At 40.6% G+C, this 50,615-nt stretch overlaps 1 long non-coding RNA gene across 1 annotated transcript; it reads right to left on the bottom strand.

Moving 5' to 3' along the window:
• Window positions 1–33,382: 33,382 nt before the first annotated feature.
• On the bottom strand, window positions 33,383–35,121 carry LOC114560431 (uncharacterized). The gene is made up of 3 exons (XR_003693186.1): window positions 35,041–35,121; window positions 34,144–34,238; window positions 33,383–33,575 (listed from the first exon to the last, which is right to left on the bottom strand). It is a non-coding gene; the product is annotated as an uncharacterized LOC114560431 (long non-coding RNA).
• Between the last annotated feature and the right edge of the window lie 15,494 nt (window positions 35,122–50,615).

Raw genomic sequence — 50,615 nt, 5'->3', positions numbered from 1 at the left:
GGTGACAGGTGAGCAGAATCGACTTGTATAGGTTCAGTGGCTGGAATACTGCTAGGCGACACCGAAGGAGGAGAGGAAACAGTCGTGTCAGAGGGTTCACAGGCAGACAGGCGTTGAGCCACATGTACAGTCTTTTGTATGAGGTTTTCCAGTCCCATGGTGTCATCATACACCACTACTAGCTGATGAACATCAGGGTGGAGACCATGTCTGAATACCGTTGTGAGGGCTGTCTCGTTCCAAACACTAACAGCCGCTGAAGTACGAAACTGGAGAGCATATTTACTCACAGACGATCCTCCTTGGCGAAGCCGGTAAAGTTGATCATGCACAGTAAGGTCAGCCGCCACCTGCCCAAAAACTTCCTTGAAGTGTTGAATGAAAGCGACAAAGATGTCACCAACCGGGAGTTAGAGTTCCATAACGACTGGGCCCATTGGAGAGCACGGCCTGACAGCAGGGAGATCACAAAGGCCACTCGGGCCGTGTCGTTGTTGAACAGGTGGGCTTGCATCTGGAAATACAGCAACACCTGGAGCAGAAATCCACTGCAGTCCTCCGCCTCTCCAGTGAATGTCGCTGGTCGGGCAATGGGACTCGAAGCGGTGGCAGCAGCTGTAGCCGAAGAAGCCGGTGTTTGCGGAAGCTAATGTCTCTGTGCAGAGCGCAGGATCTCTTCAGGCACGGTGGGCGGATTAGAAGGCCGGAGAGATCGACGAACCGCCTGTACGAGCTCCGTGAATGGATCGTGAACAGAATCCACCGCGGGCTCTGTTGGATCTTGCATCTTGGTCTAGTCTTCTGTCACGGACGACCAGGAGACAGACTGGAGTAGTGACGCAGATCTTTATTAACAATGATCCAACAAAGAGCAGGGAGCAACAGGCAGGAATCCGGTAGCTGAGTGGGCAGGTTTAGAGCAGCAGCAGACAACAGGATACAAAGTACTGGTAAGGCAAACTTGGATAGACTAGGCATAACGTGTGTGAGTCAGAGCGTCATGTAGAAACGAGACTAGACAAAGAGTGTGTGTGGTTGTGCTGCTTATGTAGGTGGTTGTTGATTAGCTGCAGGTGGTGAACTGAGGATGAGGCTTGATAAGGTGCAGGTGTGTGTAATCAGTACTGAGGGGACTGGGAGCAACTGATCTGCGTGAGTGACGAGGAGTATGAATCAGTGGGAGGAGTGTGTGCTGGAGAATGAGAGGGAGGAGTGAGTGCTGGTGCCGGTGGGACCCTGACAATGCGACAGTAAGTCACGTGGTTATGTTTTTTACAAAAATGTCCACTACGGAGCCATAACGTGAGATACAAGGTAATGGAGCCTTTAATCCATTGTTGTGTTTCTTTAGAAATAAACAATGGACAAATGAAGTCTTTAAACGTTTCAGATGTAAAGTTATTCGCTGTCAAAGTGACGTCAAAATGAATGGCAGTCAATGGAATGCTAACAGCGGGTGAGCGTTTGGTAGCATCAAAATGGCGCCATAGGAGGTTCGAGTTCTGAAGTGAGGCTTACGCCCGTTGGTTCTGCATGGTAGTTAGCTAATATCCGCAACATGTATTTAATGTAGGCTACACTGCGGCATGCAGCAGACCTGCTCGATTGGCATCTACATATATTGTAGTGGAGTAGAATTATAAAGTAGCAGAAAATGAAAATACTCAAGTAAAAAAACAAGTACCATTAAAGTAAGCTACTTGAGTAAATGCACTAATTTATTTTCCACCACTGCACTGTACTATAAATAGTGATGCATGAATGTGTAAGCATTTGTTGCAGCTAAAGGTGTGGCCAATTTGAACTACTTTATATAGCCGACTGACGGGTAACTTAATCCATAACAATACATCATAATTTATAGGTTGATTTATATTTTGTATTAATAATCTGAATCTGCAAAGTAAACAGGAACGGATGTGCCCAGAAGGATAACGGCCACACATGGCTCATCAATGATGTGCAATACATCCATGTGATTAGTGCTCACACATACTAGATTTCGCTAAATAGATAGCAAGGATTTCAAAATTGAACTTCTTCTTTTTTGCATTGATTAATGTACAGAGCATCTTTTGCATGAATTAAAACCATTCCTCTTTTTTTTTTTACTTTTTTGCCTTAAGTGCATCCACAAAATCAACAATTTAACACAAATCACATGAAGTTTTATATGAGACTGACGAGATCATCCAGGTCTGCAAAATCAATGTATACTTTTGATTATGATGGGATTTAACGAGTTGAAGATAACAGGTTTAGATGTTTACGTGGCAGCTTAGTTAATGTAACGTTCGCTTTAATGTGATTATTATTAGTGCATATAAGCGCAACAATTTAATCGAGAGTCTTGTAGATCTTAAGTATATTGCCTCACCTGGTTGTAACTCCTCCAGACTTCCCTCCTCTCTCAGATTCAGTCAGGGTGGAATATGCATAATATAAAATATATATATAAAAATGTGCATAATATTTCTGCAGATTTAGCTTTTTCTTTTCTTTTTTTTTTTTGCTGCTGTTTTATTTTTTTATTTTCCTGCCTGAGAAGCCAGGAGCTGTTGAGGCTGTGCCTCCAATCTCCGTGTGTCATTGATGGGAGGAAAGAGATGGAGGAAAAAGGTGGGGGTGCCGAGGGGTGTGTGTGTGTGTGTGTGTGTGTGTGTGTGTGTGTGTGTGTGTATTAGAGGTGGGGGTTGCGAGTTGCTGGGGCGTAAAAAGTCCACTACTATTTGTCACCGTCGACTGTATGCCTGGCTGTCAGTGTAGCCCGCCTGCATGTCGCAGCAAAGGCCTCTGGGAGCCCTGTGTTCCACTGCGTGCATCTGCCAGGCAGGAGCCTGAATGCCTGTTGCTACCTCTCATAATGGACTGTATGCTCCCTCTGCATGGGGAAGTATGTTTGTGTTTGTGATAGAGAGGGTACAACAGAAGACTCTCAGTGGACCTCTACGACCTGCAAGGCTAGGGTCATGTAGCCTACAGGGGTATCTTAAAGGAACAAGCCGACTTATTGGGAATTTAGCTTATTCACGGTAACCCCCAGAGTTAGACTAGTCCATACATACCCTTCTCATCTCCGTGCGTGCTGTAACGCTGCCTGACGGTTCCAGCATTAGCTTAGCCCAGCACAGATCCTGCAGGTAACTGGTTTCAACTAGCCTACTGCTCCGAATTGTGACAAAAGGTCTCAGGCGGAAGAAGATAGTACTTGGGCGGAGTGATATGCTCTCAGCAAGCCTGGCTGAGAATATAGTTCCCGGTTTGTTTACTGTTAGAATTAGAATTAGAAATTAGAACTGTTACTGTTAGATGGCTGTGTCTCATGTTACGTTGTTTTTTTGTACACGATGTGACTATACAAATCACAACATGTAAATAGAAACATGTTGCCGTTATTTTGTCACTTATTCGGAGCAGTAGGATTACTGGAACCATTCACCTGCATGTTCTGTGCTGGCCTGATGCCGCTGGAGCCGTCAGACAGCATTACAGCACACACGGAAATGAGAAGGGTATGTATTGACTTGTCTAACTCTGGGGGTTACGGTGAATAAGCTAAATTCCCAATAAGTCGGCGTGTTCCTTTAAGGGCCTGACGCACCAAGACGCGACCATTGCGAGCTACTATCAACAGCCCACTATTAGCTGTGCAAGCCAATACAATATTATTTAGTTGACCACACTGACATAGGGTTTGCTGATGTTGTTTTAAGACTTTGTATTTGGACAAATGGTAGAATTAATTGACAAATTTATTTTTTTTAGGAGCTGATGATTAAAAAACTAAATGTGTTGCCTAATAATAACACTGGCATTTAGGCTGTGCCCTCAACATTAACATATTTCTCTAGACATTTTGAAGAGACAGACCCACCCAAGAGTCTGTGAGTCTGAAGTGTTTGCATACATATTCATGCAATGAATGGATGTCATATTTTGGAGGGAGTTTTTTCTTTCACAATCATTGGTTTTACACTAAAGCATTTTTGAAATCACAATTTTCCAAAATTTATCGTTTATCCCTCCACTTTATGAGTTTGAATAATTTTCCATGGATAGATGTGTTACAGGCTTCCGCACGGTTCACCTTTTTCCTGTACAAGTTGACATGCTACAAGGCTACCACAAACTAGAAAACTAGCCTACTGACGCCATGGCTGTCTCTGTCGGTTGCAACCGATGACTGTATTGCAACCATCGCCTTTCAGGTCTTAGCTGTTGGAAATATGAATGCAAAAGAGGTGTGTGTGTCTGTGTGTGTGTGTGTGTGTTTCTCATGTAAAACAACAGGCAGGAATGGAGACGTGCACCAACATCTCCTGTACACAAACACACAAACACAAACACAAACACAAACACACACACACACACACACACACACACACACACCTAGGCCAGTGCTTCCTGTCCCCATGATGAACCTCTCTTGACACACAGGTCATCAGCTCAACATGGTAATGAATGAATGAATTCTCCAGCATGCCGAAGTAAACGGTGATTACAAGATGGGTCTAGGATGTCTTAGTCAAGCTGTCTCATGCATTAAGGTTACGTAACTGAGGGAGTGGAAAAGGAGATTTATTTGTGTTGTGTGTGTGTGTGTGTGTGTGTGTGTGTGTGTGTGTTCTGACTTTTTACCCTTTTGAGTATTATGGATGTGGCAGATAGCTTCAAAGAGTATCATTCAAAGGTCATGAGTTATTCTAGCGCTCATTTTTTTTATTTAAAAGAAAAATAATTTGAATTAAAAAAAAGAAAATACAGCTTAAATATCGCTAACTTCTTTTGAAAAATCATTTCATTTTTGGTTGAATAAAATTCCAAAAATTTAGAGAAAAATGCCATTAGTCTTTTGTTTGTAGATCTTGAAAAGACTTTTTCAAATAATATTTTTTCGAAAAACCCAATCCGATGAAAGCTGTAGAAGAATGTTTGGCTTTTTTGCTTGAAGAATGACTGAATGACTGAAATGATTAATCGATTATCAGAATGTTGTGGATTCATTTTCTGTTTATTTCTTTCATGTTTTTTTTTTTTTTTTTTTTAGAGTATTTGTTGAATTCAAAGGTCATTAATACACATTTGTTCTGGTCTTTTTTGTTTTTTGTAGTAGTGTTTGCCCCTGACTCTTTATCAGAGTCATTGGAACACCTGCTGTACTGTATTTATGGGAAATTTGAAAAACATTGCACCATTTGTTTAAATTTTGGTCATGATTCATAGCTGGGACTCCCACCATTTTTGCAACGTGATGGCAGATCCTGTGGGAAAATTTGCAAGGCCAAAAAAATCATTTTAGCTTAAAATGTAATTGAAGGACTGACATCTTTTTGTGTAACAGCAAACTCGAGAGTTGTTCATTAATAGCAAAGTCCTTGCCGCTTTGTAGGTCAGCTTGGGGTTCCCCAATGTGTCAGACTGTGTCTGTTCACATCCCATTAACTTGCTGGTAAAGTGCCTCAAACCTACAACAACACCTCCTGTATCTTGTTTGTCCTCCCATGCCATTGTAGTGCTTCGTGGTCATTATCTGATAGGACGCTCTTGTGCCATGTGACTGTATGTGCAGCCAGGGACGATCCTCGCTTGCATGTGCATCGTCTGTTTGCTCCCCCTGTCGCTTTACTAGCTGGGGGTTTGAAGCTGCCAGCTCTGACTGCATGCAGCGCCGCAGAGAGAAGTGTGTGTGTGTAGGAGTAATGTTGAGTGGAAAAAAACCCATAACAAGGCTCTGTGTTTAGTGTGTATGAGAGAGAAGGAGAGAGAGAGAGAGTGAGTGTTTATATTTGGATCTAGTGGTAGACTAGTGTTTGGGTTCTCTGTGGAAACATGGTCACAGTTTCCCTAAATCCAATTTTTATTTCGTTCCTGGACTCCTTCCCAACAGCAACTGTATTAAGGCCAATACTTCTGTTTCAGACACACAGTTTGGACAATCTGAAAGCAGCATTGAGAAGGTTGCACATGGTGGGTCCGCCCACTGTGTGGCCCACTTTTCTGTACGTTTCCAAAACAGTCACTTTTGTCAGTCAGTTATGTTCACTCCTAAGGGTACATGGTTCTCCTCTGAGCTGGCAGCGCTGAAAGCAGCGGGCTTTTAGAGAAGAGATGGGAAGAGTTGGGAGCTCGATGAAGTCTTGATGGGCAGGTATATTGGGCAGCCAATAGTCAAATTCTCTTTTTTTAAGTTAAACTCTCACCAGGTGGCATAATTAAAGGATCAATTATTTTTAATCACATGCATATGTGTTCCGAGGCCAGATGAGATATTTACTATGTCTACTATGAGAAAAGTCTACTGAACATTATCATTTATTGAGTTTTACTGGAGTTATCATGTTATCATGCATTACATACTTTTATAGCCAAATGAATCATTTAAAATTAAAAAGCAAAAACGTGTTATTGTGTGATTTTTGTCTAATGTAATGCTTAAAAGTGCACCACATTGAATCAATTAGCTTTTGCACACATTTTCCATTTAAATATTCTCATTGATTCCGTGAGAATTTATACTGGTCTACTTTGAAAGGAAAATCATTTGGCTTTTTGCCTTTTATTATTTATTTATTATTATTTATTTATTAAGGCAGACTTGGTTATGTTGAAAAGCTGGCAAGATTTGAAAGTAGCATCTCCTCCTGTAAGCCCCCCCCCCCGGGCTCCGACCCACAGAGACGTGCAGGGGCACCGCTGCATCTCTGCTTCAGACCAGAGCTGAGAAAGAACCGCAATTTTACTTCATTTCTTATTCACTGACAAGCAAACGACTAATATTATCATACCAGACGTATAAAACCAACTACCATTAGCAATGCGGCGACGACGCCATCGAGCTCAGGCTCGTACGTACGGTAGAGTACACGCAGCCGGGCAAGGAGGCATTTCATTGGTTCTTTTCTAGCCTTAAGTCACTAGGCCACAGATAATGAATTCCTTTCCTACAGCGTCTAGCACCTCCTGTATCCTGTTTTTCCTGACTTTAATGCAGTTGTAGTGCTTCGTGGTCATTATCTGATAGGACGCTGTCTGTGCCATGTGACTGTATGTGCAGCCAGGGACGATCCTCGCTTGCATGTGCACATGTGTCGTCTGTTTGCTCCCCCTGTCGCTTTACTAGCTGGGGGGGGTTGAAGCTGCCAGCTCTGACTGCATGCAGCGCCGCAGAGAGAAGTGTGTGTGTGTGTAGGAGTAATGTTGAGTGGGAAAAAAGCCCCATAACAAGGCTCTGTGTTTAGTGTGTATGTGTATGAGAGAGAAAGAGATAGAGAGAGTGAGTGTTTATATTTGCAACAAAGGTCCCCAGCCTGAATTGAACCTGGGACCTAGCCTTAAGTCACTAGGCCACAGATAAATTAATTCCTTTCCCACATCGTCTACCATCTTCTGACTCCATCTTCTAATGTAGCAGCAATAAAAACAACTTATTACAACATATTGTCTGACCTCCTCCTCTAAATTCCTTTTTTTTTCTGCATTTATATATATTCATGTGCAATTTGTTGTTGGCTCATCTGAGTGCATCCTCCTCCCCCCATGTTGAGCAAGAAAATGACTTTCTAGGATGGCACACAGCACCGAATCATTCAGTCAACAGTAAAGTGGACTCACACGAAGACATGCAGTGCACTGTACGTATGTACACTGCGCCTCAGGGAAGCTTGCAACAGCATGTTTGTTATATATACACATTGACATCCATGGACAGCTCATTATGATAATTCATTGGTCCTGAAATGAGAATGTGCTCCTCAGATGCTGAGGCTTAGCGTGCCTTTCTCGGCAGTTTAATGTAAGCTGTAGCTAAAAAAATGTTCTGGTTATCTGGAAAACATTATGAACTGGGGACCAGTGGGTCAACTGCTAGAATATTTCTGGGTCAAGTTAGTCCGAAGTGATTTGTTGTCGTCTTGTTCTTGGGTTCCATGTTTTAGGAAAAGGTCAGTTGATTTGAGAGTTTAAGAGAAGGCCAACAAGACATCAAAATAAAATGAAAACTGTTATCACAAGTAATATTTCCTTTCATGATTCTGTACAGGGTGTGGGAAAAGGAAAAGTGACGGGCCATTTTTTGCTTTTGAAATTAAAGCAGCACTATGTAACTTTTAGCTGCAGCTGTAGTTCCAATGAGACAACCTGTAGGGGGACCGAAGCGGGAAAACTTACATAGTGTTACATAGTGTTGCTTTAAAACAAGCTGCCAGCTGACTTCACTTTGCCATTTAGAAGTGAATCAAATGTCATGTTTTATTACTACTGCAGGCATCTTTCTGCCCTCTCACTGAGGATAACTGTGATCATCCAGAAACACACACCTATCATCCCGCAGCCACACCTCAACAGTTAAGCAGGAGCCTCCCTGAAAGAGTGGTCGGCTATTAAATGATAATTTGGGTGGACTGGAGCAGCCAACTAATGATATCTATTTAATTTTCTCTAAGCCTGGGTACTCAGATGTAGGTCACAGGGTGATTCATCGCCTTCATCGCACAAGCATCCTTGTAAACAAAAAAGACAAAAAAAAAACAAAAAAAAAACGACGACAACATGGAGACGTAAAATGTGTGGGAGCTGCATAAGCCAGTGTAATGCCTCCTTCCATCTCTGTCTCTCTCTCTCGGTATCTCCCACTGTCTCTCTTGGTCATTTTCATTCTGTTTGCAGCTCAACACCCTCACCATTTGTCCACAGAACTCCGTGCAGTCATCCTATCTGCCTTGACAAGGAGGGTCTTGCCAGACGCTCATTTGGAAATGGGTTAGGGCTGCATCAGTGACTCAATTGAGATGCATCTGAGGATGTTAGTCTTGGTCTGGGCTGCTGCGGTTGTGGGTGACGTGGCTACAGCTTCGATCGGAGCAGAGACGCTTTTCTATTCGTTCAGACGTGCTCATTAATGTCAACCCGACGTGACGGCAAAGGCAATTTGCGCTACTATTTCCTTCCCACTTTCATCCCTGTTGTGCTGCACTGTCAAACAAGTATTTTTTTTTTCAAAGTAGTTGTGACAGCTGAACTTTTCCCCAACAGTAACATTCATTGAATGTTTCATGCACATAGCTGGTGTATCGTGGCTTTGACAAATGGTGATATCTGGAAATCTTTAGGCGAATGTCGTAGAAATGAGGTGACGTGAAACCCTTTTTCAGGCTACTTACTTTTTCAGGCTACTTACTTTTTCAGGCTACTTACTGTAAAAACCTTTCTCTGTTACTTGATACAGTACGTACGTACGTACTGTACGTACACATCCACAGTCCTACTCGACTTGGCCGGTTTACTCCCAGGGCAGTTTTTTCAGGTTGAGTGCCAAGCAGTGATGTAACTAGGCGCCCAGCCTCACTAACTAACTCTCAGTGGCAGGGATGGAAGCCTACACACACAAAGCCTCTGAGCTGGATGGGACATGACATCATGGTATGAACCTGTCAAAGCAAAACTCATTTTCACGGTTCAGTCGGTTTTCACCATGAAAGGTATATGATTTGGGGTTGAAATTTGAAATAGCCACCAAACATATAGGGACGTATCAAAGAGAGGGAAACGATACATATAGAATTCTGACAATCAATATATTGTTTCTAGTATCATTTGATCATTTATCAAATGAAAAAAGTCAAACTTTGAACTAGTTTTTACTAATTTACTAACTAAACTAATTTTTTAGCCTTTTCTCTGATTCACATCAATGTTAATTAAATCCCGTTGGGGACACAATTGCTTGAGGTGTTTTTTTTGGAAACTTGAAATTGAATTACATTATTTATATATTTTATATTAGTTGCAGACTCTTCATACTGACATATTATGTCTGTGTATGTTTCTTGGCAGAGGCATTTGTCCACAATAAACAGTTTATTATCATTGAAATATGTTCAGTGAACCAAATTCGCTTCCATCAAACGTCAGTTGTCAACAACGCGTCACCAACTGGGGAACTCGGTTAGCAAAATCCAGCCTGAGTTTCCCACCTCTGAAATCAGATCAGCTGAACGTGCTGACATATAAGGGTAAGCGTATTGTGTCACTTCCGGTGTTCCCGTGTTACAAACGCTAGTTTGCTGCTCCAGCAAAAACTTACTCAATTCTGCTTTATTGTTTAAATTAGTGGCTATTTGCCTGCATTGCATTTGAATTACAATTGTTCTACTCAAGCACTTATATTTAGCTTCATTTATTGCGACTGACTCGCTGAATTTACAATTGTTAAAACACTGTTAGCTACTTTAGCTTAGCCATTAGCAATGGCTAATTCTTCTCCCTCTCCTGCTCTGTCCTGCTCTGTGTGTCAAATGTTTAGCTATTCCTCTGCCTCCTTTAGTGATAACGATACATGTAATACATGTAGTATATTCGCTGCTCTGGAGGCTAGGCTTAGTGAATATGAGGCACGGCTCTGCACCATGGAATCAGAATCGTATGCTTCCGTAGCTAGCCAGCGCCATGTAGCTAATGCGGGCCAACATACTGTAGCTTCTGCTAGCTGTACCCCGGCAGACCCCGAGCAGCCGGGCGAGTGGGTGACTGTCCGAGGGAAGCGTAGCGTTAGAGGGAAGCGTAGCGTTAGATCTGAACCAGGGAGTGCACATGATGACGGTCGCTTTAAACCGGAGCGTCTTCGCCTCTGCAACAGTTTCTCCTTACTCAGCGATACACCCTCTGAGAAGCCAATTCTGGTTATTGGGAGCTCTATATTGCGATATGTGAAGCCGGCGGCTACAGTCATATGTGTCCCCGGTGCCAGAGCGGGCAATATAGAAACCCATCTAAAGCTTCTGGCTAAAAAGAACCGTAAATACAGTAAGATCATACTTCACGTAGGGGGTAATGGTCGTAAATCGGAGATCACTAAAATTAATGTTGAGTCACTTTATGCATACACAAAGACAATGTCGGACTTAGTAGTTTTCTCTGGACCCCTGCCAAACCTCACCAATGATGAAATGTACAGTCGTACGTCATCCTTCCACCGCTGGTTGTCGGGGTGGTGCCCAGCTAATGATGTGGGCTATGTGAATAACTGGGGGGCGTTCTGGGGAAAGCCTGGTCTGATTGAGAGAGACGGCATTCATCCCACCTGGGACGGAGCCGCTCTCATATAAAAAAATCTGACCGAGTTTATCAGACATAAACCATGACAACCCAAGTTTGATATTAGTAATCAGAGGTGCAGTGCAATGCGTCCCTCTGTGCTTCTGTTGGAGCAGTCGCCCACTCATAGTCTAATAAGCACGGTGTCTGTCCCCCGGCTCAGATCGGTTAAATCAAAGGTAAACAAAAGATGCGCTATACTTAACAACCTAATTGGAATTAAAACGACTGCAACGATAGAACAAAATAGGAAAATTAGATGTGGACTATTAAATATTAGATCTCTGTCTTCTAAAGCAGTATTGGTAAATGATTTGATATCAGATAATAAAATTGATTTATTTTGTCTTACTGAAACCTGGCTGGGCCATGAAGAATATGTTAGTCTGAATGAAGCCACTCCTCCCAGTCATATTAATACTCAAATTCCTAGAGGCTCAGGCCGAGGAGGGGAAGTTGCAGCCATCTTTGATTCAAGCCTGTTAATTAATCCTAAACCTAAACTAAATTATAACTCGTTTGAAAGTCTTGTTCTTCATCTTCAACATCCAAAATGGAAAACATTACAGCCAATTATATTCGTTGTTATTTACAGTGCTCCAGGTCCGTATTCTGAATTTTTATCTGATTTCTCAGAGTTTTTATCATGTTTAGTCCTTAAATCAGACAAAGTACTTATTGTAGGTGATTTTAATATCCATGTGGATGTTGACAATGACAGCCTTAGTACTGCTTTCAACTCATTACTGGATTCAATTGGTTTCAGTCAGAGTGTGCACAAGGCGACGCACTGTTTTAACCACACCCTCGACCTTGTGCTGGCATATGGTATTGAAATTGAGGATTTAATAATATTTCCACAGAATTCGGTATTATCAAATCATTTTTTAATTACTTTTGAATTCTTACTACCTGACTATACTAAATTAGATAAAAGCTCCTACACTAGATGCCTATCTGACAGTGCTATAGCTAAATTTAAGGAAGATATTCCAACAGCATTCGACTCTATGTCATGCCTTAACATAACAGAGGACCTTTATGTTAACCTCAGTCCCTCTCAAATTGATTTGTAGACGGTGCTACGACTTGCCTACGAACGACCTTAGACTGTGTTGCTCCCCTAAAAAAGAAGATGATGAAGCAAAGGAAACTAGCACCTTGGTATAACTCCCAAACTCTCAAATTAAAACAAATCTCGCGAAACCTCGAAAGTAAGTGGCGTTCCACCAAAGTGGAAGAATCCCGTTTGGATAAAATTCATCACCTTTTGCCCTCAACTTCTAACAGTTCACCTTTAAATGCAGGACCGCTAGAAAGAACGACTAGTCCCGACATATACATAGACTGCATTTATCCTATAGACCTCCAACAATTAATGTTAAAGATATCCTCAGCTAAGCCATCTACCTGTCTCTTAGACCCCATCCCAACAAGGCTACTCAAAGAAGCGTTACCTGTGGTAAACACTTCATTACTAGATGTGATCAATATGTCCTTATTAACAGGTTATGTACCGCAGTCATTTAAAATAGCTGTGATAAAACCTCTTCTGAAAAAACCCACCCTCTATCCTGAGGTCTTAGCAAACTATAGACCTATATCTAACCTTCCCTTTCTATCCAAGATCCTTGAAAAGGTGGTTGCTAATCAGTTATGTGATTTTCTACATAGCAATAGTTTATTTGATGATTTTGAATCAGGATTTAGAAAGAATCATAGCACAGAAACGGCACTTGTGAAAATTACTAACGACCTTCTAACTGCTGCAGACAAAGGACTTGTCTCCATCCTTGTTTTACTAGATCTTAGTGCTGCATTTGACACTATTGACCATACTATCCTGTTCCAGAGACTGGAACACTTAGTTGGCATTAAAGGAATCGCACTAAGCTGGTTTAAGTCCTACTTCGCTGAGCGATCCCAATTTGTTAACATTAACGATAAACCCTCCAAGCTCGCTAAAGTTAGCCATGGCGTTCCTCAAGGCTCAGTGCTTGGACCAATTCTATTTTCCTTATATATGCTTCCTTTAGGTAATATTATTAGGAAACACTCAATTAACTTTCACTGTTACGCAGACGATACCCAATTATATCTGTCAATTAAGCCAGACGAAAGTGGTCAGTTAGCTAAACTTCAAGCGTGTATTAAAGATATAAAATCCTGGATGACCCACAATTTCCTGATGTTAAACTCAGACAAAACCGAAGTTATTGTGATGGGACCAACGCACCTCCGAACTTCATTATCTAAAGATATAGCTACTCTGGATGGTATTGCCCTGGCCTCCAGCACTACTGTCAGAAATGTATGAGTTATTTTTGATCAGGATATATCCTTCAATGCCCACTTAAAACAAACCTCAAGAACAGCCTTTTTCCATCTTCGTAACATTGCCAAAATTAGGAATATCCTGTCTCAAAACGATGCTGAAAAACTAGTCCATGCATTCGTTACTTCTAGACTAGACTACTGCAATTCCTTATTATCAGGTTGCTCAAATAAGTCCCTTAAGACTCTCCAGCTGATCCAGAATGCTGCAGCGCATGTTCTCACAAGAACTAAGAAAAGAGATCATATTTCTCCTGTATTAGCTTCTCTGCATTGGCTTCCTGTAAAATACAGGATTGATTTTAAAATCCTTCTCCTGACCTACAAAGCTCTAAATGGTCTAGCACCATCATATCTAGAAGGGCTCCTAATACATTATTGTCCCACTAGAGCACTGCGCTCCCAGAATGCAGAGTAACTTGTGGTACCTAGAGTCTGTAAAAGTAGAATGGGAGCAAGAGCCTTCAGTTATCAGGCTCCTCTCCTATGGAACCAGCTCCCAATTTTGGTTAGGGGCACAGAAACTGTCACCTCATTCAAGAATTAACTTAAAACTCTCCTATTTGATAAAGCTTATAGTTAGGGAGTGAGGAGTTGCAGTGTCCACCTATCTGGCCCCCCTGCTTCTCTTCATAATTGTTAGATTAATAACATATAACAAAACTAGAGGGAGTCAGGCCAGCAAAGCCCGATCTGGCAGGGGTGAGTTCAAATCCCGAAAAGGCTACCTCTCCTTATGTCCTGTCTCTCTTAGTTACGCTGTTATAGTTTTAGACTGCCGGGGGACTTCATTACTTCCTTTGACACACTGAGCTGCTCTCTCCTCTCCCTTTCTATTACTATTTGTGTGTATCCCGTCCCAGAAATGCTTGTTATTAATCCTAGCTTCTGGGGAGTTTACTCCCCGGAGTATTTATGTTTTTTCCCCCAGCGAATTTCCTTGGAGAACGTCGGCACCAAGATCCTGGTTGCAGCTGTCGCCGTGGTCCTGCTGCACTCCCTGCTGAGCTCAGCGGTGCCCTGGAATGTCATGCTGCGACCTGCTGAACCCTGCTGCTTCGAAGTTACTATCAAAATTGACTATTATCGCCACTGTTCATCATATCCCCAACCGGCCCGTCCAACACCGCCTACCAACAGCCTTAGTCTGTCCGAGGTTTCTTCCCAAGAGGGAGTATTTCCTCGCAACTGTCGCACTGCTTACTCTTGAGGGAAGTACTGTAATTGTTGGAATTGTTGGGGCTTTGTAAATTATAGAGTGTGGTCTAGACCTACTCTATCTGTAAAGTGTCTCGAGATAACTCTTGTTATGATTTGATACTATAAATAAAATTGAATTGAATTGATTTGATTCCCACAGGACTTTACGTGAATGGTGACATTTTCACTCGGAAAAACGTTTTTCAGATGTCCATGAACGTACGGTATCTCAAGATGCCAGACTGGAGCTCGCGAGATCAGGACGGTCTCACAAGGCTAGCAACTGCCAGGTACGTATTAGGACTTTTTTTAGGGGGGATTATCAGAAATCAGAAACAGGTTTATTGTCAAGTAGGTTTTCACATACTTAAGTTTTTGTCTTTCTTATTTTGGTGCGTAACAGTCACAATAAAGATCGTAAGAGAAAAGAAAAAGCAACTCTGATGAAGCATGGTGGCAAAACCTGTTATGACAGTCATTATTTTGTCATACCGCTGTCGGGTAGATACAGTAGGATACTTGCTCTTTGTATTTGAGACAGTTTTCTTAAGGCAAGGCAACTTTGCATTTGAAAGAAATGCCAGTGGGCTCTAAAGGCATGGTGGCCCCCCATGGAAAGATGTTGGAAAATCTACTTGAAAAACTAACTTACAGTACGTGACTTAAACTTTTTTTTTTTTTTCATGTCACACTGTTTACAAAAAGAAGTGCTGCAGTGTGTTCAAGGTCAACATTTCAAAAAACAGGACTGGGCCTTGAAAGCAGTATATAATAAAATATGATATAAAAATATATTAAAGTTTTATTCAGTGAAACATTATTTAGTGACATGCCGTTTACAGAAGGTAGGATTGTGAAGATCCAGGACTTAGCAAAAAATGTTTAACATCGACAACTTCTCAGTCCCTCCCCGCTTTCTGCTAAAACCCAAACCGGTCTCCTAAGCCCCTCCCCACAAGGGAGAATGAATGCATGTGCATGAGCAGTGATTGACATGCAGTTAGACACCCCCCCTTGCCCTGATTGGTGCATCTGAAGAGGAAGCTGTGGATTTTTGCAAAATCGCACTACAGGCTGTAGGTGGTGCCAGAGTAGCCAGATTTCTTTTTTTTAAATGACCTGCTTCATCAGTTCCAGCAAATATGACAGAAAGTTAGTTTTTTAAGGCTTACCTACTGCACCTTTAATATACAATCCAATGAAAGATTTTTATATATGAATTAAAATGCAGTGTGAAATTGAACAACTTCGAACTCAAAATGACTGTAATTTATCAAGACATTAAAAGAACCATAGCAGAGGCTTCAGCCTATTTCAATTATATAATAATAATTTACATTACTGTTGACTAATCTCCCATGCACACCCCTCGTTTTTTCAGACCTTCCAGGTTTTCACTGGTTTCCATTACCAGCGTTGTGAACTCATTAAAAAGGTTTTTGATGAAGGGTGAACTAAACGTATCAGTTTGCAACAAATGAAAGCGCTCACGGACTGATTTACCAGAAGCCCCGAACCAGATCGAACGTCAGCAACATTGGCAACAGATTAAAAACGGGCAGTCCCCGAGCAGCTTATTTAAAAAAAAAAAAAAAAAGTAAAATTTTTGGGACTGTGACCGTAGTTCAAAATGATGTGATTAATCAGCGCAGACATTTCAAATACTCTCACCTAAAGGATTATTAGGAACACCCTACTAATACCGTATTTGACCCCCTTTCACCGTTCAGAACTGCCTTAATTCTTCGTGGCATTGATTCAACAAGGTGCTGGAAGCATTCTTTAGAAATGTTGGCCCATATTGATAGGATAGAATCTTGCAGTTGATGGAGATTTGTGGGATGCACATCCAGGGCACGAAGCTCCCGTTCCACCACATCCCAAAGCTGTGCTCTTGGGTTGAAATCTGGTGACTGTGGTGGCCATTTTAGTACAGTGAACTCTTTGTCATGTTCAAGAAACCAATTTGAAATGATTTGAGCTTTGTGACATGGTGCATTATCCTGCTGGAAGTAGCCATCAGAGGATGGGTACATGGTGGTCATAAATGGATGGACATGGTCAGAAACTATGCTCAGGTAGGCTATGGCATTTAAACAATGCCCAATTGTTAGTAAGGGGCCTAAAGTGTGCCAAGAAAACATCCCCCACACCATTACACCCCCACCACCACCACCAGCCTGCCCAGTGGTAACAAGGCATGATGGATCCATGTTCTCATTCTGTTTATGCCAAATTCTGACTCTATCATCTGAATGTCTCAAAAGAAACCGAGAGTCATCAGACCAGGCAACATTTTTATAGTCTTCAACTGTCCAATTTTGGTGAACTCGTGCAAATTGTAGCCTCATTTTCCTATTTTCAGTGGAGATGAGTGGTACCTGGTGGGGTCTTCTGCTGGTGTAGCCCATCCCCCTCATGGTTGTGCGTGTTGTGGCTTCACAAAAGCTTTGCTGCATACCTTGGTTGTAACGAGTGGTTATTTGAGTCAAAGTTGATCTTCTATCAGCTGGAATCAGTCAGACCAGTCTCCTCTGACCTCTAGCATCAACAAAGCATTCTCGCCCAGAGGACTGCTGTATACTGGATGTTTTTACTTTTTCGGACCATTCTTTGTAAAGTTGAGCAGATTGTGAAATACTCAGACCAGCCCATCTGGCACCAACACCCTTGCCACGCTTAAAGTTGCTTAGATCACCTTTATTTCCCATTTTGACATTCAGTTTGGAGTTCAGGAGATTGTCTAGACCTGGACCAAACCCCTAAATGCATTGAAACAGCTGCTATGTGATTGGTTGATTAGATAATTGCATTAACGAGAAGTCTTACAGGTGTTCCTAATAATCTTTAAGGTGAGTGTATATGCACTTGCAACTTACTGTAACTTTGACAACAATAAGACTTGAGGCTGACTTAAGGCGGCAGTATGCAAGAAAAGAACTAGTACGCATGTATGACAACGTGCCGTCTGACCACTTAAGGAGGCAAAAAATCATAATTCAGACAGAAATCAACAGCTCCTGATGTAACATGTAAACAGGACCATCTTTATGACAACTGAGCAAATCCTTGGCAAGATCCCTCTTGAAAGCTCTGGAAGAGTTAAATGAATTGGGATTGTTTTCTCAAACTACAATATTAAATGGTCAAGAATGAAAAGCACAGTGAAATAACAAAAATACTTTGCTTCTGTGCTAAACGTTCAGTTATCTCTTAGGATATGCCAAATATATGTCCCAGTGTGTATTTCTATAAAAATCCCTCTCTTTTCTCTTCCTGTAAAACATTCCTGAACTCAGGGGTGTATACATACAGTACATTTATCCAATCACATTTATCTAAGCCCATCCCTCGTTCTCCAAAGTGGGTGAACAGTCCTCCACAGCTCCACATCGCTCTTTATTTATTTGCTTACTTTTGAGAGATCCAATTCCTTTTTTAACAATACCCCTGTCACATATTGCATTTCACTCAGAAAATACTTCACAATACGAAAGATAAAGATGCTGTCACTGTTGTTTCACTGTGACTTTAAGGCAACACAGACGAGAGGTTCAAAAAGAGCTATGGATGAAACAATAACCGCTATATGAACTCCATCCGCTGATTAATACTAGAACTGTGAAAACAAACACTACGTTTGAAAATAAAACTTGTTTTGAAAATCTAGAAGAAACATGTTTGCATTTCTAAAGCTTGTTAAAATGGGTAGCAGTAAACCTCAGGTGATTTGTAGAAAATTGACTAAAATGTGCAAAAACAAATAGTATGGTCCATTCATGTCTATTTTACAAGAAAAACATGGTGCCAAGACAAGGTAAAAATCACTCTTTGATTAATAGAATCATACTGTATATCTGGATAGTGTGGCTATTCAGTAACTGAAACAGAACTCTTTTGCCTTCAGGAATAACAAATGAATCCGCTTGGGGTCCTAATTATGATGAGGAATTTTGAAATTCACTTTATTGATAGCTTGGCATCCTTCTCTGAAATATCGCTGATGTTAGAAGATTGTATGAAAATGAATGACTGAAATACAGTAGCTAAACCTTGGGTTATATGTGCTTCTTTCTCACAAAGTTGACTTTCCATCAAGACGAGGGTTGCATTTTTCTGGCCATGTCAGGGAGTCAACAAACAACACAATGCAGGGCTCCAGACTAACTTTTTTCACTAGGAGCACAGTGGCCCCCAACTGAAAATTTTAGGGGCGTAACTACAAAATTTAGGGGCACACACCGTAAAACAACATGCTAACCAAATATTCACATTTATACTAATTTCCACTGTATTACTAATAAACACTTTGATAATAGATGCCGAAATTACAATGTGGTGTTTCAAATTTTGTTTCACATTTTATTTTGCACTTTTGAAGATGCAACATAGAAGGTAAACCGACAGCACCATCGCTGTCATGACAGTACAAATATTTAAAAAAATAAACCATCTCTAGTCTCCAGTCTACAATTACAATGAATTCAACTTAAAATTAAACATGCATTGTTTAGGCTACTAAACTAAACTAAAAATAAACCCCTCCCTCTCTCCTCCCAAACCTGCCCTACAACCTTGAATTGAATAATTATTAATTTTTTACTCACTGTAACTTTTATTCTTGTATTTATATTATTCTTTTTAACCTGTTTTATTTTCATCATGACCGTTTTTAATTGCTCTTTAATGTTTCATGTAAAGCACTTGCCTTGTTGCTGAAAGGTGCTGTAGAAATCAAGCTGCCTTCAGCCTGTCAGTCAGTCCCCAGGGCAGATAAACCAATGTTGTGCCTGCTTGACTCACAGGAAGTTAACAGCCCCGCGACCGCTTTCGCCTCGATATTAATATAATATTGCAGCAAACGCTGTCTGTGTGAAGTTTTGAAAAAATGTAACCACACTTGCAACCACTTTATCGGCATTTCCGTGACTAACTGTAACTTCAACAAAACTGCAAAGCTGACGAGTCTGCTCCGTCCGCACCTCTGCGCGCGCGCGCGTGTGTGTGTGTGTGTGTGTGTGTGTGTGTGCGCGCGCGCGCGCGCCGGAGCTCTGCTCTCTGTCACTGTGCAGAGAGGACAGATAAGCTTTGTGCTTACACGCTCTCAGGTACCGAAATGTCCACGTTTAAGTGTAAAAAGGGGGGCAAATTTACAATATAAAAATGCGACCATTATATAATGGTCGCATTTTGCGACCAAAATGCAGTACCGCAGTCTGGAGCGCTGCAGTGTGTCTCCTGTTTAGGATTGGGCATCGAGAACCAGTTCCAACTTTGAATCGTTTTAAAAATTATGATTTCAGCGGAATCGTTTCTGTTTTGGAATTCCAAATTTAACATGCGCAAGTTTTGGTTTTCATAGCGGCCAGGAATTTGTTGTGTTGCTCCGTGGAGCACAGTAACCCCCAATTTCCACCGGCTGCGAAACGGCTGCGGATCCACTCCGGAACGGCGGAGTCAATAGGTTTCCATCAAAGTCAATGTGTGTATTTCCACTGACTGCGGAACGGCTGCGTTCCGACTCCGTCCCAGCTCCGGCGGTCCGCAGCCCTCTTCTATTTTTGCCGGACCCCAGAGAGCTCCGCAGCAATTCAGCACAGTGCGGGACAGGAAGTCAAGCACAGAAGCAAAATAAAACATCCGGTTCATTTTCAAAATGAAATACACCATGCTCACGGCGGATCATATTTCCCTGCACTACACCTTGAAATCACAGCACAGAGTCGTTTCACATCTACTCCTCTGGATGGAAACTAACTGTTGATTGTTTCGTGGTTCTACTCTACGTGAATTTGCGAGATCTTGCGGGTCCTCGGGATTTCAACTGTCAGTCATGGCCGCAGCCGTGCCGCAACAAATCTGGACCTGGTGGGTATTGAAGGACACGCAACGGAGCCGATCCGAAGCCGTTCCGCAGTTGGTGGAATTTCGGGGTAAGTGGCGCTCTAGTGTGGCTTTATTTTACGTTGAAGAAAACTCGGTAAACCCATAAATCACCACTGAATGAAAATAAAGCTCTCTTATTTGTGAAATAAGCACGTGACCCGTTTCAACTCCATCCCTCAAAGAATCGAAATCGAGAATCGATAAGAACCGGAATTGAAAGGAAGCATCGGAATTGGAATCGGAATTGCTAAAATCAAAACAATGCCCAACCCTACTCCTGTTCCAGATCACATTTCAGCAGGGTTTAGTTTCATCAGTTCCCCACATTGTTGTGCTATAAGACAATCTGTGGATTTTGAGATGCTGTCAGAGAACACCGCTCGCCGATTGATGAAACTCGTCACTGCTGGACATCTGCCTCTGTCACTCAAGCGTCCCCTCCTCCCTGTCTAATTTTGTGGGGTTGTAACATTATGTCATACACATTATTACAGCTACATTACAGCCTGATAGACCATTTTTATCCTGCTTTGATCAAATTAATCTGGATGGGTCTGAAACAATGAATGATGATATAACAATCTGGGCGCCGGCCACTTGTTCTTCCAAAAATCAATTGGTATTTGGCCAGAACAAACGCCTGCACAGAGAATCCAATGTGGGGTGACGAGACACTTCTAAGTTAACAGGGTTCTGAGGCAGCACTGCTGAGAAAGTTGTGTGTCAATTGTTGGTTTGCATTTTGAGACAAATGATAGTAAATGTTCTGAGAATGTAATTTATGTGTGTTTACAGCAGCATTATTCTGTGGTGCAGTTTTCAATAAGCCTTCAGGAAAACCTGAGCAAATACATTCTTACTTTCAGTTTAATTTACAGAATAAATTCTGTTAATTATGTTTTGTTGCAGTAGTAATTATTTTATTTATTGTTTTGTTGGCCACTACAATATTGACACATTACCATAAGCTTCTTACTGTATTGCTGCACTAGAGTTGCCTATTTACACATACAACAGATATGAAGCAACATTAGCATTTATTTATAGTCGTGTTTCTAGCCAAATAGAGAATGTAACAGGGTTTTTACTGCATAGAGAATGTTTTGGTGCCCCCCAAAGAGGTTATTAGCCAGCGCCAAAGGAAAATCATGGTTATAAAATAAATATAAATAAATATCAGATTTTTTTTTTAGCAGCCAGCCCCCCTCTCATCCACAGCCACTATATTTTACACATGCGACTGGCGCTGATATGACTGGATTTGAACGCTTCGCTGTGAAGCTAGCGCTAATGGGATCTCTGTGTCACGGTTACAATGTCCTGTTTGCAGAGGCTGTAGGCCTACTGGACACTCCCGGTGACCATGCTGCCCCGGGGGGCCTGCAGCGTCGCGAAAAGCCGCTGCTGACAGGGGCGGAGCTCTGCCGCTGCTTCGACTGCTGTCTGTCAGCGTTAGTCAGTATTCAATTGAGACAGTTGCATAACCTGTGAAAACGTCTACTCTGTGCGTATATATGTACAGAGAAAAAAATCTTAGGTATTCTTTTGAGGAACAATTAATTTGTTAATGATATGTAGCTATTTAATTGTTGTTTTCCCTGTCCTTACATTGTAATGATTGCATTTTCTTTCATCAGATCCCCACATTGGTACTAACTACAATAATGTCCAATTTCGTGTTTTGGTACAGTTGGTTTTAACACCAAATGCGAGCCGTACAGGAGTATGCATGAAATCGACAGTTGCAACCGCTTTAACGGCATTGCCTCCGTGAACAAGCTGTAGAGGCGGCCTGTCCCGCTTTGTCTCTCTGCTGGGCCCCATTCGCAGGTTACCAACTCATGCCCTGTTCATACTAATCAAATTAACTCAACTTTTTGGTCAAGTGTAGTTGAATACGAAAGCCCCCTTCCCTTACTGCATTATATGCCATTATATTTGGAATTGTTACCTACAACCAGAATTTTGTGTTTTCGTGACATAAATTAAGACGTTTTCACCATAAATGAATGGAGTCTTTGACTCTCAAAATTTCTTTCTTTTTTTTTTAAACCAATTACAATCATCTTGGGTGGCGCTAAACGGCGGACTATGCAAAGGTGCCTCTGCAAAATAGCCTCGGGAAGGAACTTGTTTTAGTGGAACACGTTCAAAGGTTGTTTTGGACGTGCAACATAAAACTCAGATTGGACAGGTAATCTAGCTAGCTGTCTGGATTCACCCTGCAGAGATCTGAGGAGCTAGAAAGAAAAGAAAGCAGAAAGTAACGGACATCCGGCCAAAATGAGTGTCATATGGTGGAATTTTCGGCGACACCTGAGCAATCCTGGAAATTAAATGTCAATATAGACTAGGGTTGGGTAAAATAAATGTTGAGTAGCTTCAAACTTCAGCAGTTCTTCTGCAGAAAAATGACCATATTTGCCTTCTCTGGCAAGATATGACACCTCTCCTAAATTATGGTATGTCCTGCACCGGAGAAAACTCTCTCAGACAGTGTCGAAGAAGCCTGAACACAGGTATGAGTTTGAAAGGGCAGACAATTTGGGGAGGGTAAAATTTTAACGGTTTGTGCAGCACCTCACCAAAGCATTTTAGGCATTCTGATTGTTCTGACAGTTCTAACTTATTTACATGTCACAGGAAACAAAATGTTTGCATTAATGTGTGCTATTTAAGCATTGGCACAATTTTTACAGTAGCTATTTATATATCACAGTAATGTGTGGCTATTTTTGTACCTAAGAAGCAAATTACTTTAAACATATTGTAAAAACAACAAGTGTACTCACTTATGATTTGGCAAATTGTGATGTATACAGTGAGCTAGTTTAGATTTAAGACTTTACATTTTAGATTTGAAATTGTCGCGGCCATGTTATCCAATCTGTTCGGCCACACTGGCTGCAATCAGGTGCAGAGCGACCGTGCCGGCCTGCGCGCCACAGCAATTGTTTTGCCGTCTCCACTATTTAGTCCGTTAGCCGCGAGCAAATGTGTCAAGCCTGGCGGGTAGCAAATTTATGAATCCCACTATGGCCACGCCAGGACCTGCCCTACGAAGCAGCTCGATTGGTTGGGGTTAGGCATTTGACCTTGAGTGGTTAAGGTTAGGATAGCCGATTGGTCAGGGGATAGGACATGTACAAATGGGGTTACATTACCTTGTGTACGCATTGACGCCTGGCCAATAAATGCTATTGAAGGGCAGGTTTTGGCGTGGCCATATACAGGAAGGCCACATTGCAGCCAGATGCTTTACAAAATAAAACAAATTTGAAAATACAACACCCAGGTTTTTTAGGATTTTGGGAACGAGAGCCGCTCTGTAGAGTGGAGAGTAGAAGAGCCGCTGTGTAACTGTCTGGTATGAACAGCCAGGCGCGCGATCAGGCACAAATCTACCCTTCACAGCTATTTGCGGCGCTTCAGCATACGGTGTGTTTCTGGTATTAGGGTTGATCATTGTAATTCATTAGAGGATCATCCTCAGCAGTATGGTGTTTTGGAATGACATGCAGCAAAGGGCCGCCGGGTGGAGTCGAACCTGTATTTTGTCAAAACCTACACTGTAACAAAATTTCCTGTTAAATTACAGTAAACTACTGGCAACTAGTTGCCAGCTTGAAACTGTTATTCTACAGTGTACCTACTGTGATCTACAACAACAGTTTAGTACTCTAAAAATATTACAGTACTGTACTGTATGGAAAATAAACATTACAGTATTACACTGTCAGCTCCTTGGTTACAATTATACAATTAAGTTATTTTGCAGTTCCTACAGTATTCTCCATTAACAACTTATTACTGTAAAACTGTAGAATGTGATCTTCACAGTGATATAAACTAATGATTTAAAAGTTTTACATTTAAAAATTAAAAACCCTGAAATAATAATAATAATAATAATAATAATAATAAATTAAAATAACTGGGTTATTTCAACCCAGAAAATTGGGTTATTCTTTTTGACCCAACTTCTGGGTTAAATACTTGACCCCAAATCTTGGGTTAAAATAACCCAACAGTGTAGTTAATATAACCCAAACTTCTGGGTTAAATACCTGACCCAAATGTTTGGTTAAAATTGGTCAAAAGAACAACTCCATTTTCTGGGTTGAAATAACCCAGAAATTAGTTGGTCCCTTTTTAACCCAGGACTTGGGTAAAAAATAACCTAACTTGGGTTACTATGCCAGTATGCCTTATTTCAGAAAATAAAATGTTGTTTTACATTACATTACACACTTTAAGCACTTTTACATTTGTATTGCATTAAATTAAATTAAAATCTATATAAAAAAACACACACACTTCCCAGTGGGCATTTGATGTCAATTTAACATCAATATGACATCAAACATTGACGTCAAAATGTATTGACATATTTTGATATAATTTCAATGTCAAGCATCACTCAATTTCAACCTAAATGTACAATGACTGACAACATACACATAGATATATGTGCAAATTATTTAATTTATGTAAAACTTAGACATTAGAACGTACATCATGTATCATGTATTGAAGTGGTTTCAAAATGTATCAACGTACAAAATCTCAATTCCTATAGGGCATGGCTAATGTACATAATGTTGTTTGTTTTTCTCCCATAGAAAACATTTAATTTTTTTGTGTGCATTACTGTATTTGATTAATATCACTATGCATCTTATCAAAATGCTATGTGTACCTTTTGGTCTGGGTTACACAAGGATGGCAATATCCCGACCCGTTATAAATGGTCCTGAAATGTCGGTAAGAACTAGGGATGCACCGAAATGAAAATTCTTGGCCGAAACCGAAAAAGAGGAAACCAAGACCGAAAGGGGGGCATCCTTACTAGATGCCCGAACCACCTCAACTGGCTCCTTTCGACGCAAAGGAGCAGCTGCTCTACTCCGAGCTCCTCACGGATGACTGAGCTTCTCACCCTATCTCTAAGGGAGACGCCAGCCACCCTCCTGAGGAAACCCATTTCGGCCGCTTGTACCCTGGATCTCGTTCTTTCGTTCATGACCCAGCCTTCATGACCATAGGTGAGGGTAGGAATGAAAACTGACCGGTAGATCGAGAGCTTTGCCTTCTGGCTCAGCTCTCTTTTCGTCACAATGGTGCGATAAATTGAATGTAATACCGCACCTGCTGCGCCGATTCTCCGACCAATCTCCCACTCCATTATCCCCTCACTCGCAAACAAAACCCCAAGGTACTTAAACTCCTTCACTTGGGGTAAGGACTCATTCCCTACCTGGAGTAGGCACTCCATCGGTTTCCTGCTGAGAACCATGGCCTCAGATTTAGAGGTGCTGATCCTCATCCCAACCGCTTCACACTCGGCTGCGAACCGATCCAGTGAGTGCTGAAGGTCGCAGGCCGATGATGCCATCAGGACCACATCATCTGCAAAGAGCAGCAATGAGATCCCCAGCCCACCGAACTGCAACCCCTCCCCACCCCGACTACGCCTTGATATCCTGTCCATAAATATTAGACAAAGCGCAGCCCTGGCGGAGGCCAACCCTCACCTGAAACGAGTCAGACTTACTGCCGATAACCCGAACACAGCTCTCGCTTTGGTCATACAGAGATTGGATGGCCCTAAGAAGAGACCCCCTCACCCCATACTCCCGCAGCACCCCCCACAGTATCTCCCGGGGGACCCGGTCATACGCCCTTTCCAGATCCACAAAACACATGTAGCCCGGTTGGGCATACTCCCAGGCTCCCTCCAGGATCCTTGCGAGAGTAAAGAGCTGGTCCGTTGTTCCACGACCAGAACGGAATCCGCATTGTTCCTCTTCAATCTGAGGTTCGACTATCGGCCGAACCCTCTATTCCAGCACCATAGAGTAGACTTTACCAGGGAGGCTGAGAAGTGTGATACCCCTGTAATTGGCACACACCCTCAGGTGTGTACTAACTTTACTAAAATCAAGGCATTGCAATTGTATAAATAAATATTAAAGTTTAATTAAAAAAATATCTAGCAGAAATATGGCTACAATCTGATAGTCACATACAGTATATAGTAGCCTAAGAACAGAATAGCTTACCTATTATTATTATTGTTATTATTATTATTATTATTATTTGAGGCACTTTCTTGCAGGATTTCACTGAACATCAGACAACGAGGGTGCATGCCCCTCATCTGGTGCAGAGAGACAAGTCTTTTTTTCGGCGCTCTGATCTCCTGCGCTGGGCGCTGCTCCGTCCGCGCTCCGTTTCCGTCTCCACGCGGGTTCTCCGGGTTCTTCAGTTACTCTTCATAAGCTAGCTAGCTAGCTAGTTAAGTTATGTTAGCTAATGGAACGTAAGAGAGTTTATTCTAGAAGCACTGTTTGAACAAGCACATTTTCTGCAACAAACTACCAGTAAGATGAAAATGCTTACCTTGCCTCCCTGCCCCAGGAACCAAAGTGTCGTTTAGAGGTAAAAATAAGCTGGTCCGATGTCAAGACAACTCACAGAGAGGGTTACGCAAGTTGAAGGTGCTCTCGTTTTTTATTCCTGTGTGAAGATCTAGCGGGCGGGGTGCCAGATAGAGCACACTCCTCAATGTGTTTCTGTCTCCGCCCGCCATAGTCCTTTGCCGGTATCTATTTGCAACGCATATCGTGTTGGATTTATATTTTATAACGTTAGGGGAGAGCCGGAATGATTGAAACGCGGGACAGATAAAACATTCCAGTTTTCTCCGAGTGCAATGATGATAGATAGACTTCCTTAGGTCAAAACATAGAGCATGTTAACCTCCTACTATCAGCCAAATATCTCCCTGTTATTTCCTTTTATCACGGAGTTACAGATGATAAACGAGTTTTGATGGTCGAAAGTAAACTTCATTAGCGGTTACATTTTTTCGATTATTAATGAGTGTTTTTCATTTAAAGGTTTGACTACGTGCTTATTCAGTAGACCATTAAGTGTTCTCCACAATCCCAGACTTTCACATTGCATGCTTGTTTACATGCAAAGCAAAACAGGTTATAATGGCATATGTCGATGTCGTGGACGGTTGAAACAGCTGTTTCAACTGTCCCCGACCTGACTGTAACTCCATGTATATGAAGTAATTGCACAAATGTCTGTGTTTATACAATAATTTAAGGAGGGGAGACATCGAAACGCAGTTTTAGAAAGATGAAAATATATTTGGGCCCAACCAGGTAGGGGGTCGAGTTTTCCCATGTTATCCTATGGAGACTGACTGTGGGCACTTATTTGGATGTGCAGTGACCTAACCCACGTAAAAACCTAGTGAAATGACATTTTCCACAATAGAAATATGATATAAATGGGAAAACGTACTGTTTTAGCTATAAATCACCCACAGTGCATGATATTTCAAAAACCGCTTCATACACGCTTCAAGGTGACGGCAATTAGTGGTTAACAGATATTCACCAAGACGTATAGCCCATCAACAATCTATCTAAAATAACACCTTTTGGGAGTAGCATTCATGATATGTAGTAAAATATTTAAGTTATGGGAAGTTTATATAGCTTAAACTGTATGTTTCATCCGTCCCCCTATGCTGTTTCATGCGTCCCGACCAGGAGGGACGCATGAAACATTGCGCACACCCCACTTTTGCTGTAATAATTCCTAAATGGTTTTGTTCAAAGCTGAAAATGCAACTCTATTTGACAAAGGACAGGTGTAGGTTGCTAGTGACAAAATATTATTTTTCAGTGTGATACGATCGCTTTGTAAATTACGTTTAATTAAAGTGTTTCAACTGTCCCGGCTCTCCCCTACTTGAATAAAACGAACCTAAAATCGTTAGAATGTTTTTAAACTAAGCTAAACTTATACACATATGATATGATCTGATGTAATGATTTTTTACGTCTTTTATGTCACGTTTTTTACTCTTTCCATACCATGTAATGACTTGTGTGTGGGAAAAATACATTGTAGAGAGAGAGAGAGAGAGAGAGAGAGAGAAAGCCAACCCTACTGAGAATGAGGACATACAACCCTATAACCCAGAACATGGGTTACTCTTTGAAAAATAACCCAGAAACCCAAACAATCCAGGCATTGGGTCAAAATATTAGCGCTATAACCCAGAAAATGGTTACTCTCTGAAAAAAATAACCCATAATTTAACCCAACACAAATAACCCAGAAACTGGGTTGAAAAAATAACCCAGGAGTTTTTAGTGTGCAAGATTATAGGTAGCTTGCTGTAAAAAATAAATAAATACTGCTTTTTCCCGTAAGATTTTACAGCAGCTTGCCGTTAATATTTTGTTCCTCAAAGACATTAGCATTTACAGTATTTAACTGTATTAATGGAAAACGGTACACTACTTTGCAAAATATCCAGTATTTTTACAGTAATTTGTCACAGTGTAATCTTATCTAATCTAAGATTTAGGATAAAGGTAAAGGGTAGGCATCAGAACATCTTGATTTCGGCACAAAATTGTAATAACAGCAAGTCCAGCAGTTTGTTTACTTTTATTTCTTCTTTCTTTTTCATATGAAAGAATATGCCAGCACAGTGCACTGGTCCACTGTGTTCACTTTCCAGATGCACAGTTTTTGCCCTCAAAGCTGTCGTGCATGTCTGTAAAAATAAACGTGGGGTGGAAAAAGCTACAGTGCTGAGGCTGCCAAAGAAACTCGATGAATGAAAGAAGAAGGGTTGCTCAGTGTCGGTCAGGTGTTGGAATGAACCGCCTGTGTTGGAGTAGTCGGAGTGACATCATTAAGTGCATGAGTCAGAAGGCCCGAACTGTGAATGCTGGCTTTGAGACACCAACAGCCATTCAGCCAGACAGCTGGAGGTGGCTTTGCGATGGTGTTGTGGGGAATTGTCCATCCTCAATGCGCGACACTTGGGTGGACTCTGACGGATAAATGAGCGGACGTGATTAACAGCTTGTCATGCTGATTCTGGGGCATGTGGGACTCCGTTGGCGCCTCCAAGACGACTCGCTGCACAGCAGGATTTTTCAGCAAAATGTACAGTACTTGGATGTGACATGTGTCGGCTTCGGAGAATAATCTCACATTTCGAATATGACGGAATCATAGGGAAACCAATTGTTTTACTTGACCACAAACGCATACAGGCTATGTCGGGCAAGCAAGTGTGCAACTTTTGACCCTTATAGCAACTTCAAATGCAGAGATAATCTTTAACCTGTTTTTCCTGCAGTAGATTCTCACTTTGTGTTCTTTTGTATCAGAATATTTATAGTTTTTGTTAAGGACTTCATTAATTCAGATTTCATTAAACATTTAGCTATACTTCAGGCTTTAACATCATCATCTCTCATTCAACGCAGTTAATGGACCGTGTGCATATTAGCTGTCAGCTGTCTGACTGGTTATGCTATTTTTCTTACCTTGCTCTGTAAGTGTTAAAAATGATTGGCTGTCTTTCTAAACACGCAACCAGATAAAACAAAACCATACTCAGGTGCTAAACTGAGCAAAGTTCATTCAAATGTTGTTGTTTATATAAGCTATTTAAATCATTTTTATAGCATTTGGAGTGGTTTGTGAGCATTTGGAAAAGGAGCAGCAGTGCACTCACGTGTCTACAGATGTTGCTAAATGAGGTTGCACCACAAACCATTTTTTTTTTCAAACTAGAACTCACCAATATGTGTGTGTGAAACTGATAGTTTTTCATCTGTTCTTCATCATTATTGCCATATGCTTTGAATTAACCCAAGTTTGAAATGGCGTATCACAGTGTATTTTTAAATCCACCAGTGTGTTATACCGGAAATGCTGCATTTCAATGTGTGTTTGAAATGTTTGATTAAAGCTGACGTATGACTTGCTTTAAAAACATTGGTGACTGTTTGATCATCTTGTATGTGTGTTGTTTAACCCCAAACTAAGCATTTTAATAGGTATTCTTTGTTGAATGGCGGTACAAATGAAGACATCCACCATAGATATAAAACAGTAGATGCAACATTACGTCATAACTAATGGGATAACCGTCGGCCATCTGACCTGGTTATTGTTTACAATCACCACCTATGGGCCGCAACTTTATTGTCATCTGTTCAGCACCTATTGCTTTACCAAAAGGACCTAAGAGACCAGGGAGGCTGGCATCACTTCCCACACGTCAGTAGAGTAGATAAGAGCTATACATTTTTTATATATATATATATATATATATATATATATATATATATATATATATATATATATAGGTCAACTAAAGGCAGTTACACACCAACCAGACGGCCAACCGTCGGCAGAAAAGCCAGTCGGACTGATCAGTCCCGAGTTGGTCCAAAAAGTGCCTCAGAACACACTGAAGAGACAAGATGTAATACGTCTCCATAACAGCAGGCGGCGGTAATCTGTATTGTTGGCCAAAAAATGAAAACCAGCAGCTGATTGGACGAACGCGTCACATGGGTTTGTTTTCTCCAGAAATTCAAAGCCAGACTGTCATGGCGGCTTGTTCAACATACAATCTCATATTGTACTAAAATAGTTCTCTGAAACATGTTTGAAACATGCCATGCAGTTGCTGAATCTGTCTTCATTTCAGATCAACAAAGGTCAGTTTAAAAGATTTTCGTCAGATTTTGAGAGACTCTAATCACACTCATTCCGCTCCCCATTTCCTTGTGAGTCCTGACTGCCCTGTCTCCGACTGAACATGTCAAGTCGGCCAAAATGAAGGCCGACAGCCCCTCGGATGGACAATGGCGCGGAACACACCGAACAGACTGTCCAACGGCCGATTATCGGCCCGGTGTGTAGCTTCCTTTAAACTATAAAAAAGGTCAGTGAACTGCGTAACTTTACCATTAGCTGCCAATGGAGCAGCTGGTCAAAGTTATTGCTGATTTCTCTCAACAGCAATGCTCTGTTATTTATAACCAGCAAACATTGTTACGCTAACTTAGCTCAAAGTAATGTTTAGTAACGTTATAACAAAGTTATTATTATTACCCTAACATTTGACCGCTAAGCTGTTGATTCCATGCTAATCAAGTGTAAACATTTGTTTAAAGGAGAAGTGCTCTACTTCGGTCAGTGTAACACTTGGACATTTGGAAAAACAGAGAAATGGGTTCCAATATCCAATTTTTTATTTTTTTCTGCCTTGACAAATTAAAAAATTGGATCTTTAAACTGTTTTTCCAATTTTCTGTTTTTATTCAGAGAATCAGAAATTTAGAACAGAATATCATTGCAGTATTGAATAATTGGAGCTCAGACGCAATTTTGTAATTTTCTCAATTTCTGATCCTCTGAATAAAAAACAGAAAATTGGAAAAACAGGTTAAAGATCCAATTTTTTAATTTGTCAAGGTGGAAATAAATGAAAAATTAGATATTTGAACCCATTTTCCAAATGTCCGTTTGTGCTTAGAAAATTGAACTGATAAGCGTTCAATCCTAACACTGACCTACTTCAATCCTAAATCCCATTTCACTCAAGAAGACAAATCCAGCAAGCTACGTTACAATCTACACTAAAAGTGAAGCCCAGGCAAATCAACACAACAGTAATATTAACTACATCCTGACAGCAACATGGGACACTAACAACCACACAATCAACCCGAGGCAACGCATTCTCATGAACAGGTTCGTATGATATCGTACGAAAAACTAGCACACTAAAACTAGACGACCGCCGGCTGGTCACGTGACACCGGCTACAGAGCTCCATGAAACAGAGCAGCAGTTGCTGTTTAAGCCGCTACAGAGCTTTGTGATGCCGGCTACAGACCTCCGTCACAGCTCGTCGTATCAGCTACAGTTAGTAGATGTGTTTAGGTGCTACAGAGCTCTGCGACACCAGCTACAGTGCTCCGCATGGTGCTTCGTCAGGTCAGCGATAGTAGGTGGTTCAGTTATCCGAGAATACACTGTAAAAAGCAACCTATAGAATCTACTCAATAAATGTGAGGTAACAATTTGCACTCAGTCTGTTTGGGTAGATTTCACCACATGTTTTGAGTGAAGCATATCTACATTTAACAGCTATAATACACTAAAAGAAATTAAGTAAAGTCTACCTAATATTTCTCAATACATTACACAACTGATTACTTATAAAAAGTAAGTAACATTACCTCTTGATTGTAAGCACTTAATACTTAATAATTGTTATTAATAATTGAACAATATGAGTAATTAATCATTACTTATTCAGGGAAGGTAAACTTTACTTTAAAAAAATTATTGTCAGACACAGGAGACAATTGATCATGTAAATTTCTTTTAATCAATGAAATGTTCAAAAAAAAAAAAAAAAAAAGGACAGGAGGAGGTACAAAAGAACCCTCTCCACTCTGCATATTCAACTGAAACAAGTTTCTTAAACCCTTCATATGTAGATTCCAGTTTGTTTGTTATACCAAACATAAACATCTTACATTTTTTTATATGTTTGAGGAACATATGCAGATATTTGCAAAGCCTTATGGGATTGTTGAAGATAACCAGTCAGTCTGTGCCTGAACAAAAAAACAGCATTTTCCACATCTCAACACCGTGTCCCTTTGGTTAAATAAATTAACAGCCTAGTACCAGTCAGAAACACACTGACTTCAGTCCTTGCTCAACCAATATGTATCTTTTGAATAACATTGATCCATGAGATGATATGCATTATTTGAATGTAGTGAATTTCAATGTGGCACTGCTCTTTGGGAGATGAAATTGTCTGACTGCATTGTACAGTGAGCATTCTTCAGCACCAACAGTAAGTTCCCAGGAAGCAGTCAGTCTGTGCCTGAACACGGTGACAAACAGTTCATCATTAGCTTACTTTTGAGGCTCTGGACCTTCTTGAGCAGCTTTGCTCTGTCAAGCACCAAAAGAGTTTCTGAAATACTTTAAGTTTACTCAAGCTTCTTGGAATACTCAAGTTTGAGAGCGTAGATCAATCCCATCAACAGCACACATGCCTTGGTTCGGTTTCCACACACGTTCAGCACTTTGTTTCCCTCCATCGCAATCAACACATCTGCTGTATGCTCCTTGGCTGCAGGATTATGGATCACAAGCACCTTCATGGTTTAGTCCATGTTGTCCTCCTTTTCATCCTCCATGTTAAAAAAAGAAACAAAAATATGCACTTTTAAGTTAAGGACAATAACAAGATACTATCCCAATACATTTATTGATCATGTTTTCTTGGTTAAGCCAAATCAACCCAAGTAGAGTTTGTTTTTAATAATCAGCACTTCAATACAATTCAGTGACAAAAACTGTGACTTTATTGCCTATTTCTCACCTCAAATGTTTTTAAAACCCTATTTTAGTAACTGATTAGCAGTAATGTGAGAAAGTTTGCATAAAGTATGTTGGTTTAAAAACCTGCATTATTAATATAACCAAGTTACATTATGATTGTAATTGTGGATAGACCTCCTGCCTCATTACAAACTAAACTGACATTAGAAGGGGTGGCATGTCTGTCCCATAATGGTGGCTGTGCCAAGTATCTGCAGTTTCTATGTAATATATATATATATATATATATATATATATATATATATATATATATATATATTTGTGTGTGATTGGTATCGGAAATTAAACCATTGTATCAGGGCAACCCTATGTGTAACCATGTGATACCTTGAATTGATCGATCATTTAATAACATACCTAGCAATCTTGGATGAGATCTTCTTGATGTTCCCCAAGGTACTCAATGAGGCGACAAACAACTGCATCCCTTTTTCTCTCTCGACACATTGGGACTGTGAATAGATGCATTTAGTGAATAACTTATTTCTACAAATTCTTTACACTTATATTATATATATATATATATATATATATATATATATATATATATATATATATATATATATATACATACATCTCATTTACTGTGTATTGTAGTTAGCGTATGCGTGTAACAGAGATTGACTGGTTGTTGCACTGCCCTCACGGTTGAGTTCACCCTTTTTTATCCACCCCCAGCTATCTCAATTGTATTGTATATTAAATAACAAATGTATTTGGTAAGATAAAAGCTGAGGAAGCCTAACTTTATGTAGCTAAGGTTGGCCTAAAATATATTTTCTCAAAAGTAGGTAATGTTGAAGCTTATCAATACTATTAGGTAACCTTACTGTATCTATCCGGCTACCTGGCTAACTTAGCTAGCTAACGTTAGCTAACATTACAGGTAATGTTACCTAACAGTTAGCTTACATTTGGAGCCTACATGGTTCAGCCGTGAAACTAAGCAATAACGTTACATTGTGACACTGTCAAATGCCACGACAGGTAACGTTAGCTAGTTTGAAGTAACGTAACTAACATCTCTTCCAACAATCTCCACATTGCTACGTTTTAGTAACATTAGAAGCTAACGTTAGCCTTTCAACTCTGGCATTAGCTAGCTAGCTGGCACTCGGTAGCTTGCTAACTTTTAATGACAGACTGCCATTGAGTAACTTGTTAACAGCCTAGAGAAGCAAGCCGAATATACAATCTAAACCAACCATTAAATAAGTTTATTACACACGGCAACCTGATAAAAAGGAATCTTACCTTAGCTAAACCGAACAGCTTGACTCCAGTGTCCCGCCAGTGAAACGATAGATCTTGGCCAAGAACCAGCACTGACGCATGTTCACTTTGAACTGCAGACTTATCATTTTGGGGTAGATTTTGTTATATTTGTTTAGGCTGCAAATGTTATTGTTATAAAATATGTAATGTAGGTAGAATTTACCCATTATTGTATATATGCTTACTGACTAATATATTTGCAGTAAAATTTAAACAATTTGCATGTGTTGTATTTACTACCCTCCAAAATCAGTTTTTACAGTGTAGGTGACTGTGAGCCGGGTACAGAGCACCGCAAGCTGCCGGTCGTGGTGCTCCGTCAGGTCAGCGGTGGTTCAGTTACCTGAGAATGGGTGACTGTGAGACGGGTACAGAGAACCGCGAGCTGCCGGTCGTTTTGGCGGATTAAAAGACTCCCAAAGAACACGCATTTCGTGTTGTGTGTGTTAACGGCACCACCCCTACCACCTCCATACGCTTCCAGCCGCGTTCTTACAGCAACACCAAAAAAACGTGGAGATCATACGAATTACAGTGCTTATTTTTTCGTGGCTTTTAGAACGTATGGTCCACGAGAACAGGCTGACCGAGGGTCACACATCACATTAGCTAACCCAAAATTAGCCCCCTTCTGCAATCAGTCAGGTTCCAAATACAGCAAGTCTAAAACTTGACCCAGGTTAAATGGCCGCCATGTGGTTCCATCCTGGAATGGCAAGTCAGAATTACGTGTCATACAGTATCTAGTGTTTTATATCTATGACATCCACCCTGCATCATAAAGAAAGGGTTGGACATTTTCTTTGGGACTTTCTACCAGCAGGGTCTGTGTCGGTTGTTATTTTAGGAGCTTTGGTTACCGTGTCACGCACATAGAGGTCCTAGAGCCAAAAGACAGAGAAAAAATCAAAATGCTACACATGGAGGCAGCAACCCGCAGGTGATCCCAATATCATCCGACCCACTGTCACTATACACTAGTTTGCCCTCTCTGGTTTGTCTGTTTGTTCAAAACAGCAAACGAATGCTGTTATTGTTGTAGTTGGGGGAAGAAAGAACAGGGACTTAGTCACGCTGCAGAAAAAGTACCTAAAGGGAATCCACTTCATCCAGCAGGCAGCTCAGCTTCAGTGTATTAAGAGATGAGGAGGATGAGTATGTTTTGATGGGCTTTCACAGTAAATTCCCTTAGTTCTCTTCCTTAAAAAATATAGTCAAAATATTTTTCATTTTTGAGATCTAACTCTCTGGTAAGCCTTTCCAGCTTTCTGGCAGAGATCTGGCACTTCAGTATGTTACAGAGAGCTGGGGTGAAACTGTAACTTCTGAGTTCTGTTCCAGAAGTAAGAAAATCTCATTCAAAATGGTACTGAAATTGATAGACAGACAGGCGGAAAAACAAGTCCCAGCCTGCCTCTCTTCATCCTGGCGCCTGGCCTGAGTTACAATCTAACGTTATAACGAGATATGGCAAAGTTTGGCAAGTCACCTGAAAACTGTAAGTAACAACTTAGTACATACAGTATGATTGCCAGGCCTATAAATTATAGCCTATGTATATATTTAATGTCCAATTTATTGATGTGATTATCCAATCCATACATACTCCGTTTACCGTAAACGTCTGTCAGCAGCAGCAGAGTACCTGGCTAACCTGCCTGCCAGGCTGACTGACAGACAGCAGTAGTTAACTAAAATAGTTTTCATGTTGGCTCCATGGAAAGAAATTGAAGAAATCAACAGAAGAAATCCTCACTCACCAAAGCTTTGAAGCCCCAAAAGTCTTGGGACCGAGATTACAATTAGTTTTAGTATGAGTTATCTCTTCACAATATAAAGTGTCTTAATCTGCAAATTAATGAGATGAGAAAAAGCATAAAGCACCCTTATATGGACATATGCAGGCAAAGTATCACTACTTATTAACTAAAGTACTTGAGCGTTTCTTACTTCCCACCTTTTCTGACAAGGCCCTTACTGAAATGCTTCTATTTCACATTGATTTCTTTCATTTTTACTCCAATCACCATTCTAGATGTTTTTACCATTTTGAAAATTTGAATACAACATTACCAAATGGTGGACATTAGCAGAGTTGTTTTGCTCTGACGATTCTTGTCGAGCATCCCGGTGCTGGACAGCGAGCCGGCCAGCATCATATTGAGCAGAGGAGGCAGGTCCATTCATCACTGGCTGGTGCAATTCGCTCAGCAAATGATACATTGGCAGCTGACAGATGTGGGTCATTTTTTATCAGCCAGAATGATAATTGTGTCTGTGCCACCAGGAATCTGATGTTGGAGGACTAAAAACAGCCTCCAAAGGTGCTGAGGTTCCCCCAAAAACAAAGTCACAGCTTATATATAGTTACTGAGGAGCCTTTTCCCTGCTCATATCTCTTAGCAATAGGCCTTTTCCGACATTTTGACATATAGTAGGAAAGACACAGGTGTTGCTAACATTAACAATGGCTCTGTTCTTGGCTCATGTCCTACTATGACATGGCTATGACTATGATAGCTGTGAAAAAGGCCTATTAGTAAATAACTGACAAAAAACACACTAGGTGTTAGGCATTGCAAAGAAAAATAGGTAATACTCATGAAGCAAATTCAAAACGTCAAGAAGATATGATGATCTTTCTCTTGAGTGCTTTTTGTAAAAAGTGAGTGAGTTATTTCAGTGAAAGAGTGTTCAATTTGGCTCATTTTGTTGCTTATTCAAACCATGTTTTCTGCCTTTTTATTCTGTCCATCAAGAAGGACACGCTTTCATAATGTGTGGTGAGCTTCAGTGATTTGGATGACAACAATGACATCAGATGCAACAGAGCTGGCAGCAGCACTGCTGGATTTCTGGGTTAGGTTTTAGTACTGGGCTGCTGGCTTACTGTTCTGTTTGTTTTAGTTATCTCTCACAAATTTACAAAATATTTTGCTTGTTTTTATGCATTGGAGATCCACTCCAACTGTGATCCACTGATGAAACAGAGCAGCAGATTACTCTAAAGGCACAGTGCAAGATTTCAGTGAAAATGCTTTGTTGCCTCAGCAAAAAGGATGTTGATGTTGACCTCTATGTTGACCTGTATGTTAAAGTTGTCACTGTATTTGTACTATGTTCTGCTGGATGAAATGATGTCAACTTTGTGTGGGAAAGCCAGGCCGCTGTGGACCCGTTCAAACACAAACTCAAAGCCTATTAGTGACATCGCATTTTCCCCATTGACAAGTTTTGGCTTTTGTTAACTGCAACTAATTCATCTTTTGTGTTCAGGGCAGGCTAAAGACACACAAAGTACACACCATACACAACGCACGCTGACAGATTATCCCTCATTTCAACAGGATGACAACTGTCTCTACAAAAAAATACTCTCAAAAACAAAGCGACAAATACCCCCCCAAATGCCCTTGCTGAGGGATTTGATCGGAAAATGTGCAGTTTTTCACGTCTTACTGTATTCAGCTCCAGGCAAGTGGTACTGTATTAGCCTTGTTTTCAGTAAGAACAAATGAAGAGGAGAACAAACAAAAAAAGAAACTGGTTCATCTGTGTGCAAATCAACCAGCACCCTTTGCAAAGCTGATGAAACATCCAAAATACAATGCCCTCTTTTCATGTTCAGCCCAACCTCAGTACACAAAGGTCTGTGAGGTGTAGCGCAACTCCGTCTGGACTATTTACTGGGCAGCTTCATGACAGAAATCACTAAGTCTGCTTAGGGGGGTAGAGAAGGTTCTTTAGATGCAGAGGAATGTAAGGGTGGACTTAGATATGACACATAATGACACAGACTTGAAACTCTACATTCTAGTTTGTATTTGCTTTAAAAGAGGAAAACATCTGTGTATTTTGTTTGTGTATTTCAATGATCGAGGTGTCTGAGATATGAGGTACCTATTGGTATTTTAATTTTGTATCTTGATAACACATAAGGCAAATAAATAGTTAATTCCACAGAATGTCATATCCGCCAGTGTAATATTGTGAATCTCTGCAATTCCTTTAAATAAGCTTGATGTAGCCGTTTCCAGGGAATCACCTGTAGTCAGGTGCATGATGAAGTCGTGTGGGACTTAAAGTGCCACGTATTCTTTTTCTGGTTTGAATGTGACCTAATATTATAAGACAGAAACATATTATACAACTATAATAAAGTAGCTGAATGTTAAAATGCATACTGCACAGTACTAAACACACACCTTTTTTCAACACCTGAGTTGTTTTTGCAGCCTGCTCTTACGTCTTAGCACTTAGTGCTCGGGGATGCAGGGAGAAGCTGTGGGCACTCACACTTTAGAATCATGTTTTTACAGCCGCTGCGTTCCCCTTTGCTGCTCAGGTCCACTGGTTATGGGAGCAAAGGATGCTAACTGAATATCCACTGTATTGTATTTCTCCTTAATGTAGCAACTATACCAGTTGAACATGATATTTTAGAGCAAAAGTCAGGCTGTGCATTTGTACGGGGATTGCAATGAAGCCTCTGTGATGCATCTGTTAATGAACCAAATGTCACTTAACCCTCCTGTTGTCCTCGGATCAAATTTGACCCATATTCAAAACGTTTCTATAGCAGAAATTTGGGAAACCCAAATTGTCAAAAAATAACGTGGATGGTTCCATACAACCATTACTCTTCACAAGTAAAATAAAAGATCAGCTCAGTACTTTCATGGAATGTGGGTGTTTTATTCAATTTTATAGCATTTAGAGAAAAGAAATGATATAAAGAATGTTGAAAAGAGTGACAAAAATGTCGGAAATAACTTCTAAAACGTTGGGGAAAAAAACCAACAAAAAAACGTCAAAAAAAGCGCAGGAAAAATGTGACAAAAACATCGGTAAGAAGTGACAAAAAAATCTTTGGGGAAAAGCGACAGAAGTGTCAAAAAAGACGACCACACCGTTGAAAAAAAAAAAGAAGTACATTTTGACCCAGAAAAATGAAAAGTTCCACGGTTGACGGGAAGACAGCACAAGTGTTAAAGATCCATTTACCCTTATAGCCGAGACACACCAAGCAGACGGCCGAGCGTCGACAGAACAGCCAGTTGGAATGATCAGTCGGGTCCCCGAGGTCCAAAAAACTGCCTCAGAACACACTGAGGCGACACCAACTTGAGAAACGTAATACGTCTCCATAGCAGCAGGCGGCGCTACTTTGTATTGTTGCCCAAGAAATGAAAACCTGATTGGACAAACGGGTCACATACTGTAGGTTTGTTTTCTACGGAAATTCAAAGCCAGACTGTCATGGCGGCTCGTTCAGAATACAATCTCATATTGTACTAAAATAGTTAACTGAAACGTGTTTCTGAAAACATTTTAAGCAAGAAATAGGCCATGCAGTTGCTAAATCTGTCTTCATTTCAGATCAACAAAGGTCAGTTTAAAAGATTTTCATCAGATTTTGAGAGACTCTAGTCACGCTCATTCCTCTCCCCATTTCCGGGTGAGTCCCGACTGCCCTGCCTCCGACTGAACATGTCAGGTCGGCCAAAATGAAGGCCGACAACCCCTCAGACTAACAACGGCATGGGACACACCGAACAGACTCGAGTCAATGACCTCACCACACTGTCCAACGGCCAATTATCGGCTTGGTGTGTCTCGGGTTTTTAATTTTGTTAAGTTCATGTTACATTAGACGATTTCAGACTTATTTTAACCCTAAAGGGTTAGCCCCAAGGCTAAGGGCACAATCAAACTTTCGCTACATTAGCATTGGCAATTATCCGCCTCCTTACTTTACTTCTATTCCTCGCTATTTTCCGGTGGCAAAGCATATTGGTTGGACGATGTCCCCTAAACTGGCAGTTGATGATGTTCACAGTAAAACATGGCGATGGGGGTAAGCACTTTTTATTTTACTATATCTCTTTACATATTTTTTTCTACTACTATGGGCTAACAGTAAACATTGAAACGATCAGACACATATTTAAATGCCCTCTGTAAATAGACAGTATTACATGGCTATGCTGCCCTGGTGGTAGGGGCAGTTTTTTACAACTTGACCTACTTTCACTGAACTACGGTGCAGTAAAGTCAATCCGTGATCTGCGTAACGACAGTACAGTGGAACGTTTGCCTTCAACAGAGCGACAGTAATAACCTAATATAAGGATATGGATATCGTCCATCGGCACAACCCTACAAAGCATATTCGCATCTTCGCATTGAGTGAAGTTCAACTTTGGTGATGGTCGATCGCCTGAATTCGGGTATGTGTGACTGTGCCTTATTTCAGGACTAAGAACAACGTTTCCGTGGTAATAATCTTTGACAATTGATGACCAGTGGTACCAAATGACAGAATGTTTAGAGACCACAGTAACTCATATAATATACTTTAACAGAACTACCGAGCCATGACTCATAGAGAAGCCACGGCATCTCATCTCTGCTACAGCTCTGCCCTGTGCAGAGATCAACTGCAAGTTGTTTGTATTATTACACTTATTGCTCAATTTACAGAGCAATAAAAAAATTTGAGTTCATTGCAAATTAGTCCTTGAGACAGCTCTGTGCAACGGATGCATTTAGACATCTAGATAGATAGACAGATATAGACAGGCAGAATAGGCAGCTTCCCTCAGTTTCCTTTCACATAGTAAAATATAATGAATATAACTGTCACTGTGTTCATTCTGACTGGTTCCCCCCCAAACGTTATGCATTAGAACACATAACTACAAATCACGCTCTCCACGTTTGTAGATAACATAAAAATCCCTCTCAGGAGCAGAAAACTGAAAAAAGAACGAACAATTAGATGTGATTAGAACTCTCTTTTTCTTCTTCTGTGTCCACCAAGCAGGCTCAAATGCAATCTTTTTCTGTGGTCAGTTTGTGGGTGTGACAGCTTCTCAATACAAGAAGAGATACAATGCAGAAAAGGATGCTATTTGAGGTAATGGGCACATTTTAGACCTACTGTACTACTCAGCACGATCCATAGAAGACAGGGGGTTTTAGGTTGTGCACTTTTACACACTTGCTTTCAACACAAAATACTTCACATGTACCCTAAATCAGGCATAAGTGAATGAATACCTTTTCATTGTTTAAAATTAATTACAGTATATCATACAAACATGTTTTAATTCATTATAGCATACTCATTGCTTTTGCACCACTGTAAGTGCATTTAACCCCCTTTGTTTAAATCAATTCATATTTTAATGCCGTATGTCATATACATTTATTTAAATGTACTTTACAGTATGTCATACACCCTGTCTTTAGAGTGTACTATATAATTCCCAGATGAAGCATTGGAATTTTAATTGGAAACAGGCACACAAAGGGTGAGAAGACAACACATACAGTACTTATAATCAGAATCAGTCCAGAACTCATTAGATGGTCCATGCATAAAGCAGCAGAGACATGAATTTGTGTGGGGACCTGGACCAGCACAGCATCACTACATCCTGCCAGTCTGTCTGCTCTGATGATCAATAGCAGTGAACAGAAGGCAGCTAGAAGCTCACTTCTTGTTTGTAGTGTGCCAGCTCATTTTGGTTGGCACTCCTCGATTAGTCCTTAATCTCACTGGCCTTTGCTAAATCCTATTCATCATTGATAAAATAAACTGTCCGCTGACAAACTGTAAGCCTGCACAATAAAAATCTGGACATTTTGGATACCACTGCACATGATTTATGGTTGAATGCAAAAGGAAATCACTGAGTTTAAAACAATTAGGTCAGTGTGGACTTTAGTGGGTTATGTACTACAGTATAGGGCACATTATCAGTGTCAACATTGTATGCAAAAAGTGGCCGGCTTGGCTCAGTGGGTAGAGCAGGCGCACATATACTGAGAGGTTTATGCCTCAGTGCAGAGATCCAGGGTTCGAATCTGACCTGTGACAATTTCCTGCATGTCTTCCCTCCTTTCTCACCTAGCTGTCCTGTCAAATAGAGGCTAAAAAGCCCAATAATAAAAAAAAAAAATATATTGTATGCAAAAATACATCAATACAAAAATCCACAGACAATATTCAGTTTTTTTTGTGGTGGATCCATTAATAGTTTTTTTTGTTACCTTTTTCATTCTCTTCTGAGGGAGCATAATCAGCAACTCTGTGTTCCTCAACTCAAAACACAGCTGTGTAGTGCTTGGATATCCTAAAATGGCCACCGTACAGACAATACAAACTTTATTTTTGTAACAACATGGCCTTTCTTCTGTTGCCAAGCGTTACATTTTTTTATTCCCCTACTTGCCCTGATAGCGGAGCAACGTCTCAATGTTTCAAACATTGAGGCCTATTATTTTCTGATGTGTGATGAGCATTAAAGGGCCCATGAGGCTGCTAATGTGACTGTAGACCTTTTGGTCCTGTGTCTGTCTAATGGACAATTATAATGAGCGTTTCAGGTGCACTCACTCTCAATTCCAGATGCGTGGTTTAGATAACAAGAAGAAACTGTGGATTTGCCAACGACTTACGTAACCGCTGACCGCTTGTGTCTGCAGTTGAAATTGTTGAGTAAAATAGTATCATAACAGAAAAGAATGATGGGTAAAACTAGAAATTATAAGTTGTACCATATTTTAGCAGCTTTTCCCTCTGATGTAGAAGGAATACGGTTGGCAGTGTATTTTTTTGCAGATATATTTAATAGCAGTGTTCTCTCTGATACATTGAAGACAAACATAATCTGTGTGGCATCACAAATTCCCCCAAAACGTATTTGCCAATGCAAATTATCTGTATATGACCACAAAGCTGCAGTGCTTCTCCAGGTCACCTCTCTGTTCCCCGCTTCGCAACCATTGTGTCTATTATGTTACTGATGGTTTTGCCCTTGTGCACAGATTCCTAAAAGATGAGATGAGATGAAACGTTATTGATCCCTGTGGGGAAATTATGTCACTGCTGCAGCAAAGAATTGGTTTCAGCATGAAACAAGTAGACCACAACTAGAATATAAAAAATGAGCAAATTGAAATGATAAAAAAAGAAGTGTATAAACATTTGTGGGGGTATGCAAACATATTCAGCAACTTTTACAGTAGACTGTTAAAGTGAGTAGTATGGGAGAAAGATTGATTCCAGAATTAATGAGTTTACTTGCAGTCGTTACAAATGCCTTTATAGATTTGTTGATTTGAAATAAAAGTTGTACATGAAAGCAATTTTATCTTGTAAATGTTTGTTCACTTTGTTAAAGGTCTCATTAATATGCGTTCCCCCAGCCTGCCTATGGTCCCCCAGTGGCTAGAAATGGTGATAGGTGTAAACCGAGCCCTGGGTATCCTGCTCTGCCTTTGAGAAAATGAAAGCTCAGATGGGCCAATCTGGAATCTTGCTCCTTATGATGTCATAAGGAGCAAGGTTACCTCCCCTTTCTCTGCTTTGCCCGCCCAGAGAATTTGTCACACCCATGAGAGAGAGACATCATGGCTTTCAAACGAGCAAAGTGGCAGTTGATCAAGGCCACACCCCCACCCTCCACCTTGCCCCCCCTCTCTCCTCCTCAATAGCTACAGACACAGAAATGGCACATCCTAAGGAAAGCTCATTGTGGGACTGGTTCTAGTGGCTGTAATTCTGCACCAAGGCTGAATTTCAGGAAAGAGACTTCAGATACAGTATTAGGGGACCACTAAGGTCTATATAAAAGAGACTTCAGATACAGTATTAGGGGACCACTAAGGTCTATATAAAAGAGACTTCAGATACAGTATTAGGGGACCACTAAGGTCTATATAAAAGAGACTTCAGATACAGTATTAGGGGACCACTAAGGTCTATATAAAAGCATCCAAAGAGCACCATGTCATGGGACCTTTAAATCAAGTCCAATTTTTCCTCCATATAAATGTATTTTTAATAGAGTTTGACAGAATAGAAAAAAGACGCACACATGCGGAAAGAAGAATAATAATAGAGAGGCTAAATGTGCAAACTGCGAGAAGAGTGTAGCATTGCCAAACAACCCGTGAATTCCTGCATTTGTTTATGTGCATGATTTTAAGCTTCCAGCCAGCGGGGACTTGCTGTGTATTGGTGTTTGGTTTAGTCTAGACGGGGAGGGTCATGTTGGCTGCAGGCGTACATTCACTGCAACACCCCCATCCCGACTCTCTCTGTCTCTGCCTGTCTCACTGTCTTTATCTTACCATCTCTCTCTCTCTCTGTCTCTCTCTCTCTCTCTCTCTCTCTCTCTCTCTCTTTCTCTCTCTCTCTCTATCCCTCCCTCTCTTTCTCTCTCTCTGTATCTCTCTCTCTGTCTCTCTCTGCCTCTCTGTGTCTCTCTGTCTCTCTCTGTATCACCACATTCTGTCTAAACAAGGAGAGGATGACTGTGAATAGCCTATGTCATCCTCTCTCTTCTCTTTCTCTGTTATCTCTGTGTGAGTGGGGGGGGGCTTTATGAGAGGTTTGAAGGAGTCAAAGTAGTTTTTGTTTGAGTTTATTTCCCAGGATGCTGCTGGTGGACTCTGTGCCAACAGGTGACCTGCAGTGGCGAAGTGTGCATGGGGCTGTAGCTACAAACTAGTATCTGGCACGCCTAGATCCTCATCCTGTGAAGGGCTGTCCTTTTTGAAAACAATGGCAAATACTATTTGTGTTTGCATAGTGACACAGTATGGGAGTAGTTAGTCGCCGACATTGGCTTTTCAATGGCGGTTGCCACTATTTAGAGAGCAGGGCGGCTGATGGCCGATATATAATGCCAATATCATGTTGTTGCATCTCATAAAATACAACAATTTAATAATAACAAATGAGACACAAAATTGCTTTACTCAAATGAAAAAAAATGTAATTGTCCATTATTTAACACTCACTGTCTACGTTGTCTTTTTCTGTTTAGTCTGTGTTTAGTTATAAGCAGTGATGCCACATAACGCGTTGCTAGTAACGCGTTACTCTAATCTGAGCACTTTTTTTCAGTAACGAGTAATCTAACGCGTTACTATTTCCAAACCAGTAATCAGATTAAAGTTACTTATCCAAGTCACTGTGCGTTACTATTTGTCATTTTTGTCATTTTCATTCTTGCGTCTCGGGGAGTGAAGTCACGTATGCGACAAGTCACGTTTTCAGCATGTGGACAGTTCACGTGTACCACGCAGCGACACAAACGTAAACAACAATGGAGGGACGAGAGAGATGCGCGTTTTCTAGCTGGAAATACAGTCACTATTTAGAGTTTGTGTCAGCTAAAGACGGCAATATTAAGGTTGGTTGTACACTCTGTGCTGGTGGCGACTACGTCAAATCTGAAGAAACATTTGGAGTCGCAGCGCTGCAGTCAAACTTACAGAGCAAGTCCCAGCAGGTGGTGCAAAGCAGAGAGGAGGAGGTCACCCACCACCCAAACAACAAAAGCTGGACTTCGGTGCAAAACCAGTAAGTGGGGGGAGAGTTGAAGAAGTTGGTCGGGCAGTAGGCCTATGTTGTAGAGGAAATGCTGCCCTTAAACACAGTTGACTCGCTCTCGTTCGTGCCATAATAAACCAGATCCTACTACTGGCAACGCTGAGTTGCCTCACAGTAAACCGGTTGTCATTTTTATGTTGAGGCTGTAGGGGTGTTGTCGGCAGCAGCTGCATGTAACTAATAAAGTAACTTGTAATAAAACTTTGTTACTTTTAAAATCAAGTAATCTGTAAAGTAACTAAGTTACTTTTTCAAAGTAACTGTGGCAACACTGGTTATAGGCTATAACTTGCAGCATAGTTTTGAAAATGCAAGAAATGTCATTTAAAAAAAAATCCCATTGACATGCTGACGGCCCCTAAAAGGCGTCACAGTTACACTTGCTTACCGTCCCACAACCTTATGACGAATCTGATACATGTTTTAGTCGTCGGGAGTGGAAGTGGAGGCTGGGGACGGCCATACAATAGTTTTTTTAAAACCCTGTAAGGGGCAACTTAACTTATTTCCACAGCAGCCACACGGACAAGGCTGCCTGCAGATGTGATGATGATGATGATGCAGATTTTTTGTTAATCGGCCTCATGAGCACAGGCATCGCTGATGTTGATTATCTAAAAATGGCATTAATCAGCTGACCGGTCTATCACTATTTGGGAGTATATAGCCCAACTGATACTGTATTTGGGAGGCCGATACTGATATTGGTGTTTTGGAATTTAAAAAATCCATAAAACCATACAGTATTTGCCAATAGTAATAGTTTCTTTTGTTTAATTGTGACAAAGACACATACTATGCAGCAAAAATCATCTTGTCAGTGCTTTCGAGTGGACAAACTATGTAATGGTGACACTGTTTCTAAATGACCTCAAACCTAGTTTATCATTTCTGTACTGCTGTTTCTTGTCATCTTATCGGTACATCGGTAACGATATATCTGCTCTAATCTAATTTAATGTTGGCCCGGCCAGTTTGTCAGTCCAGCTCTAGGAGGATTGTTTACACTTGATTTATCATTGGATTTGCTGTCTGCTAAATTAAAGGAGGAATCATATCAAGGGACAAAGGCCAGGTGACCCCCAAATCAGTGTAAGTATCAGGCTTTATTTTAAAACAACTAGCAGTTTGGATGTTTTAAGGGACAGGTAATGCATTGAACAAGTACTGTGTTCTGTTTATCCATCTTCCTCTTTGTCTCTTCCAGAAACCTCTCAGCATTCATACATATCACTGTCAGCCTTTCATCTACTCTCTGCAGCACCTTCTGCATTAGTAATTCGGTACTCCGATCATTTATAAACATTAAAATGTCAGTACCTCCAAGATGTACTAATTGACGTACTAATCCAAGATGGTCTTAACAAATATTTGCATGCACAGGAAAAACAACACTGCACATACATAGGTTTTTCTTACCTCTTTTCAAGTGCAATATTGCAATTATTCTCAACTACTGTGACTATGTATTCTTTCCCCTTTTTAAGTGCAATAATGCAACTATGCAAAAAACCATGCTGCACTTACTGTATTGGCTCAACTTGCTTTCAGTACTGGACTCTTTGTTATTTCATTCTGTTTATGCACAGCATTTATTTTGTTATATTTCTCTTATACAATAAGTAAGTGTTATACTTTTATAGCGTTATACTTTAAAGTTTTTATCCTAATTAGGAATCTACAGACTTGCTCCAAACAAGCAATTTTATTGTGCTAGTACATTGACAATAACAGTATCTTGTTTAGAAAATTGAGAATTATTATAGGGGAGTGTTTAACAGCACATAAAGTAAGTTTGGATTTTCTAATAGGAATCATTCTTACATGAAAGGAGACAACAAGTTAGCAATTGTGTATTTTCATATTGATCTATAACATCTCGCCAGAAGCAAAGGAGGAAGCCAAGTGATGTTTTTATAGAGCGACAAAATCTGCGTAGGGAGGAGGTTGGGGCTGAGTGGATGAGTCAACAAAACATCAGATTTCATAGTCGACTGTTCTTTCTTTCCATAACCTTAATCCTGTGTTTATTATTGTAACCGTGATGACGAAGGTCCCCTAAACTTAATGGAGGCCTATTTTTAACCCAAACCACGATGTTTCCTTCACTTTAACAAAGTCGTTTTTGTGCCTAAACCTAACCAATCCTAAACAATAGCCTTGTCACATCCTAACGTGATCAGGAAATGCTTCTGCTCAATAGAACCAATACAATAACTTCTGGGTAGAAAACCCCTGTGCCCCTTCCATGCTGAGCAATCGGGAGCAAGTTATTTCAAGTGTTATTTGTTTGATGCTTTCATATCTCATTAACAACACTATTACTAACGTTAGTTTGGAGGTTTAATATAGCCAACCTGTTAGGCCACAGACTACAGTAAACGCAGTGTCATGTCACTGGTAGGGCTGATAGTTTTGGGTTGACTTGGTTAATCAAAGACAGGAGTAATGCAGCTACAGTACATTAGATAAGCACAGCCAAAAGGTCAGATAGGTCAGACCACCGTTTTCAACTATAAATCTCGTAATGTTACAGCTGAACATAACAGAAATGAACAACTTTACCAGTTTTACATATCTCCACAATTCAAATCAGCTGCCTTTTGTCTGCCCAGAAGTGATTGTCGTGTTAGCGCCACATGGCGGTGATTGGGTCTATAGGTCATGAAGAACAAACAATATATTTTGTCATTTTATTTGGAGGACTTGAAATACTCATTTGACGGTTGTTAAAACAGTATAAAAACAAGACACCTCAAGCATAGCACCAAACACAGTTTAATCGAAGATTATTGAACTGCAGGTGTCCATGGCAGCAGTACTTGTTACAGGTACTGCTAAGATAGCTCTCTCTTGTATAAAACGGACTAAAGACTTTAAAATTGTGATTTGAACTTAGCTTTTCTGTGCTTAGTAGCTGTTCTAGAAGCACCATAATACTCATGAATGATGTACAAAAAAATACCAGACTTGCAAGGACCCGCTGAGTGCTTTCCCCACTGTAAATTCCAATTTCATAGTTTTCTTTAAATGATATCCCAAATGTTGTTTAAACACAGAAACAGACAATCTATATAGGTTTATGTTGTGACCTTCGGTTTTAATTATTTTAACTCCGTCAGAAATCAGGCTTTTCTTCCATCAGTTTGTTATGAGCAGATGGTTCTCAATACTATGATACCCAGAAACCTCAGCCAATGGGTCTATAGAGAAAATTCAAAGCTCTTTGTCGTTGCAGTTGGGGGGAAAAAAAACATACTTGCCAAATTCATCCAAAAATGACCCGGAATCTAAAAGTAAAATGATGTAAACTGCTGAAAGTTTTATCATAATCTTTATATTCCTTCCAAGGGAAAGGCTTAGTGATTGTGCTCAGTGTGTCTTACTGAAATGCACCTCAAAACTCATGTTTACTTTTCTCCTGTTTTTTTTTTTAGGTATATTATATCTTTTACTTTTTTCATCAAAGACCCAGATTTTTTCGAACACAGTTGCACTTGCATTTGTACTGGTGATTCAACAGTTTCATGCCTATCCAAGCCTTGGAAGTAATCCAACTGCCGGTCACCTGCAATGTTAAAGGGACTTTTGATTTAGGAACACCCTTTCACTACTCTACAATCTCAGTGGAGGAAATGCCACTCTTCACCTCCATCTGGTCTGTTGTTTTTGTAAATGAAGACACCTTGCTGTGTACTGTCGCCTACTTATCCCACGTAATCTTTGGAGCCTGAAGCAGTCTCTCAGTCATATTTCTAGAAGCATGTTGTAACTACAGTATATGTCTCGGCCAACATTTAGTGTGTGAGTAGTACTTTACTTTTCTGTTTAGAAGAGGATGAGAGAGATGTGACTACGGTTTCTTCTTGTGACTTGTATGCCAATTAATACATTCATGAAAGTCTGGTTTTTACAGTAACCACTTTACTTTGAACGATGTAAACATCATAATTGATAAAAGCCTTTTTTTGTGATTTCTCCTGGTAATTGGTGCTGCGGTGTACATAAATATACATAGTGTTGGAAAAGAAAGCTCTTCGGAAAATCTAACCACCTCAAGTGTTCCAGGGAAAAGCCTGTTACATTTTATAGTTGCAAGAGCAATGAGATAGCAGGGGAAGAGTAAGACTGTATCGCAGTTAAC

This window comes from Perca flavescens, chromosome 1, assembly GCF_004354835.1.
Source record: "Perca flavescens isolate YP-PL-M2 chromosome 1, PFLA_1.0, whole genome shotgun sequence".
Taxonomy (NCBI): Eukaryota; Metazoa; Chordata; class Actinopteri; order Perciformes; family Percidae; genus Perca; species Perca flavescens.
Note: the sequence above shows the minus strand (reverse complement) of the source record. Positions and strands in the feature narration are given on the sequence as shown.